Source organism: Mauremys reevesii, linkage group 9 (genome assembly GCF_016161935.1).
Source record: "Mauremys reevesii isolate NIE-2019 linkage group 9, ASM1616193v1, whole genome shotgun sequence".
Taxonomy (NCBI): domain Eukaryota; kingdom Metazoa; phylum Chordata; order Testudines; family Geoemydidae; genus Mauremys; species Mauremys reevesii.
The window spans coordinates 14,386,445-14,451,356 of record NC_052631.1 but is presented as its reverse complement, the minus strand read 5'-3'; the positions used below and the strand labels follow the sequence as shown (position 1 = coordinate 14,451,356).

General features: G+C 44.4%; 1 protein-coding gene and 1 long non-coding RNA gene across 4 annotated transcripts; one reads left to right on the top strand and one right to left on the bottom strand.

The window, feature by feature from the left end:
- Positions 1-18,308: 18,308 nt before the first annotated feature.
- Positions 18,309-30,329, top strand: LOC120372299. 3 transcript variants are annotated; one of them, XR_005584841.1, is made up of 3 exons: positions 18,309-18,917; positions 26,635-26,713; positions 28,189-30,329. It is a non-coding gene; the product is annotated as an uncharacterized LOC120372299 (long non-coding RNA). The 3 variants fall into 3 exon arrangements; XR_005584840.1 differs by lacking the exon at positions 18,309-18,917 and adding an exon at positions 25,670-25,902; XR_005584842.1 differs by lacking the exon at positions 18,309-18,917 and adding an exon at positions 25,753-25,764.
- A 5,445-nt stretch (positions 30,330-35,774) lies between these two features.
- Positions 35,775-62,722, bottom strand: NCEH1 (neutral cholesterol ester hydrolase 1). Its single transcript, XM_039489245.1, has 5 exons — positions 62,437-62,722; positions 50,743-50,971; positions 48,349-48,418; positions 42,541-42,712; positions 35,775-41,236 (listed from the first exon to the last, which is right to left on the bottom strand). The coding sequence occupies exons 1-5, from the start codon at positions 62,572-62,574 to the stop codon at positions 40,619-40,621; spliced, it is 1,227 nt and encodes a 408-aa protein (XP_039345179.1). The 5' UTR covers positions 62,575-62,722; the 3' UTR covers positions 35,775-40,618.
- Positions 62,723-64,912: the final 2,190 nt, after the last annotated feature.

Genomic DNA, 64,912 nt, shown 5'->3' with positions numbered 1-64,912 from the left:
CACAAAAATCCAGCTTTCGTGTTTGCAAAACCGGTGTGTCCTTGAGCTCTGCTTTCTTTGCTGTATAGGCAATGCTGCTGGAAAATAGACTGGGGGTGGGGGAGGGCCTCATTTAAATGGTATTCACGGTTCTTCCTTGAAATAGCTTTTGAATAGCTAGCTTTTAGCAACCCTTTCTTTGTTCCTTGAAAAGCTGCAATTTCTGCCACATGCTAATACAGATCCTGATTCGCTTGTCTCACCAGTTTTACACCTACCTAACCCCGTTGAGTTCAATGGAATTATTCCAGATTTACATCAGAGGGAGTGAGGTCAGAATCAGACTCTTCATGTGTATTGAAAATGCAATAAAAAAGCAACACCAAAATCCTATTCTCCTCCATTCTGCAAGGTCAAATCCCCAACCCCCACACCCTCAAAAAACCCAAAACAAACAAAGGAAAACAGCCCAGGCTAGGTGGGAAAAAGAAGGAACTGAAAAAAGGCCCTTCATGCAATGGGAGCAGCAGTGGTTCTCAGCTGCCTGGCAGGCTCTGCTGGCAGTTTGATCTAGGGACAGGGCTGAGGAGAAAAGGATGTGGGAGCAGATAGGGGCCCTTCACAGCATCATTCCACCTTCAACCTGCGGAGAGTGTGCAGTGTAAGATATTGCTGACTTTGCCCTCCTTAACTTACCCTGGGTTTCCCCTCCTCACATTGGACTATCCTTTGAGGAGCATTTTGGGGCAGCTGTCCTTAGAGAGCCATTGGAACATGATTCCTAAGAAACTGGGCCTCTGTGCAAATGCCCCAGCCCTAAGCTCTGAGATCCACAAGATTTCTTGGAGCTTCAAGAAGGTGAAGACCTCTTGAAAGAACAGTCTGGGGGAATTGATAGGTGGAATTGACATTCAGCGAGATTCCTGGGCCTTATGGAGGTTCTCCTGTAAGATAGCCTTTACCTGTAGAGTTGGTGATTCCAGTCAACTTGCTGGTGGATTGAGACCACCCCACTGGCTATTAGTTCCCCCCACAAAGCCAATCTTGCCTGCCCCAAGCAATTTTGATTCTTCTCATGTGCCGTCTGCTTTTTGAGCCTTTAGCTTTCCTTTGTCCACAACCATGAGAGCCAGGCAGGAGATTTTCAAAAGCACCCGAGCAATTTAGGATCACAAGTCTCACTGACTTTTGGTAGGATTTGTGTTTAAGGGATTTGGGCACTTTTGAAAAATCTCCAGTCTAGAAACACTTCATTTTTTAAATGAAACCTGAGATTCTTACATAATCGCCTGACTCCAGAGTCTGGGACTTTAAGAGCAACATCAAATATCATGAGACTAATGATAAATGAAAGTTGGCAGCACTGCCTCCCTTCTTCACTTCCTCCCCCCACCCCTCCATCCCTGCCTTGCTAGCAGGCTCAGTAGAGAAGACTCCCCGTGTACCACTAAAGTTGGATCCTTTGGGTCAGGGTTTTGGTACTCTGGCTGAGTTCTGTGGGTAAGCTGATATGGCTATTGTGCCTGTTCGCACACTGGTCTCCAGGGCTGTCCCTCACAAGCACTAAATTCACTTCAAAAACGTAAAACAAAATATAGATTTTCAAGTGCTTTTGTTTATATGTGTGTACCAAAGCATCTGCTACTACTAGTTCTCTCATAGAGCATGGAGCCACCATAGTCTGTATGTGTGGGGGGGGGGGGGCATGTCTTCTCTTTTCCCTCCAACTTTCCTATTTAAACTCTGAAAACTGTGTCTCTTCTACTCAGACTTTGTTCACACTAGCAAGTTGTACCTGTATAGTTAAAGCAGTACAATCTTCCTTAGTGCAAATGCAGTTATTCTGGTACGAAGGTGCCTTCCCATAAGGGTAGTTCTTTATAATATCTTCATAACAGAATAACTGCATCTGCACTAGGGACTGTAGCAGTATACGGGTTAAAAAAAATCGCATCCCTAACCAACATAGTATAAAAACTCAGTAGACCAGGCCTCAGAGGTACTGTAGCTTTGAAGAGATCTTGTCTGTGATAGACGGTGCCAGTATGGATCCATTGACAATGCAAATGGTTGTGGGTTGAAATCCATAGCAAGACCTGAATGTACTTGATGTTGACATTTCAGGACTATATTAGGGTTAGAGACTGCCCTGTCAGACAGGTATCCCAATGATACCCTTGTATTTGTTCAACACGTGAGAGCCCTACAACACAGTCTTCCTGTTGGATTTAGCCAGTGAAGATGTACCAGAGAAATTTCAGTAGTGGGGCAGGTCAAAACAGCTGAGAAAATTGTGTTACGATGAACTTGCCAATAGGTGATTGGAAGCAAAAAGTCTGTGTGCTAAATGCTGTAGCATTCAGATTTTTATTGTATCCCCTCCCCCACGCCCCACTTGAAAACTCCCATCTCATTTCCAGAGGAACAGGACTCTCTGCCCAAAGTTTACTGTTGAGATAGAGTGGAATCAAAAGTTAAAGTAGAATAGATTTCACAGAAAGTTAGAAGGTGCCCCGGGATAGGGATTCATTCTTCATCTTGCATTTTGGACCCTTCCCTGGCTTGCCAACAGACTTCTCCCAAATCTGCAAAGTTACTAGGACTAATCATGTGAGTAGAGCTAGTTATGCATGTAAGTGTCTGTTGGAACAAGGTCCTTAGACTGTAAGCCCTCCCCCCTCCTGGGGTAGGGACCATGTCCTCCTATTGTTGTTCCTTATAAAGCTCCATGCACATTTATGATGCTGAATAAGTGAGAAATAATAACAGGAATAAATGGTACCCCCAAAGTCCTCATTTAAAACCAAATTAATAAAGTTCACATTGAAAAAGAAGGGTGTGAAAAAGGTAAATAACATTCAAAGGCCCTTCCCAAAAAATGATGGTGTCACATTTCATTTTGAATTTCCAAATTTCACTAACAAAAAAGACCCCATAAAATTGTATGGGTTTTCACACTAAGGAAGGATGATTTGGTAGCAAAATCAGCCCATTTTCACTATAAAATAGACATATTTAAGAGGGAAAATTGCACACATTTTAGTTTCCCATTCTGAAATTAAAATATCTTTCTGACTGTAGATTGCACAGGTGAAATGTACAATTTTGCAGGTTCTGAAGGTGAAAATGACCATTCTGTGGGAATTGCGCACACACTGAAACTTCTGGGTCACAATATCACCTCGAAGCAATTACACAAGTTTTCATATTCCATTTATCTTAAAAAAATGTTCTGTGCTTTGGCACACTGCAGGAGCTGAAGTAGCTCACTAGGAAAAGTAATGTATCTGATCAGCCTCTGCCTAGCTGCCAAGCAATCTCTCTGGCACCTATTCATTGACCCATGCATAGGCCTTTGATAAGGGATAACCTCACTCCCTGTCCCATGCCAGGATAATGGAAGAAACCCAGGTACATAAGATCTGCATTACTCACTACACCAAGAAAACATTCTGGCTCTGTACCTCAAATAGCTCTTCTCTAGATGTCTGATCAGCAGGCATTTTCAATACCTATGCAAATTTCTGTAAAACATGCTGAAGTGTCCCTTTAAAAACTACTTACTTCTGTTTCCCCACTGTAGAGATGGCAGAACTGTCCTTTCAGGCACATTCTCAGCATCATGAGAGGCATGGAGGTTCATGTTTAATGCAAAAAGAATAAGGAGTACTTGTGGCCGGCTCAAGGGCGCGAAGCAGGCGCAGCGCGCAGGCGTTGGGGCGCGGGGGGGCGCTCGCTGCTCCTCCGGTGCCTGCGCGCGTCCTCCCAGGTCCCGAGAGGCGGACGGCCGCCAGCCGCAGGCGCGGCGCGGCGCCCCCGCGCCGCCGCTGCGCCCCGCGCGGCGAGCCGCGCGGGCGGCGGCGCCGCTCGTCCTCCGGCCCCGTGGACCTGCCGCAGGCATGCCGGCAGAGAGCTCAACCGGAGCGGGAAGGGGACCCACACCGACCGGGAAGGCGGGCGCGCGGCGCGCCACGGCTTGGGGGGCAGCATTTTCTAGAGCCGCCCCTACTTGTGGCACCTTGGAGACTAAAAAATTTATTTGGGCATAAGCTAAAACCCACTTCATCGGATGCATGCAGTGGAAAATACAGTAGGAAACTATATATACACGGAGAACATGAAAAAATGGGTAATGTTTAATGCATTCATGAAGATGAACATCATTATTAATATATATAATATATTATTTGATTTATTATTTGTAGTGCAGTAGCACAGAGGAGTCGTGAACCATGGCCCCATTGTGCAGCTGCTGAACAAAAGATGGTCTCTGACCTAAAGCGCTTACAATCTACATACCTCCAAATGCCTAACCGGACATATGAGCCATATGCAAATGAGGCAGACTATAGTAGATGTTCTTGCATATAGGGGCTTTCTACATTGACACCTCTTCTTAGCGACAAGGGATGTCCTGGTTTCTCCATTGACATTACCATATGGAGTGTTGGGGCTATGGCTGGGGCAGAGGAACCCAGCTGATCTGGAAAAGGAAACAGCACTGTGCTGTGTTGTCATACCTTTTCACCTCTGGAGACCGTAGTCCAAATGGTGCCCCTAGCTCTTTGATCACAAGTGGAATGAATCATCTCCATTTGGTGCCTCAGGGCTTGTCTATACAGGGAAAGCGTACAACTAAAGGTGTGACGTTAATGTGCCCAAGTGAAAGTGAATTAAGCCTCCCTGTGGAGTCTCTCATTCAGGAGTAAAGTGGCCTTAGTTCTCAGTTGCTTCCTCCTCCTCCAGGATTAGTCCTGGATACAACTGGGTCTCTCTATTGAGAGGTGACATAATGAAATTCACACAAAAGCAAAGAGAAATGGGTGTGTAACTAGAACCGACCTCATGTTGTTTTAGTGGCATGTGAACGCTTGATACCAACTGTCACAAATGGCCCGAGGCTTATTTCAGTGACAAGGTGGATGTGCACCCAGGGGTCTATTTTTAAGGCATTGCCCTGGTTTGGAGGCCTGATTCTTCCCTCACGTATGCATATAACTGCATTAAACGGCGCTATTCCTGGTTCGTTTTATGCTGGCGTGAGAGGCGAATCAGGCCCCGGGGGTAGCACACATCTACACATGGGAAGCACAGCCATTGCTACCCCCTGATGGAGGTAGCAGTGTGTGCTTTCCTCCACAGCCAGGCAGCTCTGACGGCCATTGGCTCCATCTTCCTGCCCTCCCTGAACCTTGTGCAGTTTTGTGTTCAGGTAGACACAAAAATTGTGATTTGGAACAGCCTTCGTATGGTGAGTGCAGGCTGCTATCGAAGGCTACTTGCGTGCACCCTCCCTGTCTTTGTGTATCTGTCCAGTGACGCATCCCAACCTGGCCCCTACTTAGCATTTAATGTAGACTGTAGGTTCCTTAGAGGAAGGTCAGTGGACCAGATTCTGTGCTCACTTTTCACTGTTCTTTTAACCATTGCAACTTCATTAAAATTATTTTTGATTTATTCTGGTGTAAGTGAGATCAGAACTGAGCTCTATTTGCCTGTAAAATGCCCATCTCACCTGTTATATAAATAATAATAATAATTAGTAATTTACGCTTGGCCTGCCTCAGTGTGGGGTGGAGGAGTCAATCTTTTCAGGCTGGGCATGGCTTTATCTGAAATGCCCCCAGGATAAGATTTATTTCAGAAATAGCAAAATGACCTCATCAAAATGTTGTTTTGATAGCATCAAAACACCTCGTATTGTTTCAATTATTTTATTCTATTGTATTACTTAAAATGATAACGATTAAATGAATGCTTTGACCTTATCAAAATGAAATATGAAACATTTCAATAATTTCAAAATCAATGTTCCCTAGAAACATTTCAATTTAATCAAATACATATCTAATATTTTCAGATGAAAAACTGTCCTGTCAGAAAATTTTCAACCAGCTCTATCAAATTTCAGTAATAACTTACTTAGTGAGCAGAAATCCTAGAATAAGTAAACATGGGTGCAACTATCTATGGCAGTGGTTCTCAAACTTGTTCCGCTGCTTGTGCAGGGAAAGCCCCTGGCGGGCCGGGCCGGTTTGTGTACCTGCTGTGTCTGCAGGGTGGGCCGATCGTGGCTCCCAGTGGCCGCGGTTCGCTGCTCCAGGCGAAGGGGCATACTGGGTGCTGCTTCCAGCAGCTCTCATTGGCCTGGAGCAGTGAACTGCGGCCACTGGGAGCCGCAATCGGCCGAACCTGTGGACGCGGCAGGTACACAAAGCAGCCCGGCCTTCCAGGGGCTTTCCCTGCACAAGTGGTGGAACAAGTTTGGGAACCACTGATCTATGGGCTCAGGTGTGAAGTCCTCAGTCAATATGAGTGAAATCCTGGTCCTATTAAAGTCAATTGGACTTTTGCCATTGACTTCAATGGACCCAGAATTGCACCCTTTGTATTTAGTTCTTACCTAGATAAAACTTCTGTTCAGATAAGAACTTCAGAATTTCACCCATTGTAAACAGAAATCACCATCCTCTTAGTGTGTAGCTGTGTTGCTCAGGGCTGTGAAAAATAGTGCACCCTAAATGTCATGATTAGGTCGAACTAGCCCCTGGTGCAGATACAGCTAGGTTGACAGAAGAATTCTTCCATCAACCTATCTGCTATCCCTCAGAGAGGTGAATTAACTACATTGACAGAAAAACCTCTTCTGTCGATATAGGAAGTGTAGACTATAACTTTGCCACTGTAGCACCTGTTGTGTAGACATATCCTCGGGCCATGAAATTTTTCACAGCCCCAAGCGATGTAGCTAGGTTGATATAATTTTATGTGTAGGCAAGGCCTCAGACCTCCTACTAGGATTCCTCATACTGAAGCAGACCATTGATCCATCAAGTCTAGTATCCAGCAGGGGCCAATGTAGTCATGTTTGCATCTGGCTATTAAAAACTGGATCCTGATCCTCTGCAGCATTGCACCTTGTGGAGTCCTCCAGACCTGTGCAAAGTGGGTGACTATCACCACACCTGAATGGTGGCATCTTACACCCACTTTGCACAGGTGAAAGCAAGTACTCAAGGTGCAAGGCAGTTGTGAATCTTAGTTTTAATAATTCAGAGGAAAGTGGGAGGGAAATCCATAACCCACCTAGCTGACTCTGCAGCATTTTAGAGAAAGGAAAAATCATTCCTGACAAACAGCAATCTGCCTATGCCCTGAAGCATGACATGTTATTACCCTTATCTTTGATGAGAGACTTTGCCCTCCATGAAAATGGAACAGATAAATACCACTCCATAGGGTGCCAAAATGCAAGCAGAGAAAACTAAGTTCCTTTCAGTTGCTTCCTTTCTGTAAAGTGTCTGCTGTGTGTCTGACTGCCTTTGCCTGGGATGTAGTTTCTGCCTCAGACAGTTTAAAAGCAATACACAAACTGATGCTTCGTGAGTGATTTTAATGAGATTTCTCCTTTCTCAGTGAGAGAAACTGCCATTCACATACTGATGTCCTGAGACTCCTGACAATATTGTAACATGGTGCACCTACAAAAAGGCCCTCCCTTTGGTTGTGTCAAGCCCTGTGTTCAAGACTTGTGTGGGTGCAGAAAGCAAGATGGAAGAACAGGGGGCCATTTATTTACCCTCTTAAATGGGGTAAACTTTCTCATTCCCATAAGTAAGACGGGAAGCACAACTACTTGGCAAACAGCTTGTCTTCACAGCAGTTAGGCCAGGTCTACATTTCTAATTTATATCGCTATAACTACACCCCTGAACGACACAGTTATACTGGCCTAACTCCCCTGTGTAGACAGCGCTGTCAACGGGAGAGCTTCTCCTCTCAGCATAGCTACTGCCTCTCGAGGAGGTGGATTAGCTACACTGGCAGGAGAAGCTCTCCCGTAGACATAGCAGCATCTTCACTAAAGTGCTACAGCAGTGCAGCTGCCCCTCTGTAGCATTGTATGTGAAGACAAGTCCTTAGTATATTCAAGCCTAGCTTGACTGAGAACGACCACGCAACACTGGAGTTACACAGAGTGATTTGATTAGCAGCACACAGTGATTGGATTAGCTACTGGTGAGTTGTTGTACCCCATTGCATTACTAGCTTGAGCAGCAGTGTCACTGTCTGGAGCTCTAGACCTCTCCCACCCCAAAACACCAAGAGGTGGGATTCATCAAGGTAATTAGAGTTAGGTGCCTAATCTTTGTGAATCCCATCTAAGATCTCTTTTGCCAGTTCTATGCCCACTGGGGACTCCATGACGGGGATCTTCCGATAGAGAGACCTGCCTTTTGTCCAGCCCATTTGCGTTGTGGCACAAAGGGGCTAAATTTGAACAAAGAACACTGGAAACTTTTTAGTGGTGGAATTATTTATGTTAGTCGATGCTAAAGAAGATTGGGGAGAACTTTAGAGAGGACTTTACAAAGTTAGGTGAATAGGCAGCATGGGGGTAGATTAAATTAATTGTCAAAAATGCAAAATAATGCAAATTAGAAGGAATAATCTGAATGATTCAGACACATCACTGATTTCTAAATTAACTGCAGCTACTCAAGAAAAAAACCTGGGCCTCGTTGTAGATATTGTATTAAAACCTCATCTGAAAGTGCAGCAGTGGTTTAAAAAAAAAAAAAAGCTTCGGTTGCATAACAAATAGGGTAGAAAATTGTTTACTACAAATATTATAAGGCCATTGGAAAAACTGATGGTCTCTGCACTGGGAATTTCTATGGAAAGTTTTGTTTTTAATCATTTTGAAACTGCAAGGCTATTTGTCAACTTCTTAGCCCAAAGATTAGAGATTATCGTATAATAGGGAGTAGTACTTCCTTTTAGCCAATAACAAAGTTTAAAAGTGTTCTGTGGCCTGATAATCAAAGGGAGTGAAGCCAAAGGGGGCTGGGCTTGTAATGGCATTCCCAAGAACTGCTGTTCATGGAAGGTAAAGCTTGCCAGTTTCAGGATATTTTCCATTGCCTGAACAACCCCTAGACCTGCCACAGTACAATCCAGTTAACAACATAGGCAGGAGGAGGAAATGAAAACAGTCTCTCAGGTTGATTCACTTTCAACATACATCATACCCATTCCAAACATGTTTTCTAGATATTTAACTAAGGATTGGATTAAAAAACATTTGGTTTAAAAAGTAGCCCGTTAATCTATAACTGTGGCAATATTTGATGAAAGTCCATAGGGCTGACTTGAAAGCAAGTTGCTGCATTTTTTTTTAACTAAAGCCACAGTATATTTACTCCTATGGTTTAGCCTTTTCTGTTCTCCTGTAGCTAGAGTTTAAAAACAAATTCAAGTTGATACGGCTTCATCTTGCAAAACAAGATAGGATTTCAATGCCTGGGGAAAAGGAATAAAGTAAGCACTTCCCAGTATTTTCCAGGCAGGATTTCCTTATTGGACAAGCTGCACTTGGGAAGGAAGTTGGACGCTAAATCATAACAGGGACAATCAGTATCTAGTGCATAAAACTGAACAGTAAAGTTTTTTTTTTAAAACCAATATTTCGATGTAACCAACTCTCAAAATGATCGTTGTAGCTGTGTAGGTCCCAGGATAAGAGACAAGGTGGGTGAGGTAATCAGAAAAAACTTTTCTCAGGAAAAACTTCCTAACTGTAAGAACAGAAGGACAATAGAATAAGCTACCTAGGGAAGTTATGGAAGCTCCTTCACTGGAGGTTTTCAAAAAGAGGCTGGATAGCCATTAACAAACCCTACATCTTGGCACAGGGTTAGACTAGTGTAGTTCGAAAGCTTGTCCCTTCTACCAACAGCAGTTGGTCCAATAAAAGATATGACCTTACTTACCTTGTCTCTCTCCTATCCTGGGATCAACACGCCTACAACAACACTGCAATAATAATGGTTAGCACTTCAAGGCCAGGGGCAAACAATGATTTACTCACATTGCTTGTATTTCTTCTTAAGCCAGATATGTTTTGTTACTCCCATTTTATAGATAAGGAAACTGAGACACCAAGAGCTTGAGGTTTGCCTAAGGCTATATGGCAAAACATAGGGAGAGGCCTTGCAGTCATTGGCAACAGCACGGCCATCCAGGAGCTCTTCAAGCGCATCTCGGAGCAGTTCACCGCCATGTTCCGCCGCAAGGCTTTCCTCCACTGGTACACGGGCAAGGGCATGGATGAGATGGAGTTCACCGAGGCGGAGAGCAACATGAACGACCTAGTCTCCAAGTACCAGCAGTACCAGGACACCATGGCTGAGGAAGGCGAGTTCGAAGAGGAAGCAGAGGAAGAAGTGGCATAGACCTTCCCATTCCCTCTGTCCCCCGACACATGCACCTTGTGCCCACCAGACCTACTGAACCAATGGACCACGTTGCCCCTGCTGGCGTAGGCTTGAACGTTCTCCACCCAGCTGGAAACCGATGGTGCAAACCCTGCCCCCTACTGGTAGGTTGGAGAAGTTCAAGGTGTCTGTGTAGCGGTGGGAGGGTTTGTCGGCCTTGTTTGGGAATGGCAGCATGTGGTAATAGGTCTAGGTAGAAACACTGTCGGTCTCTTCCCTTTTCATCCACCACGTCTCACCCTCCAGAAACACAACTCACCTTTCAGAGGCCAACTCTGTGGTTTCCACCCTATCTCTGTGTTGTGAGGTCTGCTGGGTGAGGTCACTCTACAGATCCACTCCTCATTGCCTCTTAGGGCTCCCCAATGCAATAGTGTCTGCCTAGCTAATTCGCAGCCTGGGCAGAGAATTTATACTCCAACATCAAGGTGGGACTCTCCAGGTTTAGTATAGGGAAGGAGATTGGGTATTCACTCTATCACTCAAAGTTCCTGTGATAGCTGGAGATACTATGGAAATACAGTGGTCCAGATTCACAAAGGGACTGATGCATTGCAACGCTGAGTGTGGCAATGCCTAACTTTTAGGCACCTAGCAAATGCCAGGAACAACACTCTGATCCGCAAAGCCTAGTTAGGTGCTTTTGCTCTCTACACAACACATAGGGAGAGAGAAGTGCCTTAGAATGCAATCCACAAAAGCCAGCATGCTAGGTGGGGGGCTACCTAAGCTAGCCAATGAAAGATACTGCCAAGAAGGATGTGTCCTAAGCCCCTCCTCTTTCTTGGAGGTATGTACCGATCTGAGCTTGTGATCCACCAACAGGAACCTGTCTCTTGGAGTCAGGCCCCTTAGATGCCTAATAAACATTGCGAGGGAATGAGTGGGATACCTGCCTTGGCTGGAGAAGGTGGTGCCTGCCTTATAACTGTCAGTCCAGTGGTTAAAGTTCTTACCTGCAATATGGGAGACTCAGGTTCAGTTCCCCCTCCCCTACCACAAGGGGAGAAGGGAGACCCCTATACAAATCCTATTTCCCAGCTGGCTGCCCTAAACACCAGCCTGTAGAATCTCTCTCTCTCCCACCCAATGGCTTTGTAAGTATTCATCCACAGTGGAACAGTCACTGGGTGAGAGACTGACTCTGTAGATTGTTGTTTAGGGCACCCACCCGGGAGGTAGCAGGGTCCAGTCCCCCTGATCTAGTCACTCTTTTGTTATTGATCCACAGTGGAACAGTTTCAAGGAGAGAGACTTAGAGAGCCCCATATTAGAACATCCCGTAGCTCAGCGGTTTGAGCACTCTCCTGAGACATGGGAGACCATTGTTCAAATTCTTTCTCCCCATCAGGCAGAGGGGGGAACTGAACCTGGATCTCCCACATCCTAGGGGAATGCTCTAACCACTGGGCTAAAAGCTATAACATGGAGCACTGCTTCTTCCGCTGGCCAGATTATGAATGGGAACCACTTTAGTAAGCAGTCTCTGAGCATGCCTATCAAATTGGGCCCTGCATGCGAGACAGACGTTCATTTGTCTGTCTGTGAATTGCTCTAGGGTTTGTACGGAAGATAGACGATCGGATGGACACTTAGAAGGAGGTAGCAATGGGCATGCCCAGAGGCAGAAATTTAGGCCCTGGGGGAACTTCTACCATGAAATCTTAGTTGCCAAGTGAGTTTAGGTGCAGAAAGGGTTTGCTGGGAATTTTGTGAATTGCACTGGAGCCTAAACTAGGACTTAAGTGCCTAAGTCTGGGTTGTATGATAGTGCACCTAAGTACCTCAGTGGATTGGGGCCAGGGTGACCACATAGGGTGATCATTAATCTGCAGTCTGTGTCAACTGTGAAATGTATTGGGAATGTAGCAATGTGTGGTCTTTATCCCATGATATTTAAATGTAGGTAACCACACTATTTGACCACAGTGAGAAGTTGTCTGCCTCCACTGACACAAAGGTGTGTATCTTTGTTTTTACAACAAGATAACTAACAGTGCCACAGTTATCTCGCTGTCAAATCCTAGTGGAGACAAGGCAGCTGCAAATTTAACAAGATAGCTAGCTGAAGTCAGCATTGTATTCCCCCCACTCAGGGCTGACCTTGCCTAGTTTATTTCATGGTGAAACTACAAGGCCTTGTCTCCACTAAGGCAGGGAACAGTAACTGAGAGTCTGGTGAAACAGCCTTGAAAGAAAGAAGTATTTCTCTTGTTTCTAGAAGGGTTTTCTTGATGCTAGCAAAAAGAGTTTCAAATGTAGGAATATTTCTCTCAAATGGAAACTATCCTTACAAACTGCAATTAAAAATCCTTCTTTGCCCTTGTTACTAATCATGCCTCAGGCATCTTATGGACAAGTCCTATAGAATTTAAAGGAAAATATAACTGCTCTATTTATTTTAACCTTCTTATAGAATTTGGAGGATACAGATTTTTGGAGATTTCTTTTGCGGTTCTGAGGAACTCTGACTGGACCTGCAACGTTCTGTCCTTAGGTGAATAAAAAGAGAAATAGTGGATTCAGTGCCTCAGTTCCATGTCACTTATCAACTGTGAGACAAGGTGGGTGAGGTAATATCTTTTATTGGACCAACTTATATTGTTCAAAGAGACATGCTTTCAAGCAACACTGATATTTTCTTTAGGTCTGGGATAAAATCATGAGGAGATAGAAGTTTTGTGGCGCACTCTCAAATTAAATGGGGTAATTGCAAAGAACCAGACCTGAAGAAGAGCTCTGTGTAGCTCAAAAGCTTGTCTCCTTCACGAACAGAAGTTGGTCCAATAAAATAAGGAAAAGCCTGGCTGACAATACCAAAATAGAAGAGTCATTTCTGAACATCTTCTCTCTTATTTTAGGACCTCAAAACACTTTGTAAACACTGGGCCAGCTCTTCAGTAGATGTAAAAACTCGACACTCCCCCACTTCTGAAAGACGGCTGGTAAGTAGGGGAAAGGAAAGCAGCCTTTGTGTCCTAATATGAAGATGATGAGGAGACTGAGAAAGTGCCATAAAACTTCTAATTAAATGAGGTCATTGTAAAGTACAATTTACTCTAGTAAAATAAGTTACACGTGGAATCTTTGGACCTGATTCTCCTCTCATTTTCATCAGCTGAAATCAGTGGAACAACTCGTGTGAGTAACTAGTGTGAGCAAGGGGTTCACCATCTGGCTCATTGTGTTCCCAAGGGTGCGTGTTCTGCTTCATAGCTGATGGATGTAGAGGTTTTCTTTAAATTACAGAAGTAATAGAAGCAAATGATGGTGCTATTATAGAACCAGACTGAAATATTATCAGTATTGTCTCTTCTTTCAAGATTACCCTAGCTGGGAGAATGTGCTTGAGAAGACAAGAGCAATATCAAAGGCCAACAAATTGCATAGATTTTTACACAACTAGGTTTTCTTCTCTCCAGTTTCTTTAAAGATGCACTTACCATTGCAGCCCGTGTCAGGGGCGGCTCTAGCCATTTCGCTGCTCCAAGCACGGCGGCACGCCACAGGGGGTGCTCTGCCGGTCGCCAGTCCCGCGGCTCCGGTGGACCTCCCACAGATGTGCCTGCGGAGGGTCCACTGGTCCCGAGGCTCCGGTGGACCTCTCGCAGGCGTGCCTGCAGATGCTCCACCGAAGCCGCGGGACCAGCGGACCCTCCGCAGGCACATCTGCGGGAGGTCCACCGGAGCCGCCTGCCGCCCTCCCGGCGACCGGCAGAGCGCCCCCCGCGGCATGCCGCCCCAAGCACATGCTGGGGCCTGGAGGCCCCTGGCCTGTGTGACAAGGAGCAAGTGCTGTTTCTAAGTGCACTTTTGTTACACTTGAAAATATATCCCAAGAAACTGATGTCCATTTAAAGACCATCTTTTAAATAGCAATTTCTTTGTCTATACTGGCATCTTCCACATCCTTCATGTCTGGTATTTTATAAATACTGTCTTTTCATCTACTTGTGTTTGTGTTGGTATGATTACAAAGGAGATAATTCCAACAGACGCATACAGCACATAGGCAGGCAGGGAGACTATTAATTTCAGATAGCCCAGGTGTGAGCAAACTTTTTGGCCTGAGGGCCACATCTGGGTACGGCAATTGTATGTCAGGCCATGAATGCTCATGAAATTGGGGGTTGGGGTGCAGGAGGGGGTGAGGGCTCCAGCTGGAGGTGCAGGCTTTGGGGTGGGGCCAGAAATGAGTTTAGGGTGCAGGAGGGGGCTCCAGGCTGGGTCAGGGGGTTGGGGTATGAGTTGGAGGTGAGGGCTCTGGGATGGGGTTGGGGGTGCAGGATCGTGCTCCGGGGTGGGACCAAGGGGTTCAGAGGGCAAGATATGGATCAAAGGTGGGGAAGGGGGCTGGGGTGCAGACTCTAGGTGGTGCTTACCTCAAGCAGCTCCTAGAAGCAGCAGCATGTCACCCTCCAGCTCCTACACAGAGGTGCAGCCAGGCGGCTCTGCACGCTGCCCTGTCTGCAGGCACTGCCCCTGCAGCTCCCATTGACCATGGTTCCTGGACAATGGGAACTGTGGTGGCAGCGCTTGGAGTTGGGGCAGCGTGTGGAGACCCTTGGATGCCCCTACACGTAGGAGCTGGAGGAGGGACATGCTACTGCTTCTGGGAGCCGCGCGGAGCAGGGCAAGCCCCTGACCCCACTCCCCAGCTGGAGCGCTGGAGAGGGGCAAGCCCCGGACCCCACTCCCTGGCAAGAGCTCGAACATCTGGAGGGCTGGATGTGGCCCCTGGGCCATAATTTGCCCACCCCTGAGATAGCCCCACTCACAAATAAGGAACAATGCAATTGTCAATCCCTTTGAAGCTTATCTCTGGAGCAGGCTGAGTTCAAATGCCCCCTGCTGCCACTGCCCAGCTGGTGCAGAGGAGGAGGAAATTCAGGCAGGAAAAGGAAAACAAAGAACTTCGGAGTAAATAAAATCTGATTTTAGGAGGCGGACACACAGGGACAAGGGGAAGCAGACTGAATTCCAGTTCCGGAAGAGGCGGGAGTTTGGACAAGCTAAGACAGATGCATGTGGGCTGTTGTGTTTAAAAACTCTTTTCTTGTTAGGCTTTGATACCAATTGTTGAGATTAAATCATACTTTGCTTTGAAGAAAGCTGTTTTATGTCACCATGTTGACACTGGTCACAGCTCCCAGAGAGAAGAATTGGAGGACTCGAACCCAGTTGGGCCTGTTGAGGCCTCACACAGGGGACTGTAGCCTAGTATCCTGGTCTGAGGGTGAGAATCATGACATTCTGCCCCAGGGAGGCGAAGGCAAGAGACCTAGAGGGGGTGCAACTGAATTTGTGGTGTGGATTAGAGGTATAGACTGGCTTGAATTGTGACACCAGATTGCCCTTCCCCTCCTCCAGAGGCATTCCTGATACCACCACTCTATGACACATACTCTTGCCTGACACCACCACTGTATGACCCTTGATGTTATTAATGATGGCCTGTATTTTGATAAATATCAGAGGGGTAGCCGTGTTAGTCTGGATCTGTAAAAGCAACAAAGAATCCTGTGGCACCTTATAGACTAACAGACGTTTTGCAGCATGAGCTTTCGTGGGTGAATACCCACTTCTTCGGATGCAAGTGCAAAACGTCTGTTAGTCTATAAGGTGCCACAGGATTCTTTGTTGTATTTTGATAGGGTTTTTTGACATATGATATCAACTGTGATTCCAGCCATGGTACATATTAAGAAGGGGTTCATCTCCAATTAGTAATGCTCAGCATGCACTTTGCTTTTCTTGATGCATATCCATAACTCTCATTGGCATCAACAGTAGTTTTGCATGAAGAGCAAAAGCAGCAATCTGAGCGTATAGGATTAGGGTTGATCCTGTTGTTTTTGGGCTTTTGCAACCCTGCATTTTCAGCTGGATCTTTATTCCTGGTGTACTGCCAAACCTACCTTTCCAGCACAGCAACAACGTGAACCATGATCAATAGCTGCACCTTATTGCAACCAAGAAAATTTGCAATGAGATTCTCATGTACTTTGGACAAATCAGGCTTTCTCCAGCCTAAACCTTTTAAAGGCTTGACATTTAAAACAAACAAATCCCCATTTCAGACTGCTCACTACCCAACTCATGCTCTGAGTAGCCCACGTAGGGATCTTATTCCCTTGTACTGGGGACAGTTCAAGTCACCATCAAGCCCTTAATAAATTAGTAGTAGGTGTCAGAGTAGCAGCCGTGTTAGTCTGTATTAGCAAAAAGAACAGGAGTACTTGAGGGCTACAAGCATCCGATGAAGGGGGCTGTAGCCCACGAAAGCTTATGCTCAAATAAATTTGTTAGTCTCTAAGGTGCCACAAGTCCTCCTGTTCTTTTTGGTATTAGGTGGTCTCTCCACTTTCTTCTTTTGGGTCTGAGGATCAGATTTACATCAAAATCCTGCCTTTCACAGAGAGGTTTTTTTTTTTTTTGACTGGTCAAAACAAATCTTTATTTTAAGATGGGAGTTCCTTCTCTCTAAGGAGAAGTCGCACTGTTACAGGTGATGAATTAAAATATAAAATTATAAATGTTAATAAGTGGCTTACTGAGGGGGTATGGTCCAAGGACTGGGCTAAGAGCCAGGAACTTCCAAATTCTAATGCAGACTCTCACATTAGCTCCCTCTGTGACTTTGGGATAGTAACTTAACTTTTCTTTACCAGTTTCCCCCTCTCTGAGGGGGGAGGTGAGGGAAAGGACTCTTACTAACCTCACTCACAGTCAGATTGTCTGCAAAGCACTAGTTAACTTAGTACTTTCTACCTACTTAATGGTACCTTGCTGTGTGTCTGCTTTTAAACAGTTAAACTGCATCTTATTTTTTTTCACACACTTCTGTATATACAGAGATTTACATGTATAATTATAATATCTATGTACCAATATTGCTCATATCAACATAAACTAAAATAGCAATCTTGAGCCTTGCTTGGCAGGATGCCACATCTGGAATGTCATCATGGTGACTGCTGCATCAGCCAACCATTTCTTTGACTTAGGGTATGTCTACACTACCCGCCGGATCGGTGGGCAGCGATGGATCCAGCGGGGATCGATTTAGCGCGTCTAGTCTAGACATGATCAATTGACCCCGAGCGCTCTCCCATCGACTCCTGTATTCCAGCGCCGCAAGAGGCACAGGCAGAGTCGATGGGGGAGCGGCAGCAGTCGACTCACCACGGTAAAGACACCATGATAAGTCGATCTAAGTACGGTACATCGACTTCGTAGCTGAAGTTGCGTAACTTAGATCGATTCCCCCTTCGCCCCCCCCCCCCAGTGTAGACCAGGGCTCAGTTTAAACATACATGATCAAATTAATCTCTGATGCAATTCCAGTGTAGTTTCACCTGGCATGAATGTGGTCTGCAAATCTCCTTTGCAAACTACTTCCTTACATATATAAGATTGTCTGTCTTAAGTAATTTTAATAACAAACAAATGTAAAAGTTTTTCAATTCAGTGCAAGCTGAAAACTTGTATAAGGAGCTTATTCAGACTTCCATGAAATCCAGACAACATATAGTACAATTTCAAAAGCCCATGCAAGGCGAGTTTTTATGTTGTCTTTGCCTCTTTGGGTTTAAATTTAACAGAGGGACTCTTACTGAGCTATACTCCTAATAAAACTGTAATATTCTCTCACTCTCACATCTATGTATGCAGACAGCATCATCTCCAAACAGCCCTCGTGGATTCTTACATTGTTTCTGCTCTTTGCTAGGGCCAGGGACATTATTGCAGGTAGGGGGAATGAGGTCAGTGTTTTACTGTTAGGGGAACTGAGACTTTGTTCCCAGACTAGATCTTTCCTATCTTCTCTGTGGGATGATCAGTCCTCTCCCCACCTAACAATTCTTCTTTAGATGCCTCCATTCCTGTTCAGCTTGAGATGCCTTCTGAATATAGTGCCAAATTTGTATAGCCGCAGAAGAGGGAGCTGCATTGTACTCTGATTCCGGCAATATCAACAGAATGTCAACTGCGTTCTAATTCTAGAATCTCTGATCACCAGCAAGACTCAGAGTAATTTGTAGAAGGCTGGATGCTATAGGAGGGTGGAGGGGAGGTACTGGTCTTAGGGGAACACTTGTGGTATGCTGTGGGTGAAATCTGGTTCTTTTCAAATGCAAAAAAAAAGGCAAAAATATTAAGAGACCAGAATAAATCAACTCACTCTTGGTCATGCTGCTTTAGCCCTACCGGTTCCTCCACTTCAGTTCAAGATTGATGATGCACAGTGCACAAGGAACTCAGCCTGATTTTCAGATACCAGACTCAGCTTGTAGTGCTGGCAGGTAGAAAAAATCTTGTCTTGACTTGCCAACTGAGGAAGTCTTATAAAATCACTGATACTGAATAAATATGGAAGATCTGGATTTAATCGTTTACACAACCACTTCTGACCCACAAGAAAGGCATGCATGTGTGGAGTGGAGGGAAGGCATTGACCTCTGCCGAAAACTAAATTTACTGTACAGTGGTGTGATGATGTTTACACACGAGCACCTGAGAATTAAAGAGGCTAATGCAGAGAATAGGAAGGAGCATATGACCCAGGTTAAGCTAGAAAGAGTAGCCCTACAGAAGGCAGAGAGTTGATTGAGGGAAGGATGTTCTCTGTAAGGGTGAAGCTTACCCCTGGGCATTGAGGTAAGTTTTGTCCTTAGAGGATCTTCCCTTAGTAATAAGATGGCTTTTAGCATGGTTAGAACTCTTTCTGCCTATGAGGGAGAGAAGTTCTCGGCTGCCATAGACCTTGAGAGGATTCGCTTGAAGCAAACACTGTTATCTTATTGCTATTTAAGACTGAGCTGCTGTAAAGTGTTAATTGTATGCGGTGTTGTAGCCGTGTTGGCCCCAGGATACTAGAGAGACAAGGTGGATGAGGTAATATCTTTTAATATCTGTCCAGACCTGAGGAAGAGCTCTGTATAAGCTCAAAAGCGTGTCTCTCTTGCAAGCAGAACTTGGCCCAATAAAAGATATTGCCGCACCCACCTTGTCTCTGTAAAGCATTAATGGTTTGTTTCTTGTTGCTCTGACTTAGGGTTTGCCTATACAGGAAAACTGACTACAGCACAGCTAGTAGAACTCCTCCATGTAGATATTTTATTCTGGAATAAAAGTGACTTTACTCCAGAATAGGTATTCTGGATGCTAGTCAGACTTGCCCCCCCGGTGTATCTGCTGACTTTAGTGAAATAAATGTTTACTGATTTTTGTAAAGCTGTTAACCAGAGAGCCAACATCATTGGATTCGCTTCCTTCTTATGCATCACCAACGCAATTGTTACTGCTGAAGACAATGGGATTACACAGGTGTTGCTTTATCATTGGTGATGATGAATGAGATGGAAGGAATCCAGCCTGATTCAAACACCCAAGCATGAGTTTGCAGAGCTGGAAGTTGGAAAGAACTTTTTGTGTGTAAATGAAGCACATTTGATACAGAAATCGTTGAGAGCTTTTAGCTAAAGGGATCTGCAAATATATTTGTACAGTCACTTTTCAGACTAGAAACATTTAAAGCTAAAATAAATGGTATTCTTCCTATTAATAGCTAATCACCCCTCTCCGAAGTGTCTGTATCAAGTTTCAGTAACCTTGAGACATTTGCTGTGCAGTAAGATAAGCATCTCATGGAGGGAAAAGAGCTTGTAAATGCAATAGTTACTGTAATGCAAAATCTTTGGACCAGGTCCTTAGCTGATATAAACCAGCATAGATCCACTAACTTTAATAATAAATAATACCTAACTCTTTTATAGAACTTTTCATCAGTAAATATTAAAGAGCTTTACAGAGGAGGGCAGTCATATTTTCCCCATTTTACAAATGGGGAAACTGAGGCACAGAGAAGTGAAGTGGCCTGCCCAGGATCACCTAGCAGACCAGAGCCACAAATAGAATTCACATCTCCACAGTTCCAGTCCAGTAATCCTACCGACTAGGCCATGCTGTCTCTAGGACCTAGAGCTACCCTATACACCAGCAGAGGTGGTGTTCACTTTTGTATTGATGAACTCTGACTGTTGTTCCTTCAGTTACTGGGATGGGGAATTCCACAGTCTCAGGTAGCATCTAGTTTCCTGATAACTGTTCCCTGAACTGGCGCCAAGTTTTGTAGTACTCACCAGGAAAAAAACTCCCTCAGAAAACAATGGGAGTGTAGACTTCATTAGGGCTCTGAAAGAGAGTGCAGGACTGCGCCTACTAGCCTCACAGACATACAACCGCACTAATTCAATTGAAAAGATATGGTTTATACTGGCTGTGCAGAAAGTTACAGTTCACATTAGGGTCAATATTTCTTATTCAAGCAAGTATTTTGGTAGTTATGTGTTAAGTTTGCCACCATGAGGTGGCTTTGCAGTTAGTTGGGGATTGGTCCTGCTTTGAGCAGGAGGTTGGACTAGATGACCTCCTGAGGTCCCTTCCAACCCTGATATTCTATGATTAGCATGCCATGCCAGCGAGAGAGAGACAGGATCAGTTCCCAGAGAGTCTCTTACAACCTTTGAGATAGGTAAACAAACACAGAGAGGTTAAGGCCAAAACTTTCAGACCTTGGCTCATATAGGGCTCTTTGGTAAGCCATCCATTACAGAGATGGGAAAAAAACCCAAAAGCTCTGACTCCTAGTTGCATGCCCAAAGTACTAGTCTTGCTTTAACACTCCCAACCATGTTATTACACATGCTGTGTGAATTTAAAAAGAAATGAGCCATGTTAGTTCAGTGAACTTTGGGTATTAATGTGCTTGATGATGTTCACAGAACTGTAATTCATAGAATCATAGAATTAAGACAATAGGTAAGAGAAATCTATTGACTTCTTTCTAACCTGCGATAATCCATGATCTTTGGTGTTGCCAGAACCAAAATATTGCTCTGAAAGTTGATCAGGGAATGACATGGCAGCTTCTCATTAATCAAAGAAGTTTACAAGTCTTGGGTCCGATTCTCAGCTGGTGTAAGTCAGCATAGACTTACTGCAACCAGGGGAGCTAGGCTTATTTACACCAACTGAGGACCTGGACTCTTTTTTATTAAGAAAAAGAATATTTGTTAATATAGTGTCAAGTTTCAGTTTCCCCAAGTCTAAGTTAGTTTCACTCATGTTTTCTCAGTGACAGCATGAGTAATCAGGATTAATAAACAAACCACTGGGGGAGTTACACCCAATTCCATGTCAAGTCTCTACATTCTGGCAAAGATTATTGATAAAACATCTCAGTTGTTGCCAGTACTGCAGAAAACAAGTTGTTTTCAAGTAACAATCAAAAATAAAAGAAAATACTGCAGATAAAGAACAATGTGGAGCTCTTCTTTCCATGTTGAATGCAAGCCTACAAAAGTATGCCCATAAGAAAAACTTTAACACTGAAATTGAGGTAGCAGGCACATCAGTGGTTTGAAAGTATATTTATTGCCTATTGATAACAGTACAATTAAAAGGTTGGAAATGTTGTGTTACAGTTGTACTTGTAGTTGGGATGTCTGGTTCTAGTTTACATTTTGCCCCATGGAGGTGCCAGCCTGTCATATTCCTTTCTTCAAACATCTGAATCCAAATCCTTCCTGCATTGTTGGATGCCACTTAGAGTCCGAACAAAACTCAGCCATCCCCATCTCTCCTGGGTCACTCTTTGTGCAGAAGGTATTGAAGATGAGCACCACAGAACCTTGGTTCTATAGTTTGTTACATTCATATATGCCTCCTGTCCTAAATGTGACTTTTTGTTCTTTCCATGTAAGCGCTGTGTTTCCATGCTCTAGGAGTAGGTTTTCTATATGGAGATGTTTTGGGCTGCAACACAGAATCACAGGGCTCAAACCTGCAAGGTGTTGAGTACTTCTGTAGGTCTTTAATGAAAGGGTGGGGAATGACAGACTTCACTAGATTATTTGTTTTATCTTTATCTATTTCTTTTTAAGATTCTTTACTGTTTACTCTGATGATAAAGGACAATAGGCACTCTGCTATTAAGATTAAGGCATTCTAGTTTTTTAGGGTCACTGATAAAAGAATGAGGAGTACTTGTGGCCCCTTAGAGACTAACAAATTTATTTGGGCATAAGCTTTCGTGGGCTAAAACCCACTTCATCAGATGCATGGTGTAGAAAATATAGTAGGAAGATATATACATACAGAGAACATGAAAAGATGAGGGTTGCCACACCAACTCTAACCAGACAAATTAATTAAGGTGAGCTATTTGCAGGAGGAAAAAAAATCTTTTGTAGTGATAATCAGGATGGCCCATTTCAAACAGTTGACAAGAAGGTGTGAGTAACAGTAGGGGGGGAAATTAGCATGGGGAAATAGTTTTTAGTTTGTGTAATGACCCATCCCCTCCCAGTCTTTTTCAAGCCTAATTTAATGGTGTCCAGTTTGCAAATTAATTCCAGTTCTGCAGTTTCTCATTGGAGTCTGGTTTTGAAGTTTTGTTGTTGAAGAATTGCGACTTTTTGGTCTGTAATTGAGTGTCCATGGAGGTTGACATGTTCTCCAATTGGTTTTTGAGTGTTATAATTCTTGATGTCTGATTTGTGTCCATTTATTCTTTTGTGTAGAGACTGTCCAGTTTGGCCAATGTACATGGCAGAGGGCATTGTTGGCACATGATAGCATATATCACATTGGAAGATGTCCAGGTGAATGAGCCCCTGACGGTATGGCTGATGTGATTAGGTCCTATGATGGTGTCTCTTGAATAGATATATGGACAGAATTGGCAACATGCTTTGTTGCAAGGATGGATTCCTGGGTTAGTGTTTGTTTTTGTTGTGTGGTTGCTGGTGAATATTTGCTTCAGGTTGGGGGGCTATCTGTAAGCGAGGACTGGCCTGTCTCCCAAGGTCTGTGAGAGTGAGGGATCGTCCTTCAGGATAGGCTGTAGATCCTTGATGATGTGCTGAAGAAGTTTTAGTTGGGGGCTGAAGGTGATGGCTAGTGGCGTTCTGTTACTTTCTTTGCTGGGCCTGTCCTGTAGTAGATGACTTCTGGGTACTCTTCTGGCTCTGTCAATCTGTTTCTTCACTTCACCAGGTGGGTATTGTAGTTTTAAGAATGCTTGATAGAGATCTTGTAGGTGTTTGTCTCTGTCTGAGGGATTGGAGCAAATACGGTTGTATCTTATAGCTTGGCTGTAGATAATGGATCGTATGATGTGGTCTGGATGAAAGCTAGAGGCACGTAGGTAAGTATAGCAGTCAGTAGGTTTCTGCTATAGGGTGGGGTTTATGTGACCATCGCTTATTAGCACTGTAGTGTCCAGGAAGTGGATCTCTTGTGTGGACTGGTCCAGGCCGAGATTGATGGTGGGATGGTAATTGTTGAAATCTTGGTGGAATTCCTCAACAGCTTCTTTTCCATGGGTCCAGATGATGAAGATGTCATCAGTGTAGCGCAAGGAGAGTAGGGGCATTAGGGGATGATAGCTGAGGAAGCGTTGTTCTAAGTCAGCCATAAAAATGTTGGCATACTGTGGGGCCATGCAGGTACCCATAGGAGTGCCGCTGACTTGAAGGTATATATTGTCCCCAAATGTGAAATAGGTGTGAGTGAGGACAAAGTCACAAAGTTCAGCCACCAGGTTTGCCGTGACATTATTGGGGATGCTGTTCCTGATGTCTTGTAGTCCATCTTTGTGTGGAATGTTGGTGTAGAGGGCTTCTACATCCACAGTGGCCAGGATGGTGTTTTCTGGAAGATCACCAATCATCTCAGACATTGGCACTCTGACAGCAGAATTGTCTGGCTATGTAGACTCTCTCCTCAGGCCCTACGCTACCAGCACTCCCAGCTACCTTTGAGACACCACAGACTGCCTAAGGAAACTACAGTCCATTGGTGATCTTCCCTATCTGACTTCCTGAGGTTTGCAGGAGGGGACCTTCACTAATGCCACTCTCCTTCTGAACTTTGAAGAAGCCCAGAAAGAGGCTCCAACTGGCACAATGCATCAACCACTTAGGGAACCTTAAATAAAAGGTATCAAGGGACAGCCAGTCTGGTTAGGGATGTGTAAATACTTCAGTTCTGACCTTGAATGCACTCAGTCAGCCTTGCTTTGAGTTTGACCCACAAATCAGCAGTAATTCTAATTTCATGAACTTTTCATCACAGATGATTGCAACCTTATTTATAGGCATTTCTATAGCCCTCTACACTGTAGTTTTCAAGTCAGGATAGCCAGACATATTATGAAGCTCCTTTTTGCTGCTGTATTTTAGGTTCAAACCACGTCCATTTGGAAAAAAGAATATCTCTCGTTATTTTCCTATCTGGCCACATCTCCCCTTTTCCTCCTTCTGTAGCTGGGCATATGATTTACTTGTTCCAATTAATTTGGTGTCTTGAGAAAGAAACATGCATCTATCAAATCTAATAGCACAGATAGATCTGCAGAGAATTAGCAATATGAAGAATACTACTGTCAGCATAGAATGATATTTTTCTTTGCAAGTTTGCTACAGTTATTCTCTTAATTGTGTTTTCCAATTTAATTTTAGTAGCCAAAGGCTCAATGCACAAGAAGGCAAATAAAAGAGGGGATAATTGGCCTGCCCTAGTGCCTCTTTTCGATATAAATCAAAATGACAGTGGATTTTAAACATGATTTGAGCCAATAGAACACTTGTGGAGCCATTTAATTCACTAAAGGTTTTGCCAAAATTAATTTCACACAGGAGGGTAGAAAGGCAGGTCTAGGAAATGAAGTCAAATGGTGTCAGAATGAGGCTGTAGCCATAACAGCCTCTTTCATTTTAACATCTGAGAAAAGTACAGGAAGACTTGTCAGCAGGCAGGTCTAGGAGGAATAAGATCAGGCCGATCCAAGGTGTCAAGTTCCTCTTATATTTCCTGCTCTTATCCCTGCTTTTAAATTTGCATAATAAGAGTTTCTTCTGTGAGAAGAGGAGGAGGCCTAAAGGCTTTTTAAAAGCTAGTTACTGGCACAGGTAAGAGTAAAGTTACATGTTTATTAGTCATGTGTATGTGTTGTCACTTTTAGTCATCAGTCCTGGAACTTCTTCTTGCAGGTGTGATCTGCTGCATCATTGCAGACAGTGGTGAGCTGCAGCCCCCTTTAGAACCGGTTGTTCCTGGAGGGACAACTAGTTCCAAAAGGGCTTTTAAATTTAACTAAAGCTCTAGCTGCTCCCTACCCTTCCCCCAGCCCCAACTCACCTCACTCCGCCTCCTCTGCTGAAGCTCCTCCGGCTTCTCCTCCCCCTCCCCAGCTTCCTGCGAATCAGCTGTTCGCGCGGGAAGCTGGGAGGGCTGAGAAGCAAGCAGCACTTCCACCAGGTGAGCGGGGGGCGGGGGTGCCAGCGGGAGGAGGGCTCCAGGCGGCGCGCCGCTCGGCGAGGTCGTAGCGAGACTCTGGGGTCGGGCGGCTGGGCTCCTGCCCCCAGGGTCCAGCTGCGACCTCGGCTGGGCGGCACGGCTCCTGCCCGGGTCTGGCCCCCGGGTCCGGCCGGGCGGCGCGGTTCCTGCCCAGGTCCGGGTCGCGCGGTTCCTGCCTGGGCGGCGCAGTTCCTGCCCGGTTCCTGGCCGGGCGGCGCGGTTTCGGCCCGGTTCCTGGCCGGGCGGCGCGGTTCCTGCCCGGGTCCGGCCGGGCGGCGCGGTGAGAGGAGGGGGTGGATCGGGCCGAGGTTCTGGGGGGGCCGACAGGGGATGGGGCCGGGGGGGTTGGGTCGGCGCCGCGTGGGTGTTCCTGGGGTCTGTTGGGATGGTGGTGGATGGAGTCGGGGCAGTCAGGGGACAGGGAGCGGGGCAAGTTTGGCAGGGGGTGGGGTCCTGGGGGGGAGTTAGGGTTGGGGGTCTTGGGAAGGAGTGGTCAGGGGACAAGGAGCAGGGCAGGGGGGGTTGTGGTTTCTGAGGGGGGGGCAGGATGTGGGTGGGGGGTGTACTCACTGGGAGGTTCCCTACCGGGTCTTCGGTGGTGGGTCCTTCAGCCGCCGGAGCCATGCCACCGAAGACCCAGTAGGGAACCGGTTCCTAAGATTTTGGCAGCTCATCACTGATTGCAGACCCTTATTGACTTCAATGGGGTTCATGCAGGCACAGCAGTCTTACCTGCACATAAGGGGTTACAGGCTCCTGGCCTTAGACTGTAAACCCTCCCGGCACATAGTGGGGCTCCAGTCCTGAATGGGGCATGTGGATGCTACCACAATAATGCACATACACTGTACAGTGGAGTCACCAACTAGTATCAAAGCTTCTTAAACTGTGTGATGATCAAAGAAAAAAAGAGCACACTGTTGTATGTACTGTGTCTCCTCCTTGTAGATATTCAAGGTTCTATTTTTGTTAGAAAATACAGTGAGTATTTACTACTTTTCGCTTTTGTTAGTATTACAGAACCGATACAGCTACTGGAGTGGGACCTTGATTCCTTCCAGGCTTACACATCGGCAGCAGAATGATGGAAGGTAGCACTGATATCAGACCCAAAACACACTCCCACACATACTTAAAGCAAAAAGCATCAGCTGTAAACTATAATAATTTGTTCAGATAAGGGAGACCTTTACAGGCTAAGGCCATGTCTACACAGTGGGGACTATAGAAACATAGTTACAGCACCATAGCTGGGCCAGCATAACCTTAAGTCGTAGATACAGCCTACAGTGACTGAAAGGTTTTTTCCCATCTCTGTAGAGCACCTTCCAGAGCAACAATAGCTAGGTCAACAGAAGTATCCTTCTGTCAACATAGATGCACCTACACCAGAGGTTAGGTTGGCATAGCTACAGGGCTCAGGAGTGGAATTTTTCGTACCCCTTAGCATTGTAGCGATGTCAATCTAAGATTTAAGTGTAGACTAGGCCTAAGAGCTTGTCTACATGGAGAAATTAAACAGCATAGCTATCGATAGCTACTTTGGCAGAAGGCGCCATTTTCCCATAGTCTTGTCTTAAGAACATAAGAACGGCCATACTGGGTCAGAGCAAAGGTCCATCTAGCCCAGTATCCTGTCTACTGACAGTGGCCAATGCCGGGTGCCCCGGAAGGAATGAACAGAACAGGTAGTCATCAATCCATCCCATCGCCCATTCCCAGCTTCTTAGGGTAGAATCACAGTAAAGTGCCACCAAAAAGTAGTTTTGACCCAAAATGTTGGTGTTAAAGAAAAGACCAAAAGGAAAAGGGAGGGGGGTAGGTCATGTGTGTCTGTTACAAAGCCTAATGCAAACAAATGTTTTCTTTCATGTAGATTTAAATAGTCCCTAGGAGACCCAAACATGCAAGAATTGTGCTAGCACATGAGAACCAGAGAGTAACACTAGAACAGAAGCTCTGAGTCTGATGGCTCCTTCTGAGCTTAAAGTCTGTGAGTCTGAGTCATCTGGTGTGCAATATAGTGCATTAATCCACATCAGAGGGGTGTGAATTCTAGTGTGCACTAGCATGTTGCACACTAATTGGTCAATGTGGACCCTGCTGGTGCACGTTAAAAGTTCCCTAGTGTGTATTTAATGTAGTATTATTTGAAACGGGACTACATTAACACACACAAGGGAACTTTTTGTGCACACCAGCAGAGTCCATGCAGGACAGCTAGTGTGCAACATGCTAGTGCACACTAGAATTCACATCTCGCTAGTGCACACTAGAATTCATATCTCGCTAGTGTGGACTAATGCATCATGTAGAGAAGCCCACTGTTAATCTTAATGAAGTTACTCCAGATCTGTACTACTATAACAGTAAGACTTGGCTCCATATACATTTTATTCCTTTTGTAGTTATTGTTGTTAATGTTAGATAACTAGTAACTTAATTTTTTTAATGTATTCTTCCCCACATAGGCTATTGGTTTCCTGCTTCTTGCATTTCACCCCCTTCCCTTCGACGCTGGTCACTTTCACATTGTGGGTCTTGTCTTTGATCTTGCCTACTCCAGGTACACTGGGGATAAATCTACAGAAATCTATGGAACAATCCTGCCCTGCTTCTGTGACTAGAGAAGCTGAGCTAGGCGACCCAACTTGGATATAATGTGGTCTGGGGGGTGTTGTGCCACGATGTAGATCTACTTGTTATTCTTCCTGCAAGCGCATCTGGAAGCCTTCAAGTCTTCAGCATGATCCAGGAGCATGACCTGTCCACTCAAGATGATCAAACCGTATTTTAAACATGTTGATACCATCAGGTAATCAGGTCCTGCAACATGGTATCTCTAGAACATAGATGAGACATAAGAGTGCAGTGGGAGGTAGGAAGAAGCATATAATGAAGTTATCAAATCCATGCAGATTTCTTCAGAAGGCTCCAATGGCTTTCTGCAGCGATGAACTGACTGATTTTGACTGGCTGCAGCAGAAGTCTGGTTATTATTTCTGCTTAATGAACTCCTTAATTAGTCTCTTCTCTGTGTAAAGAACATAATCATTCCAGACAGCAGATGCATGAGGAGGCAATGTCACTTTGGCTTGCAGTCAACAAACATTTTAAATACCCCAGTATTCATTCTTAGCTACTGTCTGATTTAACTCTAAAAATACAGCATCACATGTTGTACGTAGGACTGTCTTGCAGGCCAAATATATAGTACAAAGGACTGAGCTGCCAAATTAGACTTTTTCTCTTGCAACCAATTCTAGATCTCTCCTGCCTACAATACAGACCAAATTATTATCTTAGAATACGTGTTAGCCTCACAAGCAGGGGGAAAAACTCCATGGCAGTACAAATGTGTTTTCCTATGTGTGTATTAAAAACACCAGGAAAACACATTTATACCCCTGCGATGGAATTTTTTCCCCTCCTTATGTGCACAACATATGTTATAAGATGGCTTATATAATGTAAACATAATTTAGTGCAGACCAGGGCCAAAGGCTGGGTATGTCTGTAGCATTGGCCCTGTTCCTACTTTGGCCTGAAACATGTTGCAACCAGGCTCATGATTGTTGGCCATGATTCTGTGCTTGATGACCTTTCTCCAGCATAGAGGTACTATTATGGACAGGGATATTTTTAAACCATCATGATACATGGTACCCCTAGGCTGTCTTTACTTTGCGGTTTTTCTTAAGATGTCCCTATATCTCACTATACCCATTGCAGCTCTCTCAGCAATATCAATGATGGCCGTGCTAGTATAGACAGCACGGTGTCTTCTAAATGCAGCTCAGAGCAAGTCTCCATGACATGGGTGGTAAAAACACAGTGGCCTCTAGCCCGTTCTCTGTAGTGAGAAACCTTGACTATTGGGCCAGTACAAAGTAAAGAATAAATAACACTTGGCTCTTATTTACCAAGTTCCATCCATCAGCCGCAAAGTGTTTCGCAAAGGAGGGTAGATATCATCATTCTCATTCATTGTAATTTACAGACTGGCCCTTTTGGGGAGCTGCAGAGGGCGCTTTAGGGGGAATTCTGTCTCAGCAGCCACAATGGATATGCCCACACAGCAAGACCAAACCCGTGGCAGCAAGTCTCAGAGACTGGGCCTGCAGACCCAGCCTCATGCTACAGTGCTATAAATAGCTGTGTAAACATTCAGGCATGGGCTGTGAAACCCATCCCCTCCCTGGCTTCAGAGCCCAAGCTCCAGCCTGAGCTGGACTCTCTACATGGCTATTTTTAGCACCATAGCAGAGACCAGGTCTTTGCTGCTGCGGTTATTGTTTGGTTACTGTTTTACTGTGTAGACGAACCCAGTATCTCCTCCCAGCAACCAGGGGAGTATGTAGAGAGTACCACATCCCTTTGGATGGTGCTATCTGGTTGGCTGGTGCACTGTATGGGTGGGTCAATGGCCATGCCTCTCCCACTGCCACTCATCTGGGATGATTAGCAAACACTAGGAAGAAGCATTTCCTAGAGCATGGGGATTGCTATTGTGCACTCCCCCCACCTAGGCATCATTGTTAGAGACAGACACAGTGGACCATTAAAGCTAGATTCTGCAAATGGAACCATCAAGATACACCCCTCTGCCCCTACACACCCACCTGTTTACTGGCTAGAGCACTGGACTAGGATTGAGACAATTTGGGTTCTAGTCCTGGCTCTGCTTCTGGGTGACCTTGGGCAAGTCACTTCCCCTTTCTGTGCCTTAGTTTCCCCATCTGTAAAATAGGGGTAATATTCCTGACCACTGATGAAAAGTGCATGGGCGGCAGGTTATATATTTGTGTGGGGCCCGGGCCCCAGCAATATTCAGGGCTGGGCGCCCTGCTCCAGCAATAGTTGGAGCTGGGTCTCTTCCCGCCCCCCGGTCCTGCCTGGATCGGCCCCGGCCACCGCAGGTCTCCCCCCGCCGCCGCGACCCTGCCTGGAGCAGGTCCCAGCCCCCGCCTGCCACCCCCCCTCTGCGTGTTCCCTCCCCTCCGCCGCGTTGTGTTGCGTCCCTGCCTGACAGAACGCAGCGCGCCTCTCCCCTGCCTGCTGCCCAGAGGGCTCCCAGCAGATTTGCTGTCTGCTGCCGCAGGGTCCTAGTGCCTGCCCTCCGCCAGTACTGGCAAGGCAGGCTGCCCTTAGCCTGAGCCTCTCCAACCCCAAACCCTCAGCCCCAGCCAGAGTCCTCATTCCCCCCGCACCCTAATCCTCTGCCCCAGCCCTGAGCGTCCCCACATCATGAACCCCTCATCCACAGCCCTCACCCCACACTCCAAACCTCTGCCCTAGCCCTGAGCCCCCTCCTGCATCATGAACCCCTCATCCACAGCCCTCACCCACAGCCCAACCCTCTTCCCTAGCCCTGAGCCCCCTCACATCATGAACCCCTCATCCACAGCCCTCACCCCACAGCCCAACCCTCTTCCCTAGCCCTGAGCCCCCTCACATCATGAACCCCTCATCCACAGCCCTCACCCACAGCCCAACCCTCTTCCCTAGCCCTGAGCCCCCTCACATCATGAACCCCTCATCCACAGCCCTCACCCCACAGCCCAACCCTCTTCCCTAGCCCTGAGCCCCCTCCTGCCTCATGAACCCCTCACCCACAGCCTAACCCTCATCCCTAGCCCAGACCCCCCACCTGCAGCATGTCACCCTCAACCTCAGCCCCACAGTCCTCACACAGCCCTCCCTCCTATCCCCACACGACCTCCCCCTTACCACACCCCCAGTCCCAACCCCAACCTCCACCCCAAAGCCTGCACCCTTCCCCCCCTCCTGCACACCCACCCCCTGCCCCAGCCCAGAGCCTGCACCCAGCACCCTTCCTGCACCCTAATCCCCAGCCCAGGATCTGCCCCCCCGACCTCCTCGCGAGCCCTCCCAGAGCCTTAGGCAGGTGGGGGCGGAGTTGGGGGGGTGGAGTTGGGGGCGGGTTCTGGGCCCCACCAAAATTTTTACAAACTTGCCACCCATGGAAAAGTGCTATCTAAGAGCTAGGTATTATTATTCATTTGGAGGATCTATCCCTAAATTTGCTCATTCCTGTTTTGGTCCTGGGAAATAGGCCCTCTGTGTAATAAAGAAAGGGAACCATGCAAGGATGCCTGCAGCAAGCAAAAGTGAGACTCAGGCACATGCACCTCCCCCCACAATTGGTCGGCAAGGTCAGAATCCAAACCGACCGCAACTAGCTTTCCTGCAAAAGAATCTTGCGGTATGCAAAACACAGCAGGTGTGTCCAGCTGTGATTGGGAGAGGAGAGGGCTGTGGGTCTCTGACAGCACAAAGACACTGGATTAGCATGGATTCCATTGAAGCATTTGTGAGTCAGGAAGCAGACTTACTTTGATCTGATCTGCATATAAATAATTCAGCTCCTGTAAGCACACTTTCATTTTTGTACTATTTTCTTTTTAAAAACATCTTTTCTTCATTCAAGGCAAAAACACTCAATCAAGAGCTTTAATTCATCACTTGCTTTCCAGTGTGCCCTCTGCTGGCAATTCATTGAACTTTTTTTTTTTTTAAATTAAAAGCCTGGGATCACCAATTGCAACAGAAGTGCAGATTTAAGAGTAAAATATCATTTTTCCTCTCCAATAAACTCTGAATTCCACACCTAAACTGCACTAAGTATCATGCAGAAGTCGTGATACCTTCAAATGGCTCGACACAATGGAAGCATTGTAGTTGGGTCATTCTAGACTTGCTGCTTGCTGAAAGAATTGGTCTTTATGTTGTGGATTTTTTTAAATGTCCCTCGTTTGATACAATTTCAAAATGATCTACACAAGGAGGTCAACTTCTGCAGAATAAAGTAGCTCGGAAGGAGATAGGGGGGGATTGTTTTTAGACAAGTTTATCTAAAGCAGAATGGTGGAAAACATTTTAAGATGCTCTGAGGGAATGATTAAATTTGCATTTGTCATGAAACTTGTGACTAAAAGATGTTAATAATGCTACTGCATCACTATTTAAACAATATTAATGAAAAGAAACAAATGCAACAGGACTTGTGCCAGAGAAAAGATGAGATTTTAACCCATCAGATATTTGTGCCGGAGAGTTGTGTGAAAGTTTGGGGGGTATCATGATGTTTTATAGGCAAAGCTCAGTTTGCAGAGTTATTTCCTCTGGACACATGTGCTGCTACAGCTGGGATTGTAGATGTATTTGGCTTTCCCTGTAGAGCGCAGAGCTGGCTCTGCCCTCTCTCCATAAGAGTCTCTACCATGAGGGTGTTGCCTGGCAGGGGAATATAGGGCTACAACAGTCTGCTGCCATGGGCATTCCTCAGGTGCTGAATGACCACTCTTATCATGCTGTGCACAGAGCCGGTGCAAGGATGTTTCGCACCGCAAGCCTGGGAGGTGGGAGAAGTGAAGCAGCCACGGCGTGCTCGGGGAGGAGGCGGGGCAGGGGTGAGCTGGGGTGTGGAGTTCCCCTGCATGCCGCCCCCCCCTTACTTGCTGCAGGTGGCCCTCCCCGTGCTCCCCTGCCCCAGCTCCCTCCGCCTAAATGCCGGCGGCGACTGGGGCGGCTAAAGATCCGGCCGCCGTGGTCGCTGCCGAAGAAAATGCTACCCCCCAAATCCTAGCGCCCTAGGCGTAGGAGGTCGCCTAAATGGTTGCTCTGGCTGTGCATAAGTCCTGCTGTCAGCCTGTCTTCCTCCTGTCTGGATCCACCTGTTGTAGCTTGTCTGACACTTCAACTACAAGCAATTTGGGGCAAGGACCTAACCCAATAGGGCCCTGCCTGGGCCTCTAGGTGCTACCACAATATAAATAAAGCCCATAAGGGCCTGAAGGATCCCTGGCAATTCCAGCATACAGGAGCTGGTTCAATCATCCCCCTACTTCCTTTGTTAGTCCCTGATTTGGGCTTTGCACTGATGGAGGGATGAACTGCAACCATAGTTGTCACTGTTCCCTCCACAGAAGTTCCACATGGCAGCCCAGAAATAATGGGCGTAGTCAGTGTGGAGAATTTGAAGCTGCTGAGACATGTTCCCCCTCCAAGATGGCTCAAATATTGAGGGTGCTTTTAAGGGCTGACAATGGCTGTTCACAGTCATTACGCAGTTCGCTCTCCTTGCTCAGTGAGAGCCCCAGGGCCCAGCCATGGGCTCGGAGCAAGTGGAAGTGCTGAAATGCATCAGCTATGGTAGTAATAGTGGTGGGCCAGCGGAGAGCATAAAGGCAAGTCCTCTTACTCACATGGCCAAAGACCCACAGAATTTGGATCAGTGTTCTGTAGATCCCCGGGACAATGTAGACATAGTCTAAGTCAGACTCTTCGAGTCATATTTGGCTCCTGCTGCTTTAAAAACTTGTGGATTTATTTTTGTTTTAAATCGTCTTCATGCACCCTTTCTTCTTTATAAGCCCCACAAGAATGGAGTTCTGTGACGGGAGGCCCCAGCTGGAAGAAGTGACAAAATAGCACAGCAGGACACTTTCAAAGTAATGCCATCAACACCATTAAAAAAAAAAAACTGAGTAAAAAGGGAAAGAGAGGACAGGAATTCAGGAATAAAAAAGAAGTGGAAGGTAGAAAGAATGTGGATGGAGAAGGATCTAAAAGTTCAACCATCTAGAAGCCAGCTTAGTAATATATATATATATATAAAATACTTGCCATAAAGAAAATCCCTGTACGTTAGTGAAAAAATCTCTTTGAGTGAAGAACACAGCAGGTCTGGTGTCTATCTTCAGAATGCAGCATGACAACTATGGTGCAGGGGTCAACTATTGCTCAACCAGAACAGATGAAATTGACATTTATCATTTGATAGAACAGAAATCAAGGAAGACAAGGTCATCGTAGCAGAACATTTTCACAGGATCAAGGTTTCCTGCTTTGAAACCAATATTCTGTCTGTGACTCAGCATTTCTGAAGCAACCTTGTGGCCTCCGAAACAGTCTCATACTACTGACGTCTTCTAAGTGAAAACACGACACAAATTCAAAGCAGCATGTCACACCTCTGAAAAACAACATTTTTTTCACCCTTAGGGCACAAGTGAGGGAAAACTCCCTGAACACACAGGACCAATCCTCAAAGTTATTTTAGGCGTTGAAAGGCTGAGCATTGCGACACCTAACCCTTAGGTCGCCTATTGCCTAGTTAGGGTGGCTACTCATGTATCCCCAGAATATGACATTCCAATACTTCTGGGAATGGTCTGGGCCCACCTTTTCTGGCATGATCTCCCACACCTATGAGGGCATGCCAACTGGGGTGGAGCAGTGCGCTCTTCAAAATAGTGTCCCCACACCTGCGATACCGGTCAGAAACCACATCCAGTTTTGTCTTGGTACTGGACAGGGGACAAACCATTTAAAAACTGGCCTGTGGTTTAAAACCAGACGAGTGGCCTGCCTGCACATAGTGAATCCTCAGTCTTGAGTGTGGCACCTAGGCTCCCCATGCACAGGGAAAATTAGATGCCTAAGAAAAAGCTGAGCTGGGAGCTGTGTAAAATAGCTAGCAGTGAAATGCTGGGGAGGAAGTGGGGGAGAACAGAGGAGCCTTATCTGCTCTCCTGATGCACCTGGCTGATGGCACCCATCTCTTGTCCTCCCTCCACTCAGGATCCTCAGATATGAAACCCTATTCTGGAATTAAGCTGTTGATCTGGTTTAGGTGCTTAGGTAGCCCATGGCTGATACCTCTCACGCTTACTCTTCATTTCCCTATGCACTTAGCTGTCTCCTGTGCAGGGGTACTGTGCTGTCCTCCCTCCCACATTCAGCCCTTCAACTGCAGGGTTAAGAATACTCAGATCATGCTTACAAGATCTGGCCTTGCTGGGGAGATAGGTATTCCCCTGCCTAGTTTGAGAATCCTGCATCAGTGGCCCCAGGGCTTCAGCTTGAGGTATGGCTCTGAGTAGCTTGGTAGTTGTAGGACAATATCAGTGCTTAAAAAGTTTTGTGACTACTGATCAGCAAAAACTTATGTGCCTAGGGGACTTAGGTGTTTACGGGGTTAGGTGGCAGCTGTGAAGTGTTTTTTGAAAGAATGGTGTCGAAGACTTAGGTACCTTGTAGGTACCTAGGTCACATTATATTGTCCTCTTGTCATTAGGAATGGTTTTTGCATACACAATATGGTCATGAAAAAAGATGCACAACAAATACATTTTGATCTATTTATTGACTGTTTGCATATCACACTTGCAGCACGCCTGCAAATCAAATCGCATGACTTCTTTTCCCCTGCAGTGGGAAAGAAGCAGAAACTGGTCATGCATAAGATATTACATGCTGTCACACCAAGTATGTTGTTCTTTTGGTTCTTGAACACCTTCACAAATACAAGAATGCAAACCCAACTGAGCTTTAACTATATTTTGTTACTTGTGGAATTTAGCAGCTTAAAGGATTTTAACCAAGTTAACCCACTATTTTGTCATTAGCTTTTTTTTTTAGCGATGCAAGTCAGACAATCTTGGTGACTTTTTGTAGTAAAAGATGCGTGGGGATACAAAAAAGGTCCAAACACTCACTTGGAAAACAAAGTCTGGAACAATATTTGGGAAATTAAAGGAAAAACCCTAATAATTTAAAAGCCACAGTGGCCCCTTCTGCCTTTGTTAGGGAAATAGTCTAAGTTGGCAGCAAAACTAAGTTTGGGACTTTTCAGCAACTAGTGATTTTTGAGTGCTCAACTTGAAACACCTAAGGAAACTAGGATTCAGGAAGTAGTGAGCACTCACCCTCTGGAAATCAGGGCCCTTTAACATGTTTGTACTTGGACACCCAGAATCACTAGTTGCTGCCCACTCCCCCTAGGCTCAGTGTAGGGGAAAAAAGCTACCTGCAAAAAGTAGTTAATAGAATTGGTCTATTTTACCAAAAAATCAGTAGGTTACTTAGCATGACTTCTAAAAGAAGTTTAAATGTTTTTAGATAAATATAAACGTTTGAAATATATAGCAGTAAGTCCACTATCTGTACAAGGTAACAATGTGCTAAAAGCCCCAACTCCCATTGAAATGAATAAGGGTTGAAGGAGCTCAGGACCTCCCAGGATTTAGGCCTGTCCAAATGCGGCTCTTCAAAAAATGTTGAGTCACTGGAGTAAATCAATGTATAGTAACACGGATTTACCTGAATCTCTTCCTGGAAAGAATCAGATTTGCCTCACAGTACATATTGGGCCAAGTTGTACTCTCAGCTGAGTTAGACTGGTGTCAGTGCAGTTACTCCAGTTTAACTCAGAAGAGAATGTAACCTGTAAACTTTGATCCTGGGAAAAACTAGAGCAAGGAGGTGAGAAGTAGAAATACAGAGGAGAACAAGCCTATGACTTACTTCAGGCTGATGTGGAATTTCTGGAAAGTGTCTTGTGCTGCAATACTCAATAAGTTGTTTCAGCGCTGGACCCCTGATTTCTTATAACCCGTTAGCGGGCACGTTACACAGCTTTATGGCTAAGTACCATATACTTGTTACTTAGCTGCAGCGTAAAACTGGTTCAGATACTTTGATATAACAAGTTGCTGCTGTTGCTTCACCTTCATATAGTGCAGCCATTGTGGCTTTCACATCAAGATGGTGATGACAGTGAATAAATTCAATCCAGTTATCTACTTGCTACCATCTTCTGTGCCAAGAATTGAATATGCTTCAGTGCATGAAGGAACTTTACAACCAGCTCCCTGAATATATATTCTAGCTGTGCTGTCCATGTCACTAGAGTTAAAATAGATCAGTAGTTCCATTATAACTTCATATTAGGGATTTATAACTGCCATAAACATATGCAGGGCTAAAACTTTTGCAGACAGGTCTTGGGGCCAATTTTCCTATTATAGAACACAACCCCAAATGTACAGGACTATTAACCACTTGGATGCTATTTTGTAGTACTATAGCAACTTGAGTTTTCTAAAATGCATTTTAGAAGCCTGTAGCCAAGTGTGCCTTAAGCTATTTTGGTACTGAGATTTATTTTTTGAAGTACAAGGTCTGATCCAGAGCCCACTGATGTCAATGGAAAGACTGTCATTGACTTCAATAGAGTTTGGATCAGGCCCATAGCCATAAAGGCCCTGAAATAGAGCCAACTAAACTCAATGGAAATGTTTTCATTGACTTCAGTGGAGTTTGGTGTAGTCCCTGTGTTAAGATTTGCAAGCTGGCTTTCGAGTATATACAGTAGCTTTGGAACTAAAACCCTGGATCCATAACACTCCTGATGGGGGAGCTTTGAAATCCAGATCTGAGTCTGAACCTACCTACATTTTGGGATATTGGGATACACTGGCCAAATTTTGCTCCAATTTACATATATGCAAATCTGAAGTATCACCACTGAAGGCAATTAATTGAAACCAATGTAACTGAGAGAAGAATATGTGTCAGTGTTTTTACTTGGCCAGTGATTGAAATTGGCTTGGGCTGTGCCCTCTGTGTGAACCTACAGCCAGGGATTAGTTTCAAGCTCTCGTGGTTCAGCATGGATTGGGGCCCTCTCTTGTTAACCTGTCTTAATACACACAATTACATCAACATCTGCTGTTTCTTGCTATGAACTCATATGAGACAACAAGGTCATTCTGCCATTAGCTCCCAGTACATATGTGCACATACCAATGAAAATGGACCTCTAAATATCCATTTTAAAAATGTGGAAGTCAATCTGGTCCATCCAGTACATGTGTTTTAGGACTTCCTAGAACCTTCCCATAGAAATCAAGTACAAACAAGGCTCTATTTTAATATGGTCCATAATAAATTGACAAAAGCCAGGAAGGTGCTTACTTTAGTGCTGTAAATTTGCAGAGTACTGTAAACTGGAAACTGAGCCAAAGAAATAAGTTGTCTTCATCAGAGCGCATGCACTGCAATGACCCAAGCTGGCATAGTACAGAACAACAGAATACTGAGACTGAAGAATGGGAAAGTTTAACAGAGTCCCTTGTAGTATCACATTAACATTTACGAATTTAACTTCAACACCCTTGTGGAATACAAAAATCTTACTCCCTCTCTTACAGAAGAAAGAACTGAGGCACAAAGATGCAGCAAGTTGCTCCAAGTCTCACACACACAGTGGCAGAGCTCAGAACTGAAATCAGCTATCCCAAGTTAAAGCACTAGACTTAGGTTGCAAGACCATCACGCTTTCTTAGCTTAGAAGTTCCTGGCTTTTGTCAGTTTGTCACAGCTTACATTCAATAACAACAACAACAACAACAAACATTTTGCAAAATACACACTGTTGTACGTAGTTTCCATGTCCTTGTCTTAAAACTTCAGTTGTGGTTGTCTGGCTATTTTAGAGAGGAGCTCAAGTTGCAGAGCTTGATTCCCCAGTAGCATAGGCTATTCATGTCTGGGATTTTGGTTCAATACATGAGAAAGAGAAGATCCAGCTGCATAGTTCCATCTGAATCTGGACTTTAGGGTCAAGCTCCTCTCTAGTGATTTTGCTTGCTACACAGGGGGAAACTTCCTCCAAAAAGCAAGGAAGACAATGAACGGAAGTAATGCAAGCACAGAAGAGACTCAGTGAAGAACAATTGTTAATGTTAAATACAAACATCAGTGCAAACCACACAGAGGGCTTTTTTATTTGTTAGTACTTTCATATTTTCTCTAAAGTGGTCATAAAAGCTGAAATTTTAAAGGCAGGCTTAGTCACAACCTTTGGCCAAAAATGTAATCAACTTTAAAGATGTAAATTCACATATGGAATCTGCATTTGGTGGCGTTTCCATTGGTCCTACATATAAGCTTGCACACTGCTTTGTCTGTGTGTAGGATCAGTGTCCATTAAAATCAACAGAAAGGACCTACACATGCTTCCTTCTTTTTTACATTTTTTTTCCTGCACTGTGCTTGTTTTAAAAAGGCCCAGATTCCAAAATTGTTGCATTTTTGGGGTAAAAGGCTTGCTTAGCATGCTTAAATGCCTTGAAGTTGGAACTGTGTTTTTTTTTAAAACCTATAAATCTGTGTGCCTAAAGGCCAGCACCTAAATCTATATTTAAGCACCTAAATAAGTGGCCTGATTTTCAAAGTTGGTGAGCACCACAGCTTCCCTTGATTTCAGTGAGATTTTTAAATAGTCAGCACCTCTGAAAATCAGGCTCCCCTTATTTAAATACCTAAAACCAAAAAACTGTTAACTGAAAATTGTGGCCTTGGTACCTAATGTTATGTACCCAAACTTGAAAAATTTGACCAATAAGTTTGAGGAACACTGATTTTCTTGTGGAGAACTGCTCAGTGTTCATTCATCATGGTTGCAATTGATGTCGCATCTGACTCTACAACTGATTAGTTTTTAATGGCGCGACAAGGTAGATGAGTTAATATCTTTTATTGGACCAACTTCTGCTGGTGAGAGAATCAAGTGTTTGAATCACACAGAGCTGCTCTTCAGGTCTGGGAAAGGTATTCTGAGCATCAAAAATTTAAATTCATTACTCAGCTAGACACTAAAAATCATGGACTGAACAGAGACACTGGATTTATGGCTTATTACAACAGTCTGTAACTCACTAACCCACCCTTTTTGCAGAGGTGTTAATGGGCCACTCTGCCTCAAATGGTCCCTTAGCATATGTGCTAACTATTTATGAAAAACAATCTCTTCCACCTTGCATTTTGCTGTGATGCTGGGAGTACCTTTCCCACCAGAGCTAAAGAAGAGCTCTGTGTGGCTCAATAGCTTGTCTCCCTCACCAACAGAAGTTGGTCCAGTGAAAGACACTACCTCACCCACCTTGTGTCTCTAATATCCTGCATACAACAGTGTTTAATAAGAATTTAGCAAATTGCTATGCTGGACAAGGCTAATCAGCTATTAACCAAGTAGTTAGTGAGACGCTACTTCTTGCAACAGAAGTGCTATGACATAATCTTGAACAAATGAAATTAGATAGCCTAAAAGTGCACAACTTTTTTGTTTTTGAAGCAGTGAGCTTTAGATTGACTGTTCTGTGCCTTCTAGAGAGGACTCACTTTCTTCACAGGTTTTCAGCAAGCCACTTTATGTAGCTGTCCCTGGTCCGATGTCCTGAAGAGAAATTGGTAGGCCAAATAGTAAAGATCATGCAGCCATGAAAGCAGTCATCAAAGTGATCAAGTGTGACCTCCACACCTGCGCTCTCCAACCGTTTGGCATACATTATTCCATCATCTCTCAGGACATCATTCTCGCAAGTCAGGATGTAGGTCTTTGGCTGAAGCTGGAAAATTTCTTTTTCTGCTAGCAGTGGAGCTGCGCGTATGTCAAGTAGTGCAGGTATTTCCTGGATGATTTCGGCCTTCCCTGTGGGTTGTATCACAGGTTTGTAATTCTTTTTGAACATTGAAGGCAGGAGAGAAGTCCAGTTCAGATGTCCCCTGAAATAAACAGCCTGGCTTACGTCCAGGGAAGTGTGGTTGTTGATCAGCATTGAGGGGGCAAAGTCGTAGTTACCATTGAAATAGTCTATCCAAAACTTCACCATGACGAAGCGAGGAAGAACAGGCATGTCAGTGTTCTGCTGGTATGAAGGAGTGTTAAAGTCCAATGCCTGAAGGACTGGATAGATTAAAGCCTGCAGCTTCAGTTTGTTGGTCACACTGTCATCTAGACTAAGCTGTAGGAAAAACACAGGACAGAATCCAGACTGTAAAAAAGCGGCCACTGCTTATGCTGTGTCTGATCCTACATCATTGGTTCCACTGAAAGGAGTTACAGTTCATTCCCCACAAGAGGAGAGAAACCACCATTTGGTGTTTTATGGACAAATGCTCTGCTGGTGTAACTCCGCTGCAGAGAATTTTGTTCTTAGTCTGGAATCTTAACAGTCTAGACGAGATTCTGTTCTCACCTGCACTGCTTTTACACCAGTGATTTCAGTAGAATCACAGCTGATTCACACCAGTTTAAGTGAGAATAAGGCCATGTCTACACTAGCAAGCTTATAGCAGCACAGCTGTACTGATGCAGCTCTATGCAGATGGGAGAGAGCTTTTCTGTTGACATAATAAAACCACCTCAATGAACGGCAGTAGCTATGTTGGCAGAAGAAGCTCTCCCGCCGACATAGCCCTGTGCACTTATGCCGGCAAAACTTACATTGCTCAGGGGTATGTGTTTTTCATGCCCCCGAGCAACGTAGTTTTGCCAGTATAAGTGGTAGTGTAGATATAATGTAAGACATGCCATTACCAAAATAGGGATGCTCTTCTGGGTGTTAGTCCTAAAGAACTGACCTGCTTTGGTAACTGCCCCTTATTGATTGATTAACAGTATCTGCCCCTTATTAAGGCCCCAGGCTGCCTTAAAAATTCCAATCAGATCAAATTCAGACTAATTTAAATTAGAAATACATATGGTACAAATAGCAGGGAAAACAGATTTTCCCTACAAGTGAATTCTAACTCTTCTCTTAAATTGTCTTCCTGTCAGGAAAAAATGCCATTTCATTAAAAAACATTATTTCCCCTTCATTTGTATTAAACAAAATAAGATCATTTTCAAAGACGGGCAGCTGCAAAAATTGCTTATTCACAAAATAGGGAACTGAATTTATGAATTATGCATTTATGTGCCCAGATAGCCACTTATGCAGGCAAATAAAGGATTCACTAGCACAATGGGTAAAGGTTTATATTAATTATTATTATTATATTATTAAGTTGGTACCTAAATTGCACTTTTAAAATCTGGCCCATAACAACTTATAAAAGCAGTAAGACATTCTAGCGCTGCTTGATTCAGAAATAATTGACAGGTCTCACTTATGTTTTGCAGTTGGCTTTTACTGTGGACCACTACCAGTCTAGCTCTAAAGCTAGTCTGTCACTTTGTGATGATGCAGCACAAATAATCTGTCTACCCATGTGCACTGCTGGAATATGGACTTTTATTGTGATAGATACAGACAGTGGATGTTACCTGCTGGCACACAGCCGCAGCCAAATTTCCTCCTGCGCTATCACCAGAAATTGCAATTCGACCTGGGTCAACTGAGTATTTAGCTAGGATGTCAGACCGCAGAAAATACTTAGTTGCACGTAAAGTATCGTAGAATTGCTCAGGGAAATGAACCTCTGGTACCAGCCTGTACCTACAAAAGAAGAAAGAGGCTTATGTAGGATAATCATTATACATAGAAAATGTACCTTGCTAGCAGGACTATTATGTGCTATCAGGTGGATAGTATAATGCAAAAATAACTTAGTTTAAATATTATGGTTGAAATATGAAACATTTAACACTTAAACAATATTTAACTGCCTACATGTTATTATTACAACTCTAATTCTGAAAGAGTGATGCAAACCCACTCAATATGAATAAATTAGGAAATTGTTAAGTGGAACTTTTATGTTATCTCCCAATAGAGGCTCTCAAAATGTGAGGATTCATTCATTAATGTTTTTATCACAACACCTGTAAAAAAGCAGGTGGTAATATCTGCTCAGTGTGGAGGCTGAATACTCTGCTTAGCCCACATGGGTAAGGGTAAGCCAGATGTCCCCAACAGAATAAGGATACAAAATCAAAGTTATGGAGTTCCCTGTCCCCTGCATTTGTAATCACAGTTGGTGGACACTGCAGTGGAAACATTTAACACAGCTACAGCATATGCAACATGAAATGAATGTGGGCTAGGAATAATAGCTCTTATCTACTGGCTTTCATCAAAAGATCTCAAAGTGCTTTACAAAGGAAGTCTGTATCTTTATCCCCATTTTACAGTGGGGGAAACTCAGGCACGAGTTCAATGACTTGCCCAAGAGCATCCAGCAGGCCAATGGCTGCGCCAAGAATAGAATGCAGCTCTCCTGTATCCCAGTGCAATGTTGTATCTGCTAGGCCTCCTTGGTCTTCAAAAAACAGTAGCAGATGAATGATTTTTTGGCCATTACTTAAACCCTTGGTGGGTCTCAGGGTTTCTCTAGAGCTGTGTAAATACCATTGACCCAAACTGAAATTTGGGACAGAGGGAGAGGATTTTTGATGAATCAGGATGCAAAGTTAAAAGTTTTTTCAGTATCTTGAAAGCTTTCTCAGGACAGGAAAACTGTTCCCCATATACCTGAAATGTTCAGCTTAATTTAATAGAATCATAAGAACATAAGAACAGCCGTACAGGGTAAGACCAAAGGTCCATCTAGCCCAGTATCTGTCTACCGACAGTGGCCAATGCCAGGTGCCCCATGGGGAGTGAACCTAACAGGCAATGATCAAGTGATCTCTCTCCTGCCATCCATCTCCATCCTCTGACAAACAGAGGCTAGGGACACCATTCCTTACCCATCCTGGCTAATAGCCATTTATGGACTTAGCCACCATGAATTTATCCAGTTCTCTTTTAAACGCTCTTATAGTCCTAGCCTTCACAACCTCCTCAGGTAAGGAGTTCCACAAGTTGACTGTGCGCTGCGTGAAGAAGAACTTCCTTTTATTTGTTTTAAACCTGCTGCCTATCAAAGAGATGTAGGGCTGGCAGGGACTCGAGATGTCATCAAGTCCATCCCTCTGCGCTGAGACAGATTAAATATACCATCCCTAACAGGTGTGTGTCGAACCTGTTCTTAAAAACCTCCAATGATGGGAATTCCACAACTTCCCTTGCCATCAGCCCATCAGAGGCAACAGAAAAGCTACCCTTTTGTTCAGTGTTCACAGCAGGAGAAGAGTCTGGTTTCTTGTATTTTCCCTGTTAGGATTGTTGTGAGCATCTGGCCATTCTGAGCAATCATTTCAGATCAGTTTGCAGCCGAGGCAGAAGTCAGCATTTGTTGTCTCCTAACTTGTGAGCCAAATTGGAATGGTGGTATTATGTGCAACAAGCTTGTAAGTCAAACCTGTGCCAGTAGGCAGGGTTGTAATATAAATGTGTCTCACTGCACTGGTTGGAAATGTAATGTTTCCTGACATTTTAGACCCGCAGAAAAAAAAACTGTCAACTCCTCCACTCAGGAAGCTAACAGGATAGCCTTGGACATTGTTTCCTAAAGTTGTGGCTTTTACAGAAAACACTCTCAGAAAGATCTCTTAATCAGTCAGCCTTTTGTTCTCTCTCCCCAAAGTGATCTATTGTATTTAAAAATCTCACAGGCCTTGCAAACTTGGTTTTGTTCCTGGAGTGGTCTTTGGCTGATACTGCAAGCAGGATGCTGCTTGGAAGCTACACCCTCCTCAACACTGGGGTACCAGGAGTCTGGCCGGTGGGTAGACGTGGGGTTGTGATGACCCCTTCTCTGTTGTGGGATTAATTTGAGGCTTGCAAGTCAGGCTGAGTCTTTTGACCATGCTTTTTCCATGAAAGTCCCCCTACTGTCAGATGGGCAGCTGATTAAAAAGCACCTTCAAAACTTGCTCCCTTATTTATCATGCCAGCCTGGCAACAGCAACACATGCCCTTGTGTCTAATAATAATAATAATAACTAACTCTTATATAGTGCTTTTCATCAGTGGATCTCAAAGTGCTTTACAAAGGTCAGTATCATTATCCCCATCTTACAGATAGGGAAACTGAGGCATAAAGAGGTGCGATAACTTACCTATGGTCACCCAGCAGGCTAATGGCACAGCCAGACATAGAATCCAGGTCTCCTGAGTTCCAGTCTGCTGCTCTATCCACTAGGCAACACTACCTCAGTAGGCTGTTTTTGCAATTCTTATTCTCTTAAACCTGGTATAGTTTAGTATGTAAAGGTGTGGTGTTAGAATGTTAGCTAACATGTGCTAACCAAAATGACAGGCCTCAACTCTACCAGCTTAGCTTACATTAGAGGCAGTGTGTCTTGTCTACACTAGCTAACAACACCCTTAACTTTCAGCCTGCTTAGGATGCAACTTTTATATCTGCTCACTGATATGATCTCACTGATCTTGCCCTGTGGGGTTTATTGAATATAATGTGGTGAATTGACTAACACTCTTAAATGCTATTTCCTGTATCTAATATAAGAATTGATTCACCCTGAAGCACACGCCTTTCCATAAAACCAACAACATACTAGAGCATACTCCTATATTCTACTGACAGACTGTTTTGCATCCAACAGAAATTATATGCGCAAAATAAATTTCAGGCATAATATTGAGATTAATAAGAAGTTTTTCAGATTCTTAAAACTATTTAGGCTTTAGAAAGCAATCTGTGTATTACATCAGATAAAGTAAGATATGATAGGCCTTTGGGAATCCCCTGTGCAACTGGATAACAGATTGGGTATGCAACATTCAAGTGAGAAAATGTGCAATTAAACTAATGAGAAATCAAATTAGACTGCACTGAGTACAAAAGACTTGATTGACAGAGATAATGGTTGGGTAGAGAAGACAAACAGCTCACCAAAACAGGCAGAATTACAGCATCATAAACAAGAAAAGGAATAATAAGGGACATTTCAATATTGTGATAGCCACTTGTCTGCAATGGCTAACATCTTGCTCATTTATTTTTCTGTTTATTAGAGGAGACAATTAAAAGGAGCTGGAAACAGCTACATTTAAATTATATTGGAATGAATGTTATACCAGTAAAATTAATTCTGCATAATGAGTCTGTAATTTGATCACGAGAATTGGCAAATAATCTCATTAATTCAGTCTTCTGTCAACTTTAATATTTTCATTTACAAAAGAAAAGTGCTTAATGCAACCACTCAAATTTTCCTCTTCTGGTTTATTACAGTGGCCCATTAATGTACTTAGCAACTTAGAGAGTTGTTAAACTAACTGAGGAGACTCCATAAGGTAAAGAGAAGGCCTGAATTCGCCACTGCCTTCCAGCTTGTGTAGTGATTTGCACTCGTGCAAAGTGTGTGGCAGTTATCAGGTGAGGCACACATACTGGCACAGTAATCTCTACAGTTGTGTTTAATACCATCACCTCAGTGAGGACTCTGCCATCACAATATTTTATTATGATTGATCACAGAAAAACCTGTTGGTAAGAAACCTGACCGCTGTGAACATACCTTTTATGCTATTACCCTTTATAATTCTCAAGTTACATACATTTTGCCCTTAGATATTTACACTTGACTGATCTAGTCTGCCTTTCAATCTGTCTGCTCAGTTCCTTATATTCTTTCCTACATTCTTTTATCTCCAAGCTGTTCTCTTTCACTCTGCACCGTTTTTCCACTAGCTCAAGCACCTACCCCATGGAGCAGTCTGACAGTGACATTTCAGAGTGTGTGCTTTGGTGGTTTTGAGCATAACAGTTTTCATTTTACCTCCCTTTGTTGGGATTGTTCTTCTTCACCTGTGCCAATGACTCAAACTCATTCTGGACTGAAGTTATATAATGGTCGTTGATTTCGGATAAGTCCAAATGTTGAATGTCTTAGGTTTAAGTTTTAATTTTGTTTCAGGCTAACAGCTGATGGTCTGACACAGTCTGCACTCAGGAAAGTCTATGTTCATTGTGTACTTGATCTCCAGTATAGCTGTATCATTACATAGTTGATTTGGTTCTTTGTGATACCGTCAGGTAACCTCCATGTGTGGACAGAAAAAGACTAATGCCTATGTTAGAAATATTATTTGAGAGCAGCAGATTCTGATGTCAGAAATCAATACATGCAAACTTATGTACTTTGCTCACATTAGGCGTAGAGATGGCAATAACCTTGAGAAAGTTATTATGGAAGGAATGGTGGAAGGTCATTGTAGCAGGGGATGACAAGTGAGGAAATGGATGGTGTGCAGCAGATCACTGTAAGGTCAGCATGAAGTTAGCAATGGATTGTGAGGACTTCCAAAAATTCTGTTCTGATGTCGCCAGTATTCAGACACGAATAAATGGATGTACTTACTTTAAGTATTCCGGTGAGGTTAGATCAATGTATCAAATGTCTCTTTGTGGAGGAGAGGGCACAAACTGCATGTTTTAGTTAAGCAACAGTGGTAAAAATCAGCTGCCACTTGAAGTTCTATGCCATACTTTAATACAACTTAAACGCTGGTTTCTAAAAGGACCAGAAGTATCCTTAGCTCAGATCTGCCGCACAAATCTCAATCTCCTGCTGGGAAGCACAATCCCAGTGACCACTGAGAGAGACAACAGTCCCACCCACTGACTGGAGAGATTGAGGGATAGGTATTTCTCTCTTCCTTCAAAGGGTGAGGGGGTTTGTGTGTGTATATAGAAAGTGTGTTTGTATTGTGATCTCGATCCTGCAAGCACTGATGCACATGAGTTACCGACTTATCTGAGTAAACCCACAGTTTTTAATAGGACTACTCGTATGCATGTGTTAGCAAGACTGTGGCTTTTTAGTTCCAGTTAAAGTGGCTCCCCCTCACTCCCTTTTTACTATCTACTTTTAAATGTCCTGTACAATTGAGGGTGCCATTATCTCTTATACACCTCTACCTCGCTATAACGTGATCCGATATAACACAAATTCGGATATAACGCGGTAAAGCAGCGCTCCGGGGCGGCGAGGCTGCACACTCTGGGTAGATCAAAGCAAGTTCGATATAATGTGGTTTCATCTATAATGTGGTAAGATTTTTTGGCTCCTGAGGACAGCGTTATATCGGGGTAGAGGTGTTTTAGAAAAGTATTCAGATACCATTCTAATCCACTGTCATTGAGAAGGACACAACATATCAAGTCCTGCTAAAAAGACTTTTTTCAAATGAAAACCTTTTAAACAAGTGATGACAAAGAAAAGATCACTTAACTCATTCATAATGATCTATATTTCTAAATGATTTTGTTGATTACTCACTCAATTGAGACAATTACAGCATTCAGAGATTCTGCCATGATCCTGCAGAGATTGTTATAGAAGCTTGTTCCTGGGAATAAGAGGACCAAATGTTAGTGAAAGACAGTACATTTTGTTAATATGCATATTGTACACAGCTGTTCATATCTTTAGTTTCATAAGAAAAATAGCAAGCACTTATATTCAATCCTGTAAAAAAACAAAACAAAAAAACCCCTGACATTATAATTCTCATTATACTCATTATTATCAGTAAATCTTTATGCAAATGTAAAGAAATGGAATGGAATGCAGTCAGTGTATAACAGCAGGTACCATGATGTAGTGGAATGAACACAGTTTGTGTCTTAGCAGTTTGTGCACTCTCTTCCTGCCTTTGCCATCAGCTTGTTGTGTGACTTCGGGCAAGTCACTTCACCTCTCTGCTTCAGTTTCACTTACCGCTACATAACTGCATTGGGCTATTCTGAGGATTAGTGTCTGAGAAATGCTATTTTTGTGCAAGTCATTGTATATGTCAGGGGTAGGCAACCTATGGCACGCATGCCGAAGGCGGCACGTGAGCTGATTTTCAGTGGCACTCACACTGCCCGGGTCCTGGCCACCGAAACGGGGGGTTCTGCATTTTAATTTAATTTTAAATGAAGCTTCTTAAACATTTTAAAAACCTTATTTACTTTACATACAACAATAGTTTAGTTATATATTATAGACTTACAGAAAGAGACCTTCTAAAAACGTTAAAATGTATTATTGGCACACGAAACCTTAAATAAGAGTGAATAAATGAAGACTCGGCACACCACTTCTGAAAGGTTGCCGAACCCTGGTATATGTGGCCATTATAGTATGCTTGCTGGACTCGAAACTTTCAGTTTCTACTCAAGGTAGTAGTCCTATTAAAGTCAATGGGACTGTTCACCTGAGTCAGAGCAGCAGGTTCAAAGCCATCCTATTTCTCAGGGTACTCATTTTCTTTACTTCTATGCCTCTGCAGTTACTGAATAGATATTTCATGGTGGTGGAGAATATAACAATATATTAAGCATCTCTTTAAAGTACGCAGTCTTGCGATTTAATATTTAGCAGTGATATTTCTGCCACTAATGTTTACATCTTAAACTGCAATAATGAGTTTAGAGTTAGTGATCTGAGTGAAGCACAGTAATTCTGAAGCATACATTCTGCCCCGTGGGAGTGCTATGCAAGTTACTACAGAACCAGTGCAGCCGACCAAGGTCTAACATCACTAACAGCTGCCTATGACAGGTCTTCCTGACGGGTCTTGTGACCAGCCCTGCACTGGGCCACCAGGGGTGGACCAATCATTGTGGCCCAGGAGGCCATGCCCCCTCTTCCCTGCTGCACATGCTCCAAGTGGAGAACTAGCTAAAAGGAGGCAGCTCGGACTGGGGGGGGTTGAATGCTGCTGACTCCTGCAGAGGTACCTGCAGTGCCCCTGGGGGTTAAAGCCCAGGGACTGGGACTACCTGCCAGATGAGCCACCGGCTGTGGAAACCACCGTGGAAGCCGAGCCACCACCCGTGGAGGAAGCTGCCTAAACTATGCCCCAACCTAGAGAGACAAGGCCTACAGACTGATTATTAGCTTGCCTTGCCCTGCCCTGGGGCTGCAGCCTGTTTGCTGCTTTGCCCTGCCCTGCCCTGCCCTGCCCAGGGGGATAATTCCCCAGTCTCTTTGATTGTTTGCTGCCCCAGGAGGCTGTCGGGCTATAGACTAATTGCTTACTTTGCCCCATGCAGGGGCTGCAGCCTGCTTGCTGCTTCACCCTGACCAGGAAGCTAATTCCACAGACAGATTGATTGTTTTGCTCATCAGAATCCACAGAATACCTGTTTAGGTGACCCAGTACTGGGTCGGGGGATGTAAGGCACTGGATTGCGGCGGCTCTGGTCAGCACCACCAACTGGGCCGTTAAAAATCCCGTCGGCTGTGCTACCCGGCTAAGGCAGGCTAGTCCCTACCTGTCCTGACACTGTGCTGCACCCCGGAAGCAACTAGCAGCAGGTCTGGCTCCTAGGCACGAGGGGGAAGGGGCATGGGACTTGCAGGCTGCCCCAAGCACTGGTTCCGGGCCAGTGGGAGCTGGGGAGGAGAGGTACCTGTGGGCAGAGCCACGCAGAGCCGCTTGCGCACCTCCGCTGATAAAGTATGCACTTGTTTTCTGTTTCAGGATTACTTCCCCCGCCCCCCGCTTTTTGGTGAGAGTTGGGACAGTTACTGTACTCCCAGGGTTCCAGCTCTCATTCGGTTCAGACATGTCTCGGAGAGCAAAACTCTCAGCTTCTGGGTGGAAGAACAGCTTTTAGTTACACTGAACCTGCTGTGATGAAAACACATCATAATCCACTCTAATTAATGACAGACACATACTTGCACTTGCCAAAGCCCATCCTCCTCCATGCATGTAAACGACACTGCGCTTTAGTGTTTCATCTTGCTTTGGAGAAGGTTCAAACACTCTGACTTCCACTCCATCAAAAAGGGCGTCTGTTATCTTAATGTGTTCAGAGGATGACGTCTCCAGCTTGTCAAAAGTACCAATCACATAATTCAGAACTCTCAAGTGATGGCTGAGTCTTAGACAGTGAACCAGGTTGCACTAGGGAGAAATTGAGGAGCAGGGGGTGGGAGAGAATCATTTGTTACTCACAGGCTGATCCTACTATGTTGCATTAAATATCCTTGCAATTTTCTTCAAAAGACAGTACCTGTAACTAGACAGGCAACAGCACTTAACACCCATGAGGGAATGATATCAAAGCCTTCCAAAGTTATATTGTGAGAAAACTGTGCCCCCCTAGAAATTCTCAGGGCATGTCCATACTACAAAAAGAGATCCACGGCAGTGAATCTCAAAGGCTGGGTCAACTGACTTGAGTTCCTGGGGCTTGCACTGCGGGTCTACAGATAGCAGTGTAGTTGTTTGGGTTTGGGTTGAAGGCTGAGCCCTGAAACTCAACGAAGGAGGTGGGTCTCAGAGGCTAGGCTCCAGCCCAATCATCTATGCTGCGTGACCCCAAGTCAGTTGACCTGGGATCTGAGACTTGCTGTCCCAGGTCCTTTTTTTTTTTTTTGGCAGTGTACACATACCCTTAGTTATCTTAATATATATTTTTAAAAAATAAAGCACTGTGAGCACTTGGAAGATCAAGCTGGCAGTGGGTTAGAACTGAGACACGCCTACTTGAAAAGCAGAGTTAGATTGAAAAAGAATCCTTAGGAGTGGGTCGCACCATAGCAGTGGTTCTCAACCTTTCCAGACTATTGTACCCCTTTCAGGAGTCTGATTTGTCTTGCATACCCCCAAGTTTCACCTCACTTAAAAACTACTTGCTTACAAAATCAGACATAAAAATACAAAAGTGTCATAGCATGCTATTCCTGAAAAATTGCTGACTTTCTCACTTTTACCATACAATTATAAAATAAATTAATTGGAATATAAATATTGTACTTACTATAGTATATAGAGCAGTATAAACAAGTCGTATGAAATTTTAGTTTGTACTGACTTCGCTAGGTCTTTTTATGTAGCCTGTTGTAAAATTAGGCAAATATGTAGATGAGTTGATGGACCACCTGAAAGACCTCTGCATACCCCCAAGGGTATGTGTACCCTGTACCCCTGATTGAGTACCACTGCACCATAGAACTCCCAGAAGTCGAACTCTACGCGTCGACCCGGCGGGTAAGTATAGACCTACCCTTAGAACTGCTGAACTGTGTCTCAATTTCTTCCAGTAGAGGGCAGTAATGCACATATACAGTAGTCATTTTGTTATATTATTACAGTTAATTTCTGCATTTCTCATAGTGTATTGGGAAAGTTTAGGTGTTAATAAAATTCCGTAACCACAAAGTTTTTTACACTTCCAGTGAAAATATGAACCCTAAAGATCCAAATTTTCTTCTACTGGTCTGAATTGCATCACCTAGTAAAGCCTGCCTTCCTTTCTTAAGCTGAAAGAGTGTGAGTAGCTCACTCAATTAAGGCCTGTGCCTCAGTTTACTCTTCCCTAAACTGACTGCAATAATACCTGCCTTGTAGGGACAGTGACTGTGAGGCTTGATTCATGTCTAAAAAGCTGTGAAATCCCTGGAGAAAAGGTGCCATAAATGTATTCTTCTTCTTGTGTATAAATGATTCATCCTGAAGTACAAATCTTTCCACTTTCAGTAAGTTTCTTCAAGGAAAAATCTCAGTTACTGAAAACAAGACTGAGAGCAGAGAGTTTGTGACTGAGAGGCAGGAATTGGTCTCAAGGGAACATGGTGGTGCTTGCTAATCAGTCCATCTGTGTTTTCTGACTGAATGTTTAGCCTCCTAGGATGAGATCAGAGCACTAGAAGCAGAGTGGGCTGGGAATTTATTTCCACCCACAGAGCCCTTTGTTGTGATGCAACAAGAAAACTAGCACGGCCTAATTTTTTACCTATATATGGGCTTCAGGGACGTCTATGCTGCAGTTGGGAGGGTGCTCTCAAGTGCGGATAGACTGCCATGCACTAGCTCTGCTTGAGCTAGCGAGCTAAAAAATAGCAGTGTGGCTGTGGCAGCACAGGCAGAAGCTCGGGCAAACCCACCCAACTGACTGGGGACCTAGTCAGGTGCCTACCCTGAGCTCCTGTCCATGGCCACACTGCTACTTTTAGTGCTCTAGCTTGACTAGAGCTAGAGCATGTCTGTTTACCTGGACTGGGAAGCACGTTCCCAGCTGCAGCGCAGACATACCCTCAGGATGCAATTCTGGTATCTGACTTCTTGTACTTTGTTTATGCATCTTGCCCAGAGAGGATAAAGGACCTACTACTACCAGCTAAGGGAGATCCCCTTCAGTGGAAAAGGTAGAGAACTGTTTCCCAGTGTACATATGATTTATATAGTAACTGTGCTTGCAGAGTATAATATTTTTTCCATGCATGCTGTGAAACAGGGTTGGGCAAACTTTTTGGCCCGAGGGCCACATTGCGGTTGCAAAACTGTATGGAGGGCTGGGTAGGGAAGGTTGTGCCTCCTCAAACAGCCTGGCCCCCATCCCCTATCTGCCGCCTCCCACTTTCCGCCCCCCTCAGAACCTCCGACCCATCCAACGCTCCCTGCTCCTTGTCCCCTAACTGCTCCCTCTTGGGACCCCCTGCCCCTAACCACCCCCTGGAACCCTACCTCCTATCCAACCTCCCTGCACCCAGTCCCCTGACTGCCCGACCCCATCCACACCCCTGCCCCCTGCCAGACCCCAGGGACCCCACGCCTATCCAACCACCCGTTCCCCATCCCCTGACTGCCCTCCACCCCATCCAACTTATCCCTGTCCCCTGACTGCCCCCAGGGACCCCCGCCCCTTATTTACCCCCCCCGGCCCACTTACCATGCCGCTGAGAGCAGCATGTCTAGCTGCCACACTGCCCGGCTGGAGCTAGACACGCTGCCGCTCTGCTCAGCAGGAGCACGCAGCTCCGTTGCCCAGAGCGCTGCCATGCGGCAGCGTAGCTGTGGGGGGGACGGGACAGCGGGAAGGGGCCCGGGACTAGCCTCCTCGGCTGGGAGCTCAGAGTGGTCATGCAGGCTGGATGTGGCCGGCGGGCCGTAGTTTGCCCACCTCTGCTGTGGAAGATCCAAGAGGGGATGGGGAAGGGACATATCAGGCCAAATCACCCAGTGCACTATGATAATGAGGCTACTAGTGGGCATTTAAAAAAAAAAAAAAAAAAGATGGGTTGGAGGTGAGGTCTTTCACTGTTTTGGAAGGCTGATCTCCTGTCCTGGCTGAGGATAAACCAGGGAGGAGTCTGAGCCCTTTTATAATTATTCCCAGCAAGTCAGAGTGTGGAGCTGGGAGGTAAGGGGACTGGTTACCAAAATCCATGGGAGCCTGATACCCAGTAACATTAGATAACGTGTCAGAAGTGATATTTTACTTTGTGACTTGATCATGGATACAATTTTCAAAAACACCGAAGTGACTTACGAGTCTAAGGGCTTGTCTGCTCACAAAAGTTTTACCTCTAACTATACTGGTGCAGCTGCCATTATACTGGTATAAAAGGTCTTTTATCTGGTATAGCTAATCCCGTATGGGAAGAGGGGTAAATTATGCTGGTATAAGACATCTTTATACCAGTAAGACTGCATCCACACTAGGGGTTGTACTGGTATAACTTTAAAAAAAATCACTAAAATAATCACTCCCCCTCACCTCCAATCAAAATAGTTATACCAGAATAAAAACTGGATGGAGACCATGTCTCACTGAAGGGGGAAAAAATTAAAAGTAATTTAGGCTCCAAAGTGCCATCTGGAAATGGGTTTTAAAACTACTAAGTGTTAATCTTTTGCTGCTTTTCCAATTCATTTTAAGGATGTGTATTTCACTGATGCTTAATAAAAAACAGTCATTTTTATTTACTACATCTCTGCACTGTTATTTTCCCTGGTCACTTTCCAATGGTAAGTGCAGGCTACCGTGTCAAAGCTTTCGGAGGATGGATAGTTTAACAGAAGCACACTATTCCCATAAACAGAGAGGTAAAGCCCATCTTTTTGTTCTGTATATGTACAGCACCTAGCACAATGGGGGCCTCGTCCATGACCAGGAATCTTTGGCGCTATGGTAATATAAATAATATTTCAGAGGAACTCCACTGAAAGAAAGATTTGTTGCATGACTGCAGATTCCTTGTCGTAGAGGTTTTATTTCTTTAGGGCCATAAATCTAATCTCCCACCTAGGGTACTTTACAAAATGAAGATCATCAATGTTCAGTACAAATACGAGGCATTAACATTAAACCAGCTGGTGTATAAAAAGCCCCTAAGCCACCTTCACTACATGTGCCTTTGGAAGGCAGGCTTTGAAGTATGCCTAATTTTATAAATCTCAGCTTCAATGGACCAAGGGGGGCAATCCACTTCCAAAGCTGAGAGGCACTGACAAAGGATGCCCTCCCAGCAGCCTGTTTAAACTGCGGCAGTATCATGCTGTGAAAGAGGTGGCTTCTCAGGAAGCCAGGTTCCAAAATGTTTATGGTTTTATTGACTGAACACCAGCTCTCTGTGTTTAAGAAAGCCCTCCCATTAAAAAGAATTCAAAGTATCAACCCAAACTCTGGAAATGCTGAATGCACAAGACAATTTGTATCTTTGAATTTCAGATCATGCTGTTCTCTATCTGTTCCTCCCATAGGAAAATCCAGTTCAAGGTTGAATGCAGGAGGGTTTCTCTCACACACGTTGTATTAGGGGAAAAGTAAGTCAATGTGGATCAAAGAACTACCCCAAGCTTCCTTTGAGGTTCAAAGGAGTTCAGTAAAGTTATGTAATGCTTTGACATCTAGCTGCACTGACTTCAGTGGAGTTGTGCTGATTTACACCAGCTGTGATCTGGCCCTTTGCGGGTCTTGTGGTGGTTCTGAGAGGATATTCTTTAGCCAAGGAAATCTTGCCCAGATTGTTCATTTTAGCTCACATTCTCTCTGGATAGGGAGCCCACATGTCCCATAGTCAGGGCATATCCCTGTTTTGTTTCACTGAAAATTGTTTTGCAAATCTGCAGCTGCTTGGCTACCTGCAGGTCTATCACATGCTGTCATCCTACCCTGCTCCCATGCAAGCCCCTGCAAGCCCCACCCATTACATGAGCGATGGAGCCAGCCCACTTCCACTTACTGAGTTAAACTGACTGTTGTCAAAAAACCAATCAAAGAGAAAAAGCCTACCAAGTTCACACGTTCCTGTCCATCAGGGTATAGAAAGAATGAACAATTTCTGTTAGACCCAGACACTCTTTTTGCCTTAATTGTGCTTAGTGCTTAGCTACCGAAGTGACAAGTGCATTAGAAATATCTTTGATATATGCAAAGATTGGTTATCACGTTATTATTGGTTATAATTTGTAGGGACTGAGAATGTGCTGGTTACTAACTGAGAAAATCTTGTCCCAAGGAATGTACAAACAAAATCTACGGTATATGGAATCATAGACTGGCTCTGGGCACTTCTGCTAGTTGCAAAGCTACTGGCAACTCAGTGTCTGCACAAGAACTCCCAATGTTGCTAGCACCTTTAGAGGTTAATTAATGGCTGGGCACTTAGGGTATGTGTACCCTGCAATTAAAAACCCACGGCTGGCTCATGCCAGCCAACTTGGGCTCGGGCTAACGGGCTGCTTAACTGCAGTGTAGACGTTCAGGCTTGGGCTGGAGCCCAGGCTCTAGGGTCCTATGAGGGTCCCAAAGCTCGGGCTGCCCAAGCCCTAACATCTACAGCACAATTAAACAGCTCTTTACCCCGAGCCCTGCGAGCCCGTGTCAACCGACATTGGCCAGCCCCGGGTGTCTAATTGCAGCGTAGACATACCCTTAGAAAACTTCTTTAGTGGAGGCAGGGCCACGGAGGGTGTTTGACAGGGTGGGGCACGCTTCCTGGCAAGCACCCAGCACAAATAGGAGCGGTGAGCATTTGTGTCTCCCTGAGTATAACAACTGTGGAGAGTTCACAAGACCCTGAGGCTATATATGAGTTTAATCATCTGAGGACAGACATCCTTGATTGATTGTGGAGAAATGTGCTAGGCACTTCCCCAAAGCATGTCACTTTTGCTCCCTACCTCCCTTTTTTTAATGACACTCCCAATGTCTGTCTTGTATTTCTGCATTGCTTCTACATGCCCTCTTTTTTTTATTAATCTTTCCTGTACCAAGGTCAAGTTTATTGACCTTATTCCATAGCCCTGCACAGGCTACAGTTTAACTGAGGGCGTGTCTACACTTACATTTTATAGCGCTCTAACTTGCTGGCTCAGGGGGGTGAAAAATCACCCCCCCTGAGCGCAGCAAGTCTGAGTGCTTTAAAGCGCTAGTGTAAACAGGCTCTCTCCCAGCGCTTGCGCGCGACCACACTCACACTTCAAAATGCGGCTGCGGGAGCGTTCCCGTGACAGCGCTTTGAAGTTTCCAGTGTAGCCATGCCGAGTTTGTAACCAGTTAGGGGCATCGTTGGCTCTAAACGTGAGTTGTGCTCACATCCCGTGTGTTTACAACTTGATTGGTATCTGGATTTCCCCACCAGGAAGTTTGCTAATACAGAGGGGAGCATTAGACTGGCATAATGGTTCTACATTGCTCCCTGCTTCAGAGCCCCTATATTAGGCTCTTGCTGGGATGAGTTGGAGGAGGAAGGGGTTGTGGCAAGAACAATCATACTTCAGCTGTTCTGAGCTACGGATAGGTGGGGAGCATTGCAGCTCAGTCATAAACTAGAGCACCCCTGTAGTTTACACCAAGGTCTGAACCAAACACCATCCCAGGAATCAAAAGCTGTAGCTTAGCATCGGGGTCACAGCCTGCTGGCATGTTTGTCTTCAGCACAGTTACTTTGCTGTGTTGGCACAAGAACTTGCCAATGTTTGTGTAACCAGTTTGACTGGTCCTCCTTCAACAGAGCTCTTTGTGGTAGCACCCTAAAGCAGATTGCCACATGTGCAGCTGATGACATATCCTCTGGGCACTCTCACCTGGCAAGGCAGATTAGGATAGCTGCCCATAATTTCCTAGAATGAACATCCTAAAAAAACACCTCATGGTTAATCAGACTGACAGGTGTACATACCAGAAAAGCTGCTGTGTGGACATAAACTGACCCATTTTCTTGTACCCACCATGCCTGTAACATGCAGCAGAATCTTGGTTGTAGTGTGGACAAGGCTTTATTCTTTATACTTTCCCTTCTTTCTCCCAGGCTTTTGGTTCTCGTATTTACTTTGACTCTCTCTTGTCTCTTGGTTTCTTTTTCACTTTCTCCTCTGATCTCCCTCACCTTCAATCTGTTCCCCCTTTCCTCTCCCATTCTCTGCCACACTCCTATTCCTACTCACTATCCCACCATGGTGGTGTCTCCCCACATGCCAGGAATATGCTGACAATTGAAAGGGAGAGAGATACAGAAACACACACACACACTGACCTACCACAATCCCGTGCTCTGACACGAGGGCAGTGAAATCACAGACTCAGGCAAAGGTCAGGTCAGTCACAGCTTGCCTGTGACTTTTTTTCCCCACAGCTGCCACCGTTTTAAGCACTGTGTTGACTCTACTGATACACACATTCATGCCCTCTGAGCTCAACAGTTTTGCAACATACTGTATCCTGAATGTACCCCTTGGCAGCATGTCTGCTGAGCAGTGCAGGCCAGCTAAAACATATCAGCTCAGTGCCCTGCTTCCTTCACTGCCTCTCTAGCTGCTACACGGTCAAATCTGAGGTCCTTTGATGACTGTCAAAGCCCCAGTGAGATGGGGCATGATTGTCTCCGGGACCGTACATGCACCTGACTATGCTGCTCATTTGGAACCATGTAGCTCTCCACTATGGGCTGATTCAAAGCTTGCTGAAGTCAAGCTTTGGATCAGGCTCCACATGAGTGAAACTTGGGGCAGTGGGGGACTAAGCGCCTTCTTGGCTGCACATCCACAACTATGGAACTTCTTCCCTCAAGAGATCAGGACAACCCCAAATCTCATCACATTCATTAGTGAGTATTCACTGGGGCATTCTGCAGCAGGAAGACAACAGAAAAATAGCACTTCTATTTCAGCCTCTAGCTCAGTCATAACACATGGAAGTATGAATCTGTGTTTTGGTTTGGCCACATTCCAACTAGATAAAGTCTTCAGCCTACCTAAACTTCATCTAAAATGAACCCACATTCTTCTTGATTTCCTGTCCTAAAATATTGTGGAGTGCTGCTGTGAACTGTAAAGCCGTTGCTATTTCTCATGTGAGAGAGGGTTGCACTTGAGTAATGAACGAAGCAATCGATATATATGGACTTGATCTTGTGAGATACTGAGCACTCTAGCCCTAATCCATTGATTTCAATAGGACGGTGGTTTCTCCTCAGAGCAGTGTGTCATAGTGAATGGAACACTGGACTGCAATTCAGGAGACAAGGGTGCTAGTCTCAACTCTGCCGTTGGCCTAATGGATGATGGTAGGAAAGTCCCTTCACCTCTCTTTGTGTCGGTATCCCCATCTGTAAAATGGGGATAATGTGACTGACTTCCTATGTCAAGCACTTTGAGATCTACTGATGATAAGAGGTAGCTGTCATTATTATTACTCATGTGCTTACGTTGCTTGTTCGGGGCCAGAGTGCTCAGCACCTTGCAGTATCAAGCCCTGGCTTGTAAAATACTTTAGGATCTTCTGGGCTAAAAGGCTGTATAGAAATGCAAGATATTGTGGTTATTACATTTTTAAACCAACGACAGGGACTTGCATTATGCATTGCTAGAGTTTATTAATATACTTAGAAAGTAAACTTTTTATTTCATTTCCATCCCAAAACTGTAATGTTTAACTGTCACACTGTCTTTATAAAGTTGTTTTAATAACAGGCCTTCAGAATAGTCGAGAGGACAGCTAGTTATTATATGATTGGAAGCAAGTGAAGTCAAGTTCATGCTCCTGGGAGAAAAAGTTACAAGAACTCCAGAGATTTTAAAATGGGAACATTTAGCCAGAAAAGTATTACTTCAGTCTGCCATCAAACCCCAATGGGATATTATTGTGATAAACAGTAACAAGCTGAAAACACATTCAGGAGAAGGAGAAAGTTCAGTGGTCACATTTAAAGAAACCTAAAACCAGTCAGTGTTTTAACAACCACTTTGGGAGGCAGAGGGAAATTTAGCCCTACTGAAAGTATCCTTTGTTGTGAAAACTGACTTTGAAAATAACTGCCATGGCTTGACTTTTATAGGTACCACTTCAGCTACTCACACCTTGAGTTTTTGGTCTTTCAGGCTCCCATTTTAAAGACATTCCCTCATTCCTGAGTTTATGCTGTCACTCAGCTTTGGAAAGCCTCCTAATTAATATCTGCCAAGCACCTTCTCTCTCTTTTGCTCCTTAAAACAAACTCTTGAAGGCTCAGCTGTACTGTGAGGTGTTCCATCTATGAAGATTACACTCTACTCCATATTTGTTCTGTATTGTACTCACTTGTTCCTTTCTTTAGAAAGTAAACTGCTGTGGGTGGGGACTGTTTGTTGTTTTACCCAGGGTGCAGTACCATGTACTTCTGCTGTTACATAAATAAATAATATGGTGGAGACATATGGTGTTTATACACTAGTAGTAACATATACACAAAGACTGATTAAATCAAGAGCAGATGTCTTTCTGGAAGATATGCTGTCATTCAACTTGAGGTTATGGGCATGATGCAGGAATTACAGGGTGAAATTCTATAGCCTATGTTATGTAGGAGGTTTAAGTAGATTATCATCACAGGCCCTTCTGGCCTTAAAAATCTATGCACTGATTATGGTGGATACTTACAATCCAACTGCTTCGGACACTCCTATAGGGAACAAATGAAGGGGCCCAAACATGTAAGGTGCTGAGTACCCTTAACTTCTATTGAAGAATGGAGCTATTTTGGAGCACTTGCATGTCATTTGGCCAATGCAACATGTCATCTATTACAAGGATGTGTGTGAAAAACAAGATTTATCAGTTCACCCCCCCACCCCGACTTATTAAAATGTCAGCCTTGGTCTCCACAGAAAAGCTGAGACACGTCCTTTAAATGTTTTTAAATTGCTATAAAATTGGTGTTTTAAAATGTGTTTTTCATGTATGCAGTTTTATAAAACGAAGCACTACTGGCAAAAATAGTTTTTTAAGAAGTGCCTCAGCGTATACTGCAGGGTAAAACCATGGTTGTTGATCAATCACTATAAAAAGATCAGACTGTACTAGCAGAAGAGGAATTAAATTTATGTAAAACCATTATGTGAAACGTTTTGTAACCTCTGGTCTGCATGATGTCACCATGCAGCCACCAGAACAAAATGTAAACTGGGGGAAAGGTTAGGGAGTCGCTGAAATGTTATTTGGAAAACACAGTATAACAAATACAGTGTACAAAGGTAGACTCCTCTTGTTTATCAGTGAAAGCCCAAATTCTAATTTGACTAGACTTGAAAGACTTTCCCTCTGCTTTCAATCTCTTGCACCCTACATTCTTCCTGGAATATGATGGGGAAAGTGCTAGGATGAAAACACTCAATTTGTTCCTAGTTTTAGGAAATGCAGAGAATGCAATATGGAATAAACTGTAAACAAAAGATCTCCATCATCTAGAGAGAAGGAAATACATTGCATCTGAAATCTCCAAAGCCTTATGCTTCTGGATCTGAGAGTGGGATTAAGTAAAGCAGAGATCAATAGCCCCTTCTGGTTATGGCATGCAGCAAATGCTGTAGGACACTGAGGTTAGCTGTCCTTCTTACCTGCCAGGAGTAGGGACTGACTACAAAATTACTTTCAGACTCTACAAGGGAGTCAGCCCATCACTTCCCACTGTCAAATGATTCAGGGGGTGGGGGTCCTAAGAAACTGAAAAGGGTTGGTTTTCTGCTGAGCAGTGGGAAGAGCCTTCGCTCCGAGCTGGCTCCCCAGTGTCACAAGGGCAGCCGCAGCCTCCTAAACAGGAAAAGGACCGACCTCATGCTTTTTAAATGGATTGACTCGTGGGGCATTTTCCTCCCAGCTGATGTACTATAAAAAGTGTGTGTGTGAGAGAGACACAGAGATCCGATTCTATTTCTAGATTCCCTGCCGAGAGTCCATCAGCCACCGCAACTACATTCAAGGGAGGAAAGGAGCTGGCACAAGGGGGTTTCTTTGGCATTTCTCATTCATTGAATGCAAAGCCCAGCAAGGGAGGAAGAGGGAGCGCTCGATGCTGTAAATCAACCAACCAATTCATCCAAGAGGTGCAGAGCCGTCAGACGGCAGAATTTATAGCGTATTAGCGTTGTACTTTAAAGAAATCAAGATCAGATACATTTGCAGAGCTAATTTCTGCCAACTCGCCCGGAGGCGCCTTGGCGGCAGCAGCTTCTGCAAAAGGCTGACGCGCCTCTCCTCTCTTAAAATCAACCCTCGGATACAAATGACATTTCCTCAGCTGATTACAACGGAGAGGAATACAAGGGGCGTGTGGGGGCGGCGAGGGAAGGCGAAGAGAGAATAAAATTGCATGGATCAAGCTTACCATTTGCTGGGTTGCCCTGAAAGTGGCATCCAGCAGCATGAGCTTCCAGGGATCCGACACTGTGCTGGGTAAGGGCAGGTACACATAATAGGCTGTCAAGGCTACCAACGCAGTCAGCAAAACAAAGGCTGATTTCATGCTGGACCGGTGCCGCCTTTGCTGTGTACAAGCACAGACAATGAAGCAAGTTTTTTTTTCCTGCCTCCTCACAAGTTTGCTGCAAGGTTGTAGCTCCCATTCAGGGGTTTCATAACCTTCGCAAGCCAATCAGAGGACGCGTAAAGAGGAAGTCTAGGCTTTTCCGTCCCCCTACATCTGTGTCCTTGCAATTGTTTTCGTTGCATCATGTTTCGGGCCTTATCTGAGCACAGAGACCTCTAGGGGACACTGTGATGCAGTGCACCACTCGCATCGGAATCCTATAGCCACATAGTGCACAGCCCGTAGGGGCACCGCACCGGGATCAGCCTGGAGTTATGTAATCCACCCCCCCAAACCATCAGTCTGCCCCCAACAAAGGGCTAATGGCAAAGTGCTGCAAAGGTTGCATCTGATAGTAACCAAGTCTCCAGGACCTAACTTTACACGCAGCAGAAGCAGTCCCATTGAAGCCAAAGCCAGACACGTTATGCCTACGAACAGTCCCAATGGCTTCAATGGGATTTCCCAGAGGGGCAAAGCACCCTGGAGGGGAGCAATATTTTTACAAAATACACTGCAGTACATATGTAAAAAGTAAGATTGCAGCTAATGAAAACTACACTACACTTAAGGACCATGAACAATGTATGTATTTTTCACCTCCCCCCACATTTAGAAGCTTAAAGTTGGGCACTGGGCAGTGACATCTTGTCAGTTACAATAAGGTCTGCTACAGGCCAGGGACTCACTGACTGACAGTAGGGCTGGGAAGGTATCCATATACTTGTATTTAATGTTACAGAGCCTGTAATACTAAAGCACCTATGTTGTGGCAGGAATGGAGGTGAAAGGAATGGAGAGATCCGAATCCACTGAGAGGAGCATGAGGTGCATTAGATCTGTCTTTGTCAAGTACCACTGAGTCAGGAAATGAAGGATGTATGTTGGAATACATTACTTTGGGTCACAGTAGGGAGGTACTTTTAGGAAGGGGTGGTTTTGACCTGAGGTAGTAAATGGCCATTTCAATCAGAAGAAGAGAAAAAAGCCTCAAGTGAAGACGATTTCTTAAAAAATGTGTGCTAGGGTTAAATTTGTACATACTGTAGTTTGGAATGGGCATGTTGAAAACCCAGGGAAGGAACTGTAGATTTGGGATGAAAATCTGTCCCCTTTTTAGTCAATGGCAAAACTTCCCTTGACTTCAGTGGGGCCAGGAGTTTACCAAATGGCTACAGCACAAATTTTGCTTTCTACTTCAGCAGAATTTATCTCACATACAATAAAAAAAACCTTCCTAAACAAGTTTCTTCTTCCTCTTATCCTTTTCTTCCCTCATAAAGTCAAAGTGGAGGCCACCTCATTGTGTCATGCCAAGTAACAGACATGACAATGTTCAGCATGGATCTGACTAACCTCCACATCACCAATGGTTACTCTATATTTGTGCTTGTTTATGGGACCATGTTAAACAAATTAAATGGCTTGTTTCATATACACCCTGAATAAAATACACATAAAAGAATGAGGACACCCCTAATTTTAATATTTATTTTAAGATTAATTCATCAGATAAGAAAAGACATAGGAAACTAACACAATTTATGTAAAGCTCCTGAAAAGAGAAGCTTTCTAAAAGAAATGAACATGAGAAATTAGATTACTAGTTTATAAGAAATGAGAAGCTGATAGCTGATCCTGTCGTCATTGGAGTCAAAGATAAAAAACATCCATTAATTCCAGTGGGAGCAGGAGAAAATCCCTGAACTTTGTGAGGAAACGGGGTTTCAAGGACCACAACAATATTTATAATTTTATATTACATCACAAAAGCAGAATGTGTTTTCTAGAACTGTTTCCACATACAGTTTACTGAGCAAGTTGTATGTTAAAGAGCTATTGTATTAGGAAATGAGTCAGGGATACAGCAGCACATTAATATTGCTTTATTTAAAGAGAATCAGCAGTTCCATGGAGAATCTGTTTTTTTCTAGAAGTTCATAACTGGGTTGTAACAAATTGCTGTGGATTGAAAAACAAGCGGCAAGGTCTCAGCCTGGGAGGGATTCTTTTTTACAAATTAGCAAATTTTTCAGTCATTTCTAAAGTTGTACATATGCAAAATATATGGGACACATTCTCTGCTGGTGCAAACTGTGTAAACAGCTCTACCGATTTCAATAGAGTAGCACCAGTTTACAGGAGCAGAGAATTTTTCCAGCAATAAGAGTGAAAGCCAGCCTTTAAGCAACCACTCCAAGGTATTGCCAAGGTTTTTACAATTGTAAATGATCTGTAATAAGAATCATGTAATTCAGTGTCCATAAGGTACACG

Coding starts and splice junctions, on each gene's coding strand:
- NCEH1 (XM_039489245.1), bottom strand. CDS start 62,574: ATGAAATCAGCCTTTGTTTTGCTGACTGCGTTGGTAGCCTTGACAGCC. Junction 50,972..62,436: donor TCAGGGCAACCCAGCAAATG/GTAAGCTTGATC, acceptor ATTTCTCCCTAG/TGCAACCTGGTTCACTGTCT. Junction 42,713..48,348: donor GCTGTAATTGTCTCAATTGA/GTGAGTAATCAA, acceptor CTTCTTTTGTAG/GTACAGGCTGGTACCAGAGG.